At 40.1% G+C, this 64,016-nt stretch overlaps 1 protein-coding gene across 3 annotated transcripts; it reads right to left on the bottom strand.

Moving 5' to 3' along the window:
* Window positions 1-395: 395 nt before the first annotated feature.
* On the bottom strand, window positions 396-27,296 carry frmd6 (FERM domain containing 6). Of its 3 annotated transcripts, XM_030718686.1 has the most exons (15): window positions 27,126-27,296; window positions 20,830-20,959; window positions 16,710-17,003; window positions 14,920-15,010; window positions 13,030-13,109; window positions 11,782-11,858; window positions 11,468-11,654; window positions 10,242-10,397; window positions 10,012-10,077; window positions 9,369-9,437; window positions 5,877-6,051; window positions 5,362-5,670; window positions 4,905-5,036; window positions 3,965-4,056; window positions 3,176-3,469 (listed from the first exon to the last, which is right to left on the bottom strand). In XM_030718686.1, exons 3-15 carry the CDS (start codon window positions 16,806-16,808, stop codon window positions 3,176-3,178), a joined length of 1,827 nt encoding a protein of 608 aa, XP_030574546.1. In that variant the 5' UTR covers window positions 16,809-17,003; window positions 20,830-20,959; window positions 27,126-27,296. The 3 variants fall into 3 exon arrangements, with proteins under 3 accessions (XP_030574547.1, XP_030574546.1, XP_030574545.1); XM_030718685.1 differs by lacking the exon at window positions 20,830-20,959; XM_030718687.1 differs by lacking the exons at window positions 20,830-20,959; window positions 27,126-27,296 and having other exon boundaries at window positions 396-3,469; window positions 16,710-16,808.
* Window positions 27,297-64,016: the final 36,720 nt, after the last annotated feature.

The following is a 64,016-nucleotide window of genomic DNA, read 5'->3' on the forward strand; positions in this document are numbered from 1 at the left end:
TCCTGCATTTGGGTCCAACCCTTCCTGCCACACAGCCTAACCATGACAGCAATATTGCACTTTTATTTTCAGATAGCAAAATGAAATTCCTATAAATTAAAAACAACAACAACAACAACAACAAAAACATTATAGGTGACACATTTTCTGCAAGAGGAGCAAAGTTTTAAGGGCCAGAGGACAAAAGCAACTGAGCTCTATGTAATGTGTCATGAAATACTGCCACCATCAGGTGAAAGTGAGACTTACATTAATGAGAGTGGAAACCACCAGAGGGCAGCATGAACCAAGGAAACATTTTGAATTATACACCACCTGCCAAATGTGAACTTTCATATTCAGTTTAATTTTATCTTATAACTGGTAATACTGAAATGAAATGACTGGACAACATGTCTGGTAGATAAATGTACCTATTTATTGGATATTGAGGGCATTAGTACCAACAAGGCACGGACCAAACTTCATTATAACAAATCTTTTTTTTTTTCTTTTTTTTTTTTGAACAGGTTGACAAAAAAACAAACATCTTTTTACCTGCACGGAGATCCTTTCACAGAAAGGATTAATGGCACAGACATACAGACTTACAAAGTGTAAGTATGACCATATTTTGAAACCAAAGAAGTAAGTTAGAGCAAATTATGAAGACTTTAAGGACATGGGTTATGAATGTATGGCTATGTACCTTAACACATGCTGTTTTAATATAAGAAACACTGCTGTCCATCAAAGTAGACATTTTCCATTAATGAGTAATTATATAAATGGATAAAGAAGCAAATAGTATGAAATATAGAAGTTGATTTTAATTACACAGCTTTATCAAATCCATGTATTTATTATGTATTGCATAAAAACCTCACTCTGATGCGGTCCGCTACACTATGTTTAAAAAATAAAGCGGATTGGGGACACTTTGAAAAGAAAATTCTTCCAAAAATAACTATAAATGCACAGACATAAAATTACATGTCATACAGCTTGGCTCAAAAAAGTCGCTGGAGTTTAACTGCATGAACACCTCGTTTTTGTTTGCTCAATGCAACAAGACAAAAGAAAGGAGAGGACAGAAGGTGGAGCCGAGTTGAACGAAGCACCGATCTCGATGCGGTTTGGTTTAAATTTTAAAATGGCAACTTCATTTATCATGTAAACGTTTGCAAATAAGTCTGATATATTCGCTGTAACGGTGCAAATCAGACAAGACTTCTTGCACCCTCGTGTCTACAAGACAACTTTGTAGACAAACAAACACAATTTTGAATGAAATGATTAAGATATAATGTGTTTATGAGCTTCAGAGGAGCTGGGAAGCGTCTGGACAGAGCCAGGCTAGTTTTCTGAGTCCTTGTGCTAAGGTGAGCTGTAGTTCTATATTTATAGCAACGTGACCTACATCGCCTCATAAAACAGCTTTTTATAATTCATGATTTTCAGTATCTGACCATTTACACCATTTGGGTCACTTTTTGTTAGGTCAGGAAAAACCTTTTTTTTTTTTTTTCCCTTTTAACTCTCACCACAGCCCCGTCCTCATTCAGACCACTCAATGTTTCCCCTAATACTGCCTTGAGAGGATGGTGTCCAAGAAACCAAAGAAAACTAACAATGATTTTTTTTCCCCCACCTAATTTATGACCATTTTTTTAAACATTAGCTCAGGGAAAGAGTCTCCATTTCTGATGAAAAGATGCTGCCTCCACAACCACCTGCCCCCACAAATCGCAGGCGGGAAAATCCTGCCACTTCTAGCATGTTGAAATCTTGAGTAACAGCTTGTAACAGCTACCATGGCCTCACATCTCTTGAATCAAATTGTCAGATTAAAACGATAAAACCAGTCTTTCTTGTTCAGAGCCGCATGTCCTTAATACTGTCACCTACACTGGATTGTAATACTGAATGACTTTAACCGTACACAGATAAAGTGTTTAACATACATAGTTCATACAAAAATACAACATATAAAAGGGATTTAGAAAAAAAAATGTAAGAAATTCCAGTTTAAAGCAATAGCTGAAGCAGAAGGATTTGAAGAGTCAAAGGAAGATGTATATGTATGCATCAAAGTGTGGTTTGTTTTGGCCGACAGCCAGTCGGGCTCCATTTTGAGGCTAGATTACAGGGAAACTTTTGTGGCCACAAACTCAGAGCAAGTCAGAACACGTAGGAACTCACCCGCCCTCATTCCTCCTGGGAAGCTCAGCTGAATTTCACAGGACACAAAACATTGTGAAATCAGGAATTGTTTTTTTTTTTTTTTTTGACATTTGATTGGTGAAAAATGAGCTTGACCTGCTGAAAATGTGTGTGCACTGTTTAAAAATAAAGCAGAGCTTGAATTCTGATGGCTTGGATCTGAATAAGGGTCAGTGTGTGATTGTCAAGGCGCGAGTCTGACACCTGCATAGTGTGATAAAGGCACATCGGGTTTGTGTTTGCATGAGTAGTAAGTCCAGTCAGGGGGGGGGGGGCCCACTCCACTGCCAGTTGAGGTAAAATGAAGTGGTGGAGCAGAAGAAGAAGAGAGGAAGAAGGGGTCATGGCCAGTCTTGCGCAGAGGATTTTGGGTCCATCTTCTCTCAAAGCAACTGTAAAATGTTGTCACACTTGTGGAAAAATGTGGACGTACAGACAGATGTGGTTTCAGTTCATTTCCATCTTGTCTTTGGTTTGTAGCTCAGCGTGATTTTGTCCTTTGTGTCCTCCACAGAAGATCTTTGAAAAGCTTGTGATGTGCATCTGCTGTAAGCTTACGCACACTTTTTATGACTTTGCAAAGAAGTGGATCAGTTCGGAGGAGGCTGACTTAAATAAAATCTTTATTTTTTTTAAAGATGACACAATCCCATTTGTTTCTTTTGACTCAGGGGTGCAGTTCAGGCTATTTTTTTAAAAGGTTCTCTTAAGCCCAGTGTTTGCTCTTAAAAGTCTGATTTCACACAGAATCCTCCATGTCTGTTCATTTACGTGTTAGGTGAAACGTCTCGAGTGGTGCTTAAAAGGGACAGCTTATTTGTTGCCAGTTTACTCATCACTACTGCTTGCTGCCAAGAATAGAAACCAGCTCTGCAACGCTCCTCTCATCTCGTTCCCTGAGGCCTGAAACATCTCTACGTCTGACATGGAAGAGCGAAAAGGACACTCTGAGGTCGCCTACTTTGTGCCTCCGTCACACCACAAACTCGGGGACCTCGTCGCTGGTCAGGTCCAAAGAGAAGTACTTGTTGGTTCTCTTGATGGGAAACGGGTGCTGCTCGCCGAGCATGCCCGCACGCTGATCGGCCAGGCCTTGATAGCCGCCGCCGCTGTCTCTCAGCTCCTGAGCACAACCAAACGTGTAGCTGTGGGCGGTGTCCTGGCAGAGCTCCGCCCACTGCAGGCAGTCCTTCTGATAGAGGCGGATGTCATCTAGTGACTGGCTGTGGCGGTCGGTCGAAGACTGAGGCTTCCTGCAGGCAGATGTCTGCGTGGAAAGCAACAAATCAAATTTATGAAGACAGAAGCAGATAATCCAACACATTGACAAATTAGACAGTTTATCCGGGTGTTTCTTTATAGTCACTCTAGGCACTCTGCTATACTTCCTTACAACTTGTGTATGTAATGGTTTTCTAGAACTGCTTTATTGCTGGAGAATCTCCTTTTCTTCCTTATCTACTACTTATCTCTTCCATTATGACTGGGAAATACTGGAACATAATGGAAAGATGCATAATTGATTCATAAAGACTGGCCCCAATAATTTTTAAACTCAGCTAGGCTGTAGTGACCCTGTAATATTGTGTAAAATTACTTTAAAAACTGCAAAAATGTTGAAGTGTTTTCATAGACTTTGATGTTCTTTTAATACACTGAAGTACATCGGTGTATTTATTTGATGTATATGGATGTTGGAATGGCTGTTTTTTTTTTTATAAGAGAAATCCAGACAGCACCGTAAACCCATGGACTGAATTACCTGCGGCAAAGACTCAATGCTTTGTCCTCTCATTTTAACGACAGTCTCAGAGGAGCTGGAAGTGGAGGAGCTAACATCTTTTACAATCAGTCCTGCAAAGAAGGGGTCAAAGAAGGACAAACACAAATGTTTTAGATAAATTTTGCCTTAGCCTCCCTGACAATTATATGATACTCATATTATACTTGCGTGTGCAGGAATATTACTACATACTACACCCATACTACATAATCTGTTGATCTCAATGCATTATGTATAACATAGCTGTAATCAAAAGGCAACCATGTACAAAACATAATGCAACCACATTTACATTTGAGCAATATTGCTGAGCAGTAGGTATGGCTTTAATAGTCTGTACCATTTACGGCCATGAGTTCTCACTATCTAGCTACTGCCAGCTGTTCAGTAACCTAGGTCAATTGCTAGATATGGAAATCTCCACTTTCTCCATTTCAGTAAATAACAGTCAAGTAGGTTTACCCAGTTACAGAACAAAATATGATCACATGATTAGGCTAAGCCAATCAGACATGAGACAGAGGTTGCACATCATTAGCATGTATTATCATAGCATTAGCAGCCTGAAATTGTCCATGTGGTTTACTCTCCAAATCAGATAAACACAGCCAAAGTATAAAAAGGGTACTAAACATCCAGCAATATGAATATTGTGTTGTACATCTTTGAAGAGTAAAGAACACATTTCAAAATTGAGCCAAATTTCATGGCTTTTCATGGTTTTGGAGTCTGTAGAATGAAAAGGTAAAAGCTCATGGACAGACGCCTGGACAGACGGACAATATGACAACAATATCCTTCTGCTTTATTTTGTATTTATTTAAGCAAAAGAAAAATGAACTTAGTGCTTTTGTCTTTCCTGCTTATATTTGGGGGTTGATTCCACTAACTGGAGAGCAGAAATGCTGAGAAACTGTACCTGAATATCCATTGGTCTGATCAGGTGACATCGTCAGCATGTCTTCAGTGATGTGGATGCACATCTCCTGATCCAGGGCCATTTCATGAAGCTCCTCATAGTCTTTGGGGTCGTCCACCAGCATTTCAATCTCTGCAGAATAAAATGTTTCTGAATTATTACAAAATGAACAAGTCTTCATGATATATCTGCAACATCACTGGTAGTGAATGATCGCTGCTGATTTTGATTTGCAAGTCAAGACATCAGCATGTTAACATTTATCAGGCAGGTCTTAAAGCATTTTATTTTGCAAACTGAAGTAAAATTATTTCTTGTGGATTCATCTTCAGAAAAGCAAAAGCTTCATGAATCTCTGCTTATATTGTTGTGGTGGGAAATTTTTACCTCTCTAAAGGCACAAAATTTAAAAATAATACTGAATCTATGCACTTCATCAAATCATTACGACTCCTACCTTCATCATCTAGGTTGCGCTCCTTGCCGCTGCTCTCGATGCCAGAAGTGTGCGAGCTCCCGTGGCTGGTTGTGGATGAGCTGCAGGTGCGCAGAGGCCTGTGCGGGGCCTGACCGGGGGCTCTGAAGCTGTCTGCCTCAATGCCGGAGGTGTGTGAGCTGCCGTGGCTGGTAGTGGAGTGGCGAGACAGACGCTTGTGGTGAGACGTGCTGCCTGCGCTGCTGCCACTGGCACGGGAACGCTTGTCCAGATGCTCCATGTCCAGCTCAAGAGCATCGCTGATGTACGACTCTCTGTACTGCTTCTTCTCTGAAAAGAAAAGAAAAAACAGAGGCAGTTTTAAATATTTAACACAAAGGACTTCCATTAAAAATGTTACATCCATTTCAAAACAAAGAGTTATGTGTTCCAGGCAACCAAGAACAGGAAAACTCAGCTCACTTGCCTATTATATTTCTGACAAAGTAGCTGTTCAAAGGGTGTTTGCTGCTGACAGAATAATTGATGGAAAATACCTTCGTTCTCCTCTAGTCGACGGACTTGTTTGAGAACAGGCTGCAGGTTCATGTAGAGCCGGTGGCTGTTGCTGAGCAGCTGCAGGAGGTGGCGAGAACGCATGGGACATCCTGTGTAGTAGATGAGTTTACGAGCTGAGGGCAAACCATCAGGAAGGATTTCAAACTTCTTCCCCTGAGAGTGTGGAGGGAGTGGGGGATTAAAAAAAAAAAAAGACAATGACACATAAATGTTGATTACAGGACTTGATGATTTACAACAGTTAACAATACACAATTATGAAATTGGAATGTGAAATTGTGATTAAGTGCCAGGAAGGCCCGAAGGGAAGCATTAGTAAAAGAACAAAGTCTGTTCTTGAAAACTATTTGGTAGCTGAACACAAAGCAACAATCAGTTCATGTATCTGGTCTTCATTTTCTAAAGCAGACACTGAAACTGAGCATTTCTCAGCAGTTTTGATGTTTTTCCAGTCAGAGGACATGTTAGCTGGATGCTCGGAAAAACTAAAATGGTGGGTTTGTGCTTTCTCCCGCGCCTTTTGGCAGAGGCTCGACACAATAACAGCTGTCTTTATTGAAAACAACTCTGCTGACACTACAGATCTATAAACATTTCTCCAAGTGTTTGGACTCTAACCTTGAGAAAATGCACTTTGACTACAGGACAGACCATTGCTTTATTTAGTCTAACATTTTTAAAGAAAGCAGCTGAACTGAAGTATGTTTAGTGGTCATTACAGTTATTCCGTTTTAGAGAAATAGCTTGTAAAAGCCAAACCGGCAGTGGCTTTCCTACTGTTTTCTGTGAACAAGATTTCCTCTTCAAATCTGTGGGAGAGCAGAAAAACTCTGGGTGGGAAAGTGCAAGAGAAATTTGCTGCCATTCCTCAAACTCAGTATTTATCTTTAACCTCAAACTGCTGCTCTGCAGATCCAAGAAGCCACCACTAAAGCACTGAAGTGGTACTGGGCAGCAGCCAGGTGTGAACGAGGCAAACTCAGTGAGTCCAAGGAGGCGGCTGCTGCTGCATTAAAGTTCAACTCTGAACTTTAGCTATTCTTCCAAGGCAATGCTTTTTATCTTAATCCTTTGAACCATCCACTGTTTTGTGTGGTTTGAACTTCTGTATTTAATGATTTTTTTTTTTTAATTTTTTGGGGGGGGGATTGGTCTTAAAAACCTTATATCAGCCCCCAGTGGCCAATAAAAAAAATATGCCGGTTTAAGGCTTCACTTTTATAAGTAATTACATAAAACTAAGTTATCTGACCTGCAAATTCTTAGTCTAAAGCCCAAGTTGAGTTTTTATGCTTGTACATCCACAAGCGTACACAGTAAACATCTGCATATAAATCAACAGACAGGGGTGTCAGTGTTAAAGGAAATGTTTTATGCTCCAGTAACAAATATGGTCTATACTGTCAGCGCATTGTTTGTTTTTTAAATCTTCATACAGCTACTAGGACATGATGAGCTTGCAGGTCGTCCAGTCCACATGAAGCTGTTTTTGTAGCTAGAAGTTGTGTATCATGGAAAACAGTGTTGCTGTAGCACTGAAGCCATCACAGTACAGATCTTCTATAAGAAGGTGTTATGGGAAATGCAGTTTTAACCTGAACACTCAGCAGATCTACGGATAATTATCAATGTACAAAGATATATGTGGGATGTATTTGGTTTTGATTATTACATCAGTGTTTAGGACTGAGCATTTCTAACTCTGTGAGAAAATTATTCTTTTTTAAAGCAGGAAAGTTTCTTCATCAGGTTTTAATCTTTAAAAATAAGCAAAAATAATCCGACACCTGGGAGCAGGTATACTGAATCAATAGCTTGCGTCATGGTGGTAACTATTCAAGAACAAATATACATAGCAAAGAGCAGACTGGTGTCAAGTGGCAGGTTGTTAAGAGGTTTTCAGAAGCCACAGCTTTTCCTGATTCATGCACTGTACAGGATCAGGCCATCTAAAGTTGCTGGACAACTTTCTTCATCATTACAAAATAGACCTCCCCAGCAGGCCACACACATCGAGATCTCCCAGCAACACCAACAATTCCTCAAGCAGACCAGCATCAACCAAAGTAGTGGCGAAGCAAAAGCTGGCCTGAGATCCTAAAGCACAGGACACAAGTGTGATTACTTAAATTCAGCTTACAAGGGGAGGAGATGAAACGCTCACTGGCTCAAGGGAAGCATAAATGCAACTTGTTCCCTCAAAAAAAAAAACACAAACAAAAAAAACCCACTGAATTCCACCCTGTTCCAGCACTGAACCAAAAACATACCGTACCCCTCCCGCCTTTAAACCTTTCGACACACCAAACAAAAAAAACATTTTAGTCATGTCCAAAGCCAAAAACCTGAATCGGAAATCCCCCCCAAAATCATCACAACATCTGGTGTTTATTGATCCATGCACCCCTCTGCATGCACCCCTCTCTGGCCTGCCTGTAGCTGCAGCGGTGATGGCAGCAATGCTGGATGACGTGACTTGCGGGTGGGGTGGAGAAGAAAGCCTGTTATTCAGAAGAAGGGTGGGACAGGGCCTTAGAGGCCCTTCGGGTCTCAGCGAAACCACAGCCACGCCACGGCTTGTTCGCTGTCACGACGTAGACAGCAGACTCAAGAAAACCACCACCACCAAAAAAAAAAAAAAAAAAAAGAAAAACAAAACTGTGGAAAACAGGAAGTCTCTACGGTGAACTGTGCAACAGATACAACAGCTGCTTACTCCAAAATTAGACCAGACTAAAACTCAGATCAAGACCTTCAACTTTCCCGGACAAAGAAAACACACTTCTTGGAGACCTTATAGCCTGTCAAGTCTGCATTATTGTATAAAAACAGCAAAACAGCCAAATTTAGAGTCGCAAGGAGGCTGTTTTTGTGTAACAGCTGTGATGAGCAATAAAGACCTCTCTGGATTGTGATTAATAGCCGACTGGCAGAAAACGTGAAGCCGTCAAGAGTGAAACAGATATATAGTAAGCTTCTCTGCTCTCCTGCGATAACAGAAACCCTATGAAAGTAAAATGCTGCTGCGCTCAGCTTAGCAGCAAGCTGACTCAGAGCAGAGATGAGAACATTTAACAGGATTTCCTATACCGAGCACAGGGACAACAGTGATAACTGATCAAATGGATAAATCAAGGGAAACGGCATAAGGCAGAAAATCCTGCTGGTGATTAGATGAGAAAATGCATGTAGTTTACAGTATGTGGTTCTGCACGTGTATGTATGCAAGAAAAGTCTCTTTAAATCCCCGATTAGTTCCAGAGGACTGGGAGGGCTAAGATAAAATAGCCACGAGGAGGAAAGAAGCCTTGCGTCAAAAATTTCCGCAACCCTAAGCAGGAGCTTTGCTTTCACAAACATCGCCATAAGCAAGGGAATATTTGGGTTTCGTCATTACTGAAATGAAAGTAAAATTTTGCACCTGTGAAGGTTTCCCTGGACTACATGTTTTGATGCTGCATCTGACTCACCACAAATACCAGTTTTCCCACATTGGTCCAAGGGAAGTCGTACAGCAGCTGCCTCACTGAACCGACATTCTGCAACATAGAAACAGAAGTACACAAAGGCTTTTAAAGTGTTTAAAATTCAACAAAGATACAACAGAAGCAACAAGAATCTTTTTTTAAGATGTGACTGTCTCATTTGGTCATTTTAAAACAGGCAAGAAAACTAGGATAAAGGATAAACTATGATTCCAAGTTTTCCTGAATTAAACTGCTGTATTTCATCTTCTCACTGCAACTTACAAATCATTTTTATTTAATAAACTTTTGCATATATTTGGGGTTTGCCTCTGTTAGTCATTAATGACTGATACATTTAGATATTAAGCTTTATTATTATTGGCTATGATCATTTCTTTCATATTATTTACTGTATTTCTACGTGATAAGTGGTTGGAGTGTAATTTTAATGCGTTTTTGTTTTGTGTGGTTGCAGAGAACAAAATAACAAAAGCATATTTGTATGAGTACATTTCATATTCCCAATAAATAGAAAAAAGGATAAGCAAACAGTAGGCCCCCAAAAAAGAAACACAGCAATAGCTATGTAGATATTAGTATATTAAAAGTACGAGTATGACCTTGATTTCTAATTAAGGAACTATACCTGGAATATTTGAATACCACGTAAAGTCAGACCCAACGTAAGTGATGCTTCAACCTCTTTTTTGTCCTGTTGAAAGACAAGAAGTTACATGATAAGAGGAGGAAATTAAGGAGAAAAGGCTGAAATCCAATGAGATATCAATGCATCAAATCTTTGCTTAGCCAAAACATAACAGCGGCATTAATATCACACTCAGAGTCTTGGGCAGAAACTAGAGGAATATTTTTCACCTTGTAGAGTCTGTAGTAGTGGACTGTGACGTCATCAAGCTGGGCGCACTCCTTGATATACTTGAGGTGTGCCTCTGAAGCTGTGAGGGCAAACTGGTCTTTGTGCATGTTTGGGATATGCCTCAGAATGTAGTCACGGCCACGCTTGGATATCACCTGAGTAAGAAGACAGGGAAAGGCAGGGGGAGAGAGGGGGGGAGGGTCGTCAGGCTCGGCTGCCCTGAAGTTGTGCTGAGTTATTACAGCAGACTGGTGGCTTAGGTTGCCAATGAGGGTGATGAAGCTGCCTGCTGCAGGGCAAACAGATGTCATCCTAAAGAGACTGAGCGAGAGCCAGAGGCAGCAACCGGAAACACGCGCGCTAAGCTTTGTGAGCCCCTTTTGAAGATTTAGTAAGCTTTCTAAGCACCTAAATCTGGGCAAGATTTGCACAGCGTAGTGCACACTCTTCATTTCCAACCATTTCCTCTCACTGCTGACTCCAAGTGGCGATAAGGAGGCAGGAGGCTAATCACAGGAAGTGAGAGCAATCAGACGGGTGTGGCTATCATATTCAGAGGAATGAGGGGGGTGGGGGGGGGTTGGGGAGGTAGTGATGCCAGAATAGCCACGTCCTGAATGCTACTTGAGATTTAAAAAATAAATTAAAAAACAAACAAACAAAAAAACCAACAAAAAAACTGTGTGCTACTTTCAGGGACAAAAATAAACTGAAGTGCTCCAGTTCTCATTATCTTACATCCTAGGATGTGGAGCTGTTACTAAGTGTTTAGTCAGCATGACTAATGAAAGGTGCTACAGACCCACATATTCTACACCCTACAGGACAGGAACGCTGAACACTGCCTAACAGCCTAAATTACATTCTCCCATAATGCTCACTGTACCTGCAGTGATCCAGCAGTTTGTTTGTGTTCTTCTTTCAGTCACTTATGTTATATACGACATTCACTGTGACTTACACGTAGCCAAACAAACACTACAACAAATATTAATATGTAATTAAAGTAACTGTTTATTATAATCACGTGATAGGCATTAAAGTAAGATAAAATATACGTCAGCTTCTGTTTGCGATGCTAATGTAAGAAACTATCGGGCACACATGCAGAACAGTCTGTGAGTGTGCAGGATAACATCAGTTATCTTAAATCATAACTTCTTCTGTGATAGCTTTGACATACAGTACATTCAGTCCACATGCAGTACATGTTAAATATACTCACCCATGGGGGGAAGTAGGCTTCGGGTTCAAAGTACTTCCCAAAGTGCTTGTTGCGTTTGAAATTGCCGAGGTCAGCCTGCAGGGCGAAGGCTGCCAAGAGGAAGTAGGCCTCCTCCCTTTGGATACACTGAGAGAGAAGAACCTGTTTCCTAAGGTGCCAGTAGTAGTAGTACCTGGCCACCCGATCGCTGCAGGGCAGACAGAGAGCAGATTCAGCCAACAGAGTGATGCTTGTGGCGTCTGTACAAGTATCCCATTATTCATGCGTATAACTTGACTCAGCATGAGAATGAATAGGCAAGAGGCTTTACTGACCTGATCAATCGACCATTCTCAACGTAATACTGAGCCCTAAAGTGAATGATCATTGGAGGCCCAAACTGGTCAATGCCCTGCAAAAGCCACAAGTGGAAAAACCTGTTTATTCACTAAAACAAGCATAATTGAACAATTAAAATCAGTCTACACTAATTCATTATATGGAGTTTATGGAAAAGGAGCAAGAGCAGCAAGGAACAAGTTATTTAATAAATCAGATAATTACATCTGTCTGGGAGTGAAAAAGGAAGATCATTACCACTCTCACGCCCATGTGTATAGTAGGCAACCAGAGACCTTAGCCTAGCTTAGCATTAAGACTGACATCAAACAGCCAGCCTGGCTAGTTTGATGTCAGCACAGAAACTTCCTGGAGCCTCAAATGAGGTTGCTAGATGTGGTACTTGTGACTGTATAGACACCGGTGCCTGTGCATACAGCTGTATCTGGTAACCTGTGTTAGAGCCAGAGACTCTGCACAGGTCTTCTCCAAGTGCATACAGTACTGTGCAAATGTTTTAAACACATTAGACGTTAAGAGCAATACCATAACGAGGCATGTCACTCAAATTCACAAAACTAAAACCAGGAGACTAAAGAACTGCTCTCTCTTCAGCCACGAACAAGGAGCCTTACAGCATACGGCTTGATCCCAGCAGAGCCATGATCTTAACGTCTAGGATTACATGAACAGAGCAAAGACATTAATACAGCCTACACCCGCAGAAGAACTGTGGCAAGGTCTCCAAAGCCTATTTTACACATGAGCCCTAGGCAATGATTGGAGAATAATCATGATAGTGTGCAGAGTTGAGCTTTCACATATGTAGCAGATAAGAGGAAATTCTCTGCATCAAATGCTTTCTATCTACTGGAAATACTCTGATTTAGGCAAGGGGTGGCCCCTGCTGTGAATATTCTAGACGGCTACCTTTTAACTACTGTATTTATGGACTTGCTTCCATTTGGTAAAGGTAAAGTCAACTGAATGTTCATTCCTAAACTTATGTTTACACATACAGCTTCTCTTGGTCCATAGAAGTTCAGGACTTTTGCACAGAACTGTATGTAAATATGCCTGCAGTTTAGATGGTGAAGTACGGCTGTAAACCTATCTGACAGGGGATTTTATTTTTATAAGTGCCAGGTAGAAGACCCATTAAATCCTTGTTTTTGACTTAGGTCTTACTGTCTTCTTCCAAACTTTAGATTGAAAGTCAGGAATCCAGCACAAATTTTTCTTACCTTGCTGGCTTCTCTCTTCCATTCTTTGGGACAGTACTTGGACAATTTCTGATCCAGCTCCATATAGATGTGCTCATTATCTGCAGGAGGAGAGAAACAGCTTTAGCCCAGGAACTCAATTCTCTGTGTCACCTGTGTGTGCACACCTGGATACACACACACACAGAAAAAAATATATTTCAATTTAACTTTTTTTGGTGACCACCATAGAGGACATAAGGTCTCAGGAGGATATATATATGCCTTTGTGCGTGTTAGAAAAATCACCGCTGAATGAGCCCAGTTCAAAGACGGCCTCAGAGCAGTCAAATGAGACAGCCTCTGAGCTTCCCTTTGTATTCTGAGCCTTTGGTGTTCCTTCTCATTCTCCTTAACTCACATTGTCATGTCTTATTCTGCTCCTAAAGTGACACCCTTCATAAGCTGCAGCCTGCTGATCTGACAACTCTGGGTTTCTATACAATGAAAACCAGCTGAAAAGCTAAAAGGCACATAAAGAGCAGGAGCAGAGCCTCTCTGACAGAACATCAATGCCTTTTATATAAATAAAACTGGAACTTGTGATAATTTACATAAATTGCACTTATAAAGTCAGTATATTAAGCAGCAGCACATTATTATAATTACCAGGATACAAAGCTCCATTAAAATGCGTTGTTTCCACATTGTTATGCTTAAAATATTTCCCAAGAAAATGTTGGTTTTACTTGGTGACAATCTGAGATCGCCACAGCTAAGACTTCTGACGCCATTCTATTACAGTTCAGGCAATTTGGGTTTGGTTTGTGGCACTTAAAGAATCCAAAAACTACATGTGAAATACTCAAAGGCAATATCTGTTTCCAGAAACAATATTCCTATTGCTAGGGATAATCTGAAGATGTATTTTTGCGGTTGCACGCTGGTAGAAATGGAAGTGAACCAAGGGTTAGTGGGAAACTATACTGTTTAATATTTGTGTGAACTGACCTGTAGACGTAATTTTTGTGGCCAATAATGAAAATTTAAATAGAGCAGGATGTCATTTCTGCCACATTATGTGAATATTTAAAATACAGTTTAGCGCAATTACATATAGTTTTTAAAAAATTCTGTGCATGACTCGAAGATTTTCAGAAAACTAAAAGTTTGCGTCGATCCACATTTCAGATGCTGGGACCACATAAATCTTTTCCCCATTCCTGAATACATTCCCAAATTATTATTTTAAACCAGCTAGTGAATAGTTCCTAGTAATTCAAAGTAAAAGCACCGATATTATCTGAAACTGAGCCTGGTGAAGATAGTCTTGTCAGGGGACAGTGGGTGACACACAGGGAGTGGGTGGCCTGTGTTTGCCTTGGGGATTTCACGCTGTTCAGACAAGTACTTCAGGAATGTCCTACCATCAGACCCTTTGGCTCCTGCTCAACTGACCTGCTGTGCTTTCTCTGGCTCATCCAGAGGGCAGCTGTCTGAAAACACATCGCCTTTTGCAATTTACTCTCCCTTTGCAGCTGCCTACAACTGTCATCTGCTGTCTACCCCGCCATGAAACAGACACAGTGACTCATTCCAATCGGATGACCCTCGCTGAGCCACATCACTGTAAAAACAACTTTAGCTTTGCCACACAATGGGAGCCAGTCAGCATGAGGAGGCCCTGGTTCCTGGGAGACCGCCATGACAGATAGGTGAGAGATGCTACTTTTAAGGCTAAGGAAAGCAAGTGCCTCGTTACACTGGTTTTATGTGGCTCTTGATAACAAGCATGCTTTATGATCCAAAGTACCCCCTGTCCACAGACCTAAGAATAATCATTCTGATTACTGAGGTAAATGTTGAGCTGCACACAACAAAATAAAATATGGAAGCCCCTAAATGAACTGCTGAGATGAAGAGAAGTCTTACTCTGAATAACACTGAGTCCAAACAGATGACAGTCCTTCAGTCTGAGGAGGTCACACACCTGGACCAACAGTTCCTGGCACAAAGTCTTCACCTGAGGAGGAGATATCAGAAGCTTTAACAGCAATCACAAATAATTTATTTTATGCTGTTATAAGCCACTACACTTGATTTGGGTTATACATGAGCATCACTTTGCCTGTATGTTTCTCATCCTGAAACTTTTTGTGCAAATTTAAACTTGTTTTGGTCCCACGGTGTTAACCACCAAACAAAAAATACTGAAAGCAGATAGGTTATTATAGATTGAAAATAAATTTAGGATCTCTTAATTAGAAGAGATGCATAATATTTCAGAAATATTGAGTATAATTTGCAGTGAATTCAAAACTTTTCAGTCTATGCGCTTTAAGGAATAGTTATATTCAACAACCTTATTTACTTTGATGCTTACAGTTAAACCCAATGTCATCCTCAGGGTCTGTGGCTAGGCAAACTTGTCTTGCTATTTTGTCATTTTCAAAAGGCAATTTCACCAATGGTAAAACATGAATTAGAGCTGTTTAGTCTGCAGACAAACACACAACAGTCTGACTTGATTAAAAAAAGAAAAAAGAAAAAAAAAAGAAGCAGCTGACTAGTAAGTAAATAAATGATTCTCAGTCTGGAAAGCAATGTAAATAATTATAAAGACCTTCTTTCTGAGCAGGGCAAAGAAAGAACTTTCTTTGAAAAAATAAATCCTATAACTGTTATTGTTTTTGGAGAGAATTCACCTGCTTTTACTGACTTAGTCGCTGTGGAAAGCACTGGTATCAATCAGCTGCTCGGCTGACAGCCCTTCATTAAGTGTATATATACCTTAATCAAAACCTCTCAATCAAAAACAGCTTGGGACTGTTATAGCTCAGCTTGTGTCTCTCCTTTCTAAAACTCTGTTCATTATAAACTCAATATGATGTGTGACATTGTCTTTAATGTTGCAAGCTGTATAGAAATGGCATTGATTTTTACTTTATGCCTGCTCCTGACATAGTGTATTATTAGTTGTTATAAAAAGAAGGCTCAAGCTGAGATGCTGTGACTACCGTGAAAATTAGGTTAGAGTTAACATCACGATAGCAACTTATGACTGAATTAGCTTCTGACCTGGTGTAAGCCCAGTTGGTGCAACTGGCCCCAGTATATTGGAAAAAAATATTCTTGAAGGGTTTAAAAGCTTTAGAATTAGATGGCGTTATGTCTGCCTCTGAAAAACCAACATGGCAGCTTTCTACCAAGACCCTATGATGTAGACACCTGTTTTCCTGACTTCAAGCACACCATGTACAATGGGGACAGGGAATATAAGAACTATGAATCAGCCAGGAAGGTCATCACAAGAGAGATAAGAAAACAAAAGGAAGGTCACCTAAGAAACACCTGGCACAGGGATGTGGAAAGAGACATGAAAAAAGGACACAAACATGGGAGGAGGGAAGTAATCAGTGGCCTATGTTTCTCGGGGGGGTAAAGCACTAAGTAGTAGCAGCTGTTAATACCTTGTCTGCCACAGACTGTATATAAAAGATGTGCATCATCCACTGGTTAGTGATGTGAGCAAAATGGTAAATAACTGTCAGCCTATTCCTTTAACAGTCCAGAGAATGAAAGCATATTCATTTTGTAGGTATCTGGATACAGTCTGTCTAGAAAATAAAGTTGCATTTTTGTAAATTAAAGCATTTGAAGTGCACTACATTATTTTTTTCCCTAATTGCTTTACATTAAAAAGTTTTGATAAGTCTACTCACATTGACTATGACATTGAGTGTGTCATCATTGGGCAAAAAGACACAGACACAGCGGCGGTCCTGCATGGTTTTGTTGTTGTGGAAGTTCAGTTTGTTCATCTTCGTGTGGCTGGGACAGGACAGGCTTCTTAGCCTGCTATCGGGCCCTATGACGACCCACCTCCACCACCACAGGTGCCAACACCACTGGCCAGACCTGCTTCAGCTGTAGCCCAGTACAGACACACCTATGGGCTCAGTGGGCCAAGCAGTGCTCACAAGACAGGGCATGGGGACCCAACCTGCAGTCAGCCACTGTGGAGAACAAAGGACTTGATGTTAGTACAGTCTGATGTATGCAAATGTATGGATTATATAAAGATGTGCTCTGCAATGTGCGGAGGAGGCATGGCTGACATTAAAAAAAAAAAGAGTTGCATTTGTTTGAAGATATAAATTATCATTTAAAAAGTGGAAATCTGCACTAATAAATTCTGACAGGAGAGGAGAAATAAAAGACAAATAAGAAGGGGAAGCACTCCTGTTCATTTCCATGTATATGTGACACCATTTCAGAAGAATGTAAATGACTCCAGAGGAAACTGTGCAGGTGAGTCTGGAGAGGAGCTGATGACATGATGGGTTGAAGGAGACACTGACTAAGACACTCGTACCCAAATCTAATTTAAATTTATGTCACCTTCTGACTTAAAGCACAACAAGCTAACTGTCAATCTCACCTTTGAGAAATGCAGCAAACTGCAGCTTGAACAGCTGTCTAAACCTACACGGAGGGCACTGGATGTTGACTCTGTGTCTTACTTTGTTGGCTCTGTAAGCCAAGCAGCTCCACATTTTCCTCTTGGCATCACTTTTGTCAACTAACTCAGTTCTGTTAAAAGCTTTTGGCTGTCTGACTTGCTCGAATTTTTCACTGTCTGCTGGAGTCCAAATGCAAGACTCAGACTGTGGCGGGATCTGTTCCATGTCTTCTTATTCAGTTTCCTAGAACTGAAGTCTGAAGATCCTGAAAAAAAAATACAAAACACTAAAAATATTCCTAAACCCTTTCATTTAATTTTTGGCAGTAGTTTGATGTAAAAACCCAATTGTAACTTTCTTCTGTGCCTGAACCTAAGTCAGGTTATATGTAAACTATTCTCTACACTCTTCTTTAACAGCAGTGTTTACCTTTGTTTCCTACTAACTACTATATATAGCACTCTCACACAATAGACTCAACAGCAACTTTAACAGCTGTCCTGTGAGCAGCTAGTAGCTCACAGCTTGAATTGCACCTGAGGACCTTGAGACCTTCAGAGGGCGTGAAAAGTCGCAGACCAGACAAAAGAAAGTTAGAGAACAATCAGTGCAGATTATCACTTCTTCCTGTAGAAAATCACTCACCTTGAAGCTGTGTTGTCATTAAAAACAGACAGGATGATAACAGGCAGGATCACATTACAAGGTGAAAAATGATTAGCATTTAAGAAGATGCAGTCAGATGATACAGGGTTTATTGACAGAAGGTTCAGCTTAAAGGTTCTGTAAGCAATACCTGCATACCATAAACACTGCAGTGTAAGCCCCCCCTACAGCATTTTACCAATTTTAAAACCTAAGACACTGTCTGTGAAAAAACTGTCTTAAGTGTTGGTTTAACAAAGCAAGCGCCACTGAAAACAACCCTGAAATTACTGACTGAACTGATACCAATAAACAACATCCTTTCCTGTAGGACTGCACCTCTGCAGCAAAGTCACAACTAAACACCCATTCAGTACGCCAGCTGTCGACATATAACACTGCTTTGTTTCTGCAGAGACAAGGGGCGTTGTGGGTAAAGCGGCCATAAATACACATACTGTTGACATACAGCATCAGTTCTCATTAAAGCTGGTGATTGGGTGTGCAGTGTAGCAGGCAACCAGCCACTCAGCAAAGTCAGCTGATGAGCCATGACTGGGGCAGCTCCCCGCGCTGCTGCTGACCTTGACTAAACCTGCAACTGCACTGCACACACAAACACATGTGTATACACACAGACAAAAATAGAGACAAAATTTACAGTAGGAGCATTGATAAGGAGACACACTCACACTAGGTATGTTCCTGCTCTCTTGCCATGACCATATGTCAGGTGTTACTACAGAGCAGCTGAGCAGTGAGAAGGCACCAGGGTTAATTAGACATGAGACCGATCTAAGTGGATTACTTCCTCCAATCACTGTTTCCTCTTCATGCAAGTGAGCCAGAATAGCAATTTTTGCAGAAAATACTTTGTTTAGCCAGACTGTACTGGATGAGACACTGGAAAATAAAGCAAAGTCAACTGTACATACCTAAAAAAATACAGTAGGTTTTAATTTACAGTACAGGTTAGCTTCAGATTTCTCTCAGACATAGCAATACTGTAATACCAAACTCGTGCATTAACTACCAAGAACACTCGAAGCACACAGTCCTCCATCTAGCCCAATGTTCTATCTCACAATAAAGAAGGTGATTGGGATTCACACCACATTTGGATGACTTCTTCTGCCCATTCCTCACCTCTCCACTGATTTTCTTGAGTTATGCTTTTTGCCTCATGTTGCTGGCAGACAAACATCAATGAAAACACACTTATGCCGAGGCTATCTGTCTCATATTGTATGTTCCCCCATTTAACAAAGTGACGTGGGAAGGTTTGCCTGGTGCCAAAGCAGAACAGAAGTCAACTGTCACAGCATTATTCATTCAATCTGTGACACAGAGAAAACAGCTGCTGAGAGCAGAAGGTTTGCAGTGGACATATCTTTTATTTATGGGTGATATTGAAAAGGTAATGACACAACAATCTCCACTGGCACTGGAAACTTGTAGCCAAGCTGACTAATTACAGCTCTAGCAGTCTCCACATGGTACTGTAGCAGTGCACTCAGCATAGCTCTATTGTTAAATGTTTCGACCTTAACTGCATACGAAAAAAATCAGCTCCTCAGAATGGCTGCATCTGACATATTGTCCAATGACCGATGATGGAAAACAGGAGGGGGAAAAAAAAAATGTCACATCTTGGTTACTACTCATTTATTACACAGTTGAATTTTTGAGTGATGAAAACAAATGCCACTAATTTTAATGACGGTAGTAATTCAGACATGACTGTGTATAACCATTACTGATGGGTTCAGGCCTATTGTGTCATGTCTGGTCTCATGAGACATAACTACAATGAAATAAAAGGGTGGATTCCTTTACACACATGTGATATGCAGACTTACTGGATTCATCAATCTGTTAAAATGCTCCTCAAAGCTTTAATCATATATTACCACAACAGTGATAAAGACAGCTACACTAGACATGTCCTTTTTTTGCCCCCATACATGAACAAGACTTGTCTAACTGAATTTAAGTTGAGGTAGATTCAGCACTGTGCTGTGTTTACGGCGACACACTAGGTCTCACCTGGTAAGAGCACCACAGGAAGTTTTGTGGAAATGTGATCAGGGTGCAGAATTAGACACAAACCACTCAGATGGCGTCACATTAATGGACAAGAGTGCATGTGTGAAGGTGCTGGATAATGAATTGGATGCTGCTTTCAAAGGGTGGCTTGCAAAGTGTGACGCAATGAACAAGTCCATATAAAGCAACACCCGCACAAAAAAAGCGTCCAACTGCGCTTCCTCCTGCCTTTCAGTCTAAAACAGGGATTCTGTCAACGTGGCAATCATAAGAGCCAGGCATAACACCGAATCCCACATTGAGATACAGACGGAGGCTTTCTGTCACAACTGCACCTCTCACTTTCTCATTCTTTCCCTCTATTGACATCAGAGGAGTGGATACTTCCAAGTCTCGCAGAGCTACAGAAACACAAGAAGAAGAAAAACTTCCTCTACTTGGAGAAGGAAGAATACACTCACTGAAGGAGGCTGTCACCACGCTGATATAAGTATAGCTTCAGGTACAGCATATGTCAAAGCTAAAGAAAACGGAGAGACGAAGAGGGTGGATATATATATATATATACACACAACAAAGAGCGAGAGAGCAGGAGGGAGGGAGCTGGAGCACAAGGCAGCGCTCAGAGCTTTGGCATGAAAAAAAGAAAAAAAAAAAACTGCTGCAGTCAGGAGAATTCCTCACTAACATCTGCTTCTCATTCCAACAATGGCGGGCTTTGATTCCTGATGCACACAACGAGCAGCACCGCCACAATCCTCTGACAGCATCCGAAAACCTGGAGTGGCACACATGCACTATAATCCCTGATGTGGAGCCTAACAGGAAAAAAAAAAGAAACTGTCAAGCCAAGTGAGCTCAGTTTTCCATACTTTCTAGTTATTGCGCAAACTTTTTTAGTACTACTTTAAAGAGAGATTCACAGAAAAATTAACAAAAACAAATGAGCTGCTATTCTTCATCTCATTTAAACTAAATATCTCCGGGTTTCACAATGTTGTGAAATGAAACAAGACATCTAAAAATGATGCCTTTGACTGGTGACTCATTTATTCGGAAAAGGACTATACATCTATTAAACTGCAATAACTAAGAAGAACTTCAGAAACACTAGCTAAAATCATCATTTAAACTCCTAATAGAAACTGAAGCACCACAAAGTCATAATGTGTTATGGTACCGCAATCCTCGACATTTCTTTTCTTGGAATTGAACTTTTGTTAGAGCTAAAAATTCTTCACAATAGGGTTTTCTTATATTATACAGCCATTCATATGGAAGGAAGCCTGTTTCATGCTGACACAAAGTGCCATGGCTGAAATATTTAAAGGGCCCAACTTTTATAAATGGCACCAATGACATGATCTGAGCAGGAGCTGAATTATTTTTTTTCCTCCCACAGTTCCATGCCAAAAGATCAGTTTATGTGGCTAATGGGAAATGTTGCTGAGCTGACAAGTAGCTCTAAATCACATTGGTCACAAGATGGCATTAACCTGAACACTAAGACTTCCCGTCTCTTCTGTTTAACTTGCTGATACATTAAACGAGAGGCTGAGTGTTAAAAGCAAAATGAAAAAGCATGCTAATGGTTGACCTGCTCGACCAGTGAAACCCTTACTTGGATGGTCTAAACTTCTTGATTCCAACTAGAGTGTCACACAGTACCAATCCAGCATTATATATACTCTTCTAGGACACATCCTTTGCACATCCTTTGTTATTATGTTAGTGCAGGCACACTGCCTCAAGCTTCTGGGTCTGGGAAATGAAGTTCACACTTAAGTGCTTTAAACCTCCATTCTTTCTAACAGCCAGGCGAGGGTGACTACTACGACTGCAAAAAGATTTGAGGTCACACAGAAGTCTCTGTGGCCGCAAACATTTTTTTGATGACTTTATGGGCTCAATTGCTAGGTTCAGGTCATACTGAGAACATCAGTTCCTCCAAAAGTCAGGAAGGAGAATTACATGCTGTATGCATATTGGTTAACAACCTGTCAACCACAAATTGTTAGCCAATGAATGTGCAGTTCCTCAATCACATCCACCCTTCAGCTCAAGGCTTCATAACAGGACTTTACAAATCAATGGGGATCATGGTGGCTACACCCATTTTTTATACCGTCTATGATACACACACACACACACACACACGCACACACACGCACACACACGCACACACACACTGAGGAGTTTCCTCCTGACTTTAAGCATGAAGAGAAAGTAACACAAGTCTCAGCAGCAGGATAAAACTGAATCATTATTAACCTCATGAACAGGATAAATAACTGATGTTAACAATTAATTTAATTTTTTTTTTTTTTTAAGTTTCCCAGTACTATGCCCAGTCAGCCAGCCAGGCTTACAATACACTGACTGAAATGCGGCAGTGCACTATTTTCCCTTAAGTCCTTGCCCACAAAAACATCTTTTTATTGTGTGTAGACTGTCAGAATTCCTCATTTCCTACCACCCAGCTTGCAGGGAGAATAAACAACCTTTTTGGCTCTGAACAAAACTAACTCTGAGAACCACAACCTAATTTTGATGATTTATTGAAGGTTTGATGAAATGCATGATGAAAACCATGGCAAGTGTTCACAATGCAGACAGATCCAACTCCAGCTCTAGCAAATATTTTGTCCCCCTTTTGTCCCTGCATACAGGTCTGTATTGCTGTACTGTGTTGATACAAACAAAATGTTTTTAATGTCAAAAACGTCTTTGCATCCTATGTCCAAAATGTATGATAGAGTATGCCCTCCTTCACAAATTGCTCTCAAATGTCTGCATATTTAAGTCAGACTTATGACATCATAGCTTTACCTGGCGGGGTTTGTACTAGACCTCATTTTTGGCTTATTTTTCCAAGCAATTCCACAGAAGGTCATTTGTTGTCTTTGGCGCTGCATGTTTCTCCAGTTTATAAAGAAGCATCTAATTTCAAAGTGCCATGCAAGCTTTACCGGTCCGACACCTGCTAGGTAACATCTTCTTTATTCCGGCTCGCTCTGTTAATAGGTGCATTACTGCCACCTTTAGAAGTAGTAGCTCATTACATCCTACAAGGCAGCAGTAAAATCAGTCTTTTTAAAACATAAAATGGTCTCCCTAACTATTCAATTTATTTTTACAACTTAATATCCAAAAATATCTGTCACTTTTCATTGCTGACTCACGATTTATATCTCATAAGTCTCGTGCCATCATTCTACTGTTGTTACCATGGTTAAATCAATGCATGCTGCACTAATACCAGTACACTGTATATTTTCAGGTCAAAGTTGGCTAGGTTTGTAAATTAGTGCCATGTGCACAGCACACAATACTGATGCTTCCTGGAATATAAAACCCTTCTCTTTCATCCCGTTAATGAATATGCTTGAACTATGAGAATACAAAATAAATGTCCAGGTCTTCCTGTGTTTGTCTTTTCCATTATGTTAAAAATAACCTTTATATAAATAAATATATTTTAGTAATCAGTAAATTGATTCTGAATGATCACATCCTTTACCGCGTGAATTATGCCACTGTAGTAGTAACAGACAGCTCCAAGAGAAAAGATTCAGGGAGTTCTCAGTATACGACTTAGCTCGGCTACTTTTATGGAAAAACTGCTTTAACATTCATAGCATCTGGCATCCATGTGGCTCTGAGGAAGGACTGGGAGCTCGCACACATATCTCACACTGCCGGCATTGCCAGACATGTTAGGACAGACTCAGCAGTCGCTCCCTTCCCTCCCCGCCCAGCATTTAATCTTGGACTCTGCATGAGTAACCTCACAAACCTAGCAATCGCAGTGCAATACACCACAGAGACGTCAACCCGACCATTACACATGCTTGAAATAGCACAAACAGCCTTAAAGGAGAGGGTTAAAATATGAGCTGCAATTATAACAAAACCCCAACCAAAACCGGTTGTTTTGTTTCAAGCAAAGTGCTCCATTTTAATTGCATGATAATGTTTGTGCAGGTGATCTAATCTGTTTCCTGTGTGCAGCTATAAGGATTGTCCTCAGCTGTTTACACTGTCACACCTGGGGACAGCCACAAGACTGAAATGTAGTGTCTTTTTTTTTCTCTGAAAAAATTTTTGAATCGTTTTTTTTTTTTTTTTTTTTTTTTTTTAATGGGAAACAAGACATCTAACACTTGGTTATTTGCCAGCTACGAAGGGCTCTTGAGCATGAAAATGACCTCAATGGAAAGACAAAGTAGAGGTAATTGGGCCAGTGTGTTCAGCCAACATCAAACCCATACAACACTTACAGCTGGAATTACATCATAGCATAATGAGAAATAAATACACTTCTAAAAGCTATTGTTAAAAGTATTCTTAAGTTCCTCAGTATCTGGTATTACTGACCCACAAGTAGTCCTGCGTCTCTGTAACTCATCTCACAATCAATCCGACCAAAAATCAACAAATTAGCCGTCAAGAAACATTAAGAGCTGCTGTGAAAAATAAGTCGATAATATCCTCAGGGGATCCCGGCAGGTTAAATCTCTTAGGTCCACTTCCTTGAAAAGACTCAGCTTCACTAAAGAGGCCAAGTTATCAGAGGGAAAAAACACAATCCAAGGAAGAGGGACAAGGAAAGACAAATGCAGGAAGAGCTGACCCATTTTTTTTCTCTTCTATCTCTTTAGCACACTTGAGCAAAGCTATATCACCCTGATGTTTTCACTTAACACCAGGGTTTGTCCTCTCTGAGCCAGATTATCTTCAGGACTCCCGCAGCGGTGAAAACCAGTTAATTGTGAGAAATACAAAGATACATAAACAGCTTCTCTGAAAATGAGGTTAGTTTAAAACTGGTCTTTCCTGAGACAAGCTACCTGGAGCAGCTATCTGGGCTAGACAGCATAGAGCTGAGGGCACCTGTATAACTTAAAGAGAAATAGATATGAGAAGGTACACACCCTCACACTGTAGACAGTGGGCAGATAACGCATGCAGGATGGTTAGAGATTAAGTTTCTCATACTTTATGGCAATAACAGTAATTTCACCCTTTCCTGTGTATCTGTGTCACATTGTCCTGCACAGTTTCACCTCATCTTCAAGCAACAAAACCAAGGGCAGATAAAGAGGAGAGCATTTTATAAACAAGCATCCTAAATGGTAAGAAAATCCCCACGTTGCATTATGTCACTCCCTAGGAGTATTTGCATTATGAGGAGACAACTATGTAAAATACATATAACAGGTTATCTCCAGTTACCAACGTAGAGCACCATTGGAGCGTTCCTCTTCTGCTTTGTTACTATATGTAGGCGTTTTCGTATTCACTGCAGAGATTTGGCGTCAGAAAAAGCCAGCCCAAGGCTAAGGATTCAACTGAGCTTCTGACGCTTAGTCTAAAACTGAAGAGATCATTGAAAACTTCAGAGAATCAATGGATAAAACAGTCAGCGAAGTAATGTCATATGCTGTTTGTGGTTTTGTAACAGAAAGGTAAAGCTAAGGGTTAAAGTTTCAGAAGGAGCTCACAAAACATATCCATCACCCACATAAAGTTTTGGTGGAGTTGGGGGGTGGGGGTTGCCTTGTGCAATTATGGACCATCCCGTCACACATTCCTACAGACTTGCATGAATGAGTCACCCCACACACACACACACACACACACACACACACACCAACCACCTTTGTTCACTCATTTCCTTTTTGTTTCCCACACCAGCACTGCTCTTCCCGTGCAGACAGCACCTGCACTATCCCTCTCTTCCATTCACTTTGCTCCAATACACCACACTGAGCCAAGATAGTGTCACCACATCAAAAACATGACTTGTTTTTCTTCCGTTCTCCCCTACAGCTGGAGCAGAGACCTGGATAGCAGGTTGTATTTGGGGAATGGGCCACATAAAGTAGTGGAATAACCTGCCATATGTACTGGAGAAATTTAAAGTGTTATCGGGGGAGATCCCCTGCCTGACTGTGCTGGTGTCTGCAGAGCCAGCCGGCGTGAACAGCCAGTGTGACAAGTACAGTAATCATCACTGTGCATTTATGCATTTATGCATTGTGCAACAATGTTTATTACAGCACATTAATGTCCCCATTAGAGCTTGGCAAAGAACATATGAGTGACAAATTAGGTTCCAGCTGAGAAAGCTTCGTCTCTGCTTTGGCTTCTGCTCAAATGAGGTAAGGATAAAAGTGATCTAAGTCAGAAAACGCACATTAAACTTGGTGAACCCAAACGATATTTACAGCTTTAAATAAACTACACCTTTCCAGAAAAGACTTCCCATTCTCCTTTTTGTCTTGATTGCTCTCTGGTCTAATATTAAACAGAGGGGGAAATTGCTGGCATTCCTTTGCGCTAAGACAACTTTGCAGTTTGTTTAAAAGAAAACAAAAAGGGGATTTGCAGCAACAAACACCCGGATGGATTGGAATGGGGCACGCATTATTTTGTGCCATTCAATTTCTCACGTTCACGCTTGTGCGGTACATACACACCAATAATAATTCCCAAAGACGACAGTCCTTTACTGGTAAAACGCACGACCCCCAATACGAGATCTCCGCTATGAGGGAACCAGGTTTCGGATAATGTTGGCAGGAGAAGGGTGAAGACGTGCAAATATTATAACTCCTCATGAACCAAAATACACCCCGAACAAGCCGTCTTCACATCGTGTTAGCAAAGCTGCGACTAAGATACTCACATTTCGGGGTAACATTCCCAGTCAAATATCCTGGCAGCATCCCAGCTGATGAAGCAACGCAACTAATCTGCCCAGACTTTGCGTCAACGAATTCAAAACAGTTAAACAATTCACGTGTTAAATATATGAAACAAACTGAAACAGACTTCATTTGAACATCTTAGCGATTAGCCCTGCAGAAAAGACGCCACAGCCCTGCTAGCAAAAGTCCTAAGCGTTAATAATCCCCCAGCGTTAAGTCGTAAAAACGGATAAAGGTATTCAAAACATTTGGCCAGCGATGTAAAACTCACCTTTTAAAGACAAAACAAGTCATTCCCCTTTTAAGTGTTTAATCCCAACGGAGATTTCTTTCCGGAAAGAAAAAAAAAGGGAAGAAATCCACAGTTTCAAAAGACTTAAATAAGTTTTGGAGAAGAGAAGTCGGTCGTCCGCCTTTGACTGGAGCCACACTCTGTCCGGGCTAGGGCTCCACATAGGAATACATGTGCGGTGAAGGAACGCGTGAAAGGAGGGAACTGGGATGCATATGTGGATTCTTTCTTTACAGGAATCAACATTATAGAGCCAAAAGATTATAGTCAAAATACGCCAATACCCTAAAAGTATACTCAGTAATACCCCCGGTGACAGTTTATGCCTGTTAATGTCAAGAATCGCCGCGGTGTTCGCAGTGCATCCCCCCCAATCGAGGTCTGTTTTGGTATCTCCCACGGCTGCCTTTCATTCCATTCCTCCCAACTGTGCAGGACCGGGGCACTGCCGCATTAAATTTGGAAGTGGCAGCAGGGAGATTGCGATAAAATAGTAACGGCGTCGCCTGCATGTATTAAAAGCGGAGCTCAAGAAAGTTTTGAGATGTAGGGCAGTTTGTTTTATTTCAGGATCACCAGCTGTTTATGTCTTCTTTTCCTTTTGCGCTGTTACTGAACATGTACTAACAGTGTAATAAGTGCAGTATTCTCTACAAGGATAATGGAAGAATACAAAGACCCGTTTATAAATCACCCAATCACGTGATATTATAGGTCATAAAATTATCATAAGGTGACTTTGATCTCAATTAATTCAATCTTCAAGTGCCTGTATATTAATATTAGAGCATAGTAAGTGAGTTTTATCAGTCAAGAAAACAAATTGTGCATCAAAGTTATAGGAGACGGTTATTTTACTGCTTTTCAAACCTGAGTCAAGAGCATGCAATGAAAGTAAATGTCAACCAGCCCTAAAAATGATCGCAATAGCTCTATACATGCTTCATGTCCATGTTTATTCAGTCTAGTTACTGCATCCTTTATGATGTCAGGCAGTGGTTGCTTAAAAGAAAACAAAAAAGTAGGGAGAGCCCCTCTTAGCTGACATGCTGACCTGTAATTAGTGTGTGGGGGCCCCTACTCTGCTCCAACTACGTGTCAGGGTAAAAAAAAATGAGAGTCAAACATGAAAAGGGGTTCAGAAGTGTGCCTGGTCAAGGCAGGTTAACCCCCACCCCATCCAGACTGTGCAGAGCTTAGCTTTGAAGTGACATCAGAAAGAGAAGTGTGAACAACAAAGCAACCCACAGGCCATTATTGTCAAAAAAAAGAAGCCACAAATCCAGGATCAGACACTGATCAGGTTACTGTCATGTTTGGAGCTAAGTTCAGAGCTTCGTGATGACACCTCTGCAGCATCTTTAATTCTTGTTGTGCAAGCACTTTTGCCCTGCCCTCTCCCACTTTGCTCACTAAATGCAAAAGCACTAGAACAAATGCCACTCCAAATGTGACATATCTGACATATTCTAAGGATGATTTCCCCCCTGTCTGCCTCATTCTTAAACCACAGAGCGCTTCCAGCCTTTCTCTCCCTGTGTTGATTTGATTAGCTGGCTTTGGCCAGGCTGGAGGTGCAAAGGAGGAGGAGCTTTTTGTTGAGGCAGTATCTGGCTAATTGACATAACTCTTTCTGCTTTTCTGTCTCCCAAGGGGAAAATGAACAGCTCCCCCACCAGACTTCAGCCTCAGAGGAGAGTCATTGCCATCAGCTCTTCCTCTGGCCTAATGTGCCACATGCTACAACCAAAGCAAGGTGAAAGAAAGACATTCTGATGTGGATAATCTTGGCAGTGATTTGGAATTTATTTGATGCACAAGTAGAGATGCAAAAATAATCCCAGCAAGAATACTTTGGATCATCAGCTTATAAATGTTCCATATTTTTCAAAGGAGCTTACAAATGAGCATGCACAGACTGGCTCTGTGGTCTAGATAACTAAAACTAGATGACATGATTATACAGTCATTACTGAAATGCAGGATTTTTTTTTTCTTAAGGACATTAATATGTTATACCATCCTCTGCTTTTGTTCTGCTTTTTTTTTTTAACCAGAGCGTTAATAAGGTCAGGGCTTTGGACTTATTTAATAGTAGGTGGAAACAAAACAAGTCAGGCTGGGATGGCTTCATTTAGGTTCTGTTTGCTCTTATACTTGTGGAGCATAGCATTAGTGTTTTTATAAGACAATGGTGTCAAAATTACCTCCAGAGGAGCGACAATGTCATGTTGCAAGTAGCAGCTTGCATGTTGCACATTTTGTGAAATGTGCCCTGGGGACCTAAAGTAGTTATGTGGCATGCACTGTAACGGCGTGCTCTGCAAAGCTGTTCCTCTGAATGCGGCTTTGCACTCAGAAATGATGCTATATTGAAACAGGAAAGGAACAAACACACTGTAGAATCAAAGTGGAAGGGCACTGTTGCCTAAGATATCAATACAAACAGACAAAAACAAATATGGGTTTTCACACACTTGTGTTTGGTAAGTTACTGTTGTCAGTGTAGCAGTTATGAGACAGGAACACATCAGGTTGGGGAAATATTGTCAGAAGTCATAATCTGTCATTTATTTGTGTAGTGCCTTGATGTTAGAAGCAATGCACTCCATTTAAGAGAAACCTTATTTTGTCTGTGCGCTGAACAGTTATTTATGTTTGAGCTGAACTCTACGAGCTTTTTGTTATTTTTTCCCCTTCTCTGCCTTCAAAAGAATGCTTGTAATTGTACTGTTAAATGCAACAGCTTGGACATGAAATCTAAGTACCTGAGCATATATTCAGAGCTCAGCAGATGTTCTCTAATTGTGGTCATTTGCTACTCTGTTATGTAAGCATACACACCAAACTTATTAAGCAGCATCATAGGACAAATGAAGAGGAGTACAAACACCTTAGTTTAAAGTACCAAACCCAATATTTCTGTTCTTGTTTATGTTATGTAGTTTCTTTTGAATGATTTCAAAATGTAGATCTGTTCTCAGGCAATAAGGCAGATGGCTGGTCAGTTGCATGACATTATGGACTCAATATTCTCCCTCTCCAGGGAAATATCAGGGAAATGGGGGTGGGGTATCTGCATTGAAGAGATCTTAAGTGTTATGGGGAGAAGAAGGCTTCTGCTCTGGTGTGCTGTAATTTTACCGAAGTGCAATAAAGAAATAGATCACTGAAGGTTTTAAGAATTAACTTCCTCATCTTGCAATATCGGGAGGAAAGCTGGATGGTGATCTTGAAGCCCTGGTGCATTATAAAGTTAGTCCAAGAGCAGTTCTGAAGAAACATGCTGAGATCCCTGCAGCCACACAGAGAGTTGAGGACACTGATTTGAATTAGTGTGCCAAGGCCCTCTCCAGATGTTGTCTGCAAACCCTCTGGCATCAGTACTGGCACTATGAGCAGAAATAATGGAGCTGAAATTAGATTGTTTATTACACTGTCTCATTATTAAGCAGTTTTCATAGCAAATACCAGCCATTTTCTAAGAATTTGTTGTCAAAATGTGATTCACCAGCATCAACCGAGACAATTGCCACTGTATTGTCAGGACAACAGTGACGAGCATTTGCCGCTAAAAAGTTTCAAGTCGCTCTCACATGCGCACAGTCACCAGCTCATCTCACAATGCACTTTTCATTGGGCGTCGTACGCTGTGGCCCAGAGAACAGGAGAGAAAGTGACAGAGGAAAACATATAAACAAAGAAACAAAGTGAGAGAAAGAGAGAGCTGTGGAGGGTGGAGGAGTGAGGTCACCAGATGGTACAGTGAAAAGAATACACAATGGTAACTCAACACTGCTGTCTTTCAATGTGCCTTTTGTAAGCCTAAACCACAATACTATATGCAGCACACATGCAGAATGTAACATAACATTGTCATCAGCGTTTGAGGATGAAGCACCAGTGTGAGACAATACTTTAGATATGAGTACTACTATAATTTTTATTGTGTAAAATAAGTATGGGATGGAGAAATGACTGTAGATAAACATATGGCACTGATAACTGGTGATTAAAATACAACATACAGAGCTCTCTGGCTAGTCTATTTTCCATGAGCTGTTTTTTTTTTTTTTTTTTTCCATTTGTCTTTGTAAAATGCTGAAACATGATTCTGCCAGTATCAAGAGCTAAGCTGGTGTGTACATTTTTACTAGGCAGTAGAATATGAATAAAATGTAACCAGGACAAAACAGACATTATTTTGTTACAGAAAACTTTAATGAGAGTAGAAGTATAGCTCTTTGGGGCTCTTTTAGGTTACAAAACTTAAGATATTAAGAGCAGTGATCTCTATTTCCAGCCTGGCCATCGTGCCTGGTGACACTGTCATCTTGTGTTTATTATTCTTACTTTCAAAAATATATATATTATGAATATATATATATATTAATGCATATGAATATACAGGGTGCTATGAGGAAACATGAGCCACAGAGTATACAGTATGTGTCTGTGTGTGTTGTCACAGTGGGTTGTTGTTTTGTTTTGGTATGGCATCCACGTGGCATGTAGCAACATAGGGTCACACTAGTGTGGTCAATACGGGCCAGAGCTGAGCACCAACTGTCATACCTGGCTGTGTCCCCATTTACACAGCCACCTGGCATGTTCTCAGCTCTGCTGCATTACTTGTTTAGTCAGAGCTATTATTGTGAATATTACATTTACAACATGCTCTTCATTTAAGGAGAATCGTTCCTGGAGATGCCTTGACTACCATCCAGGAATATCTTGTTTCTATTCGTTCTTACATTTATTTCAACAAGTTGCTGCTCCTAGCATGCAAAATCAAATACAACTCCAATTTCAAAAAAGACAGGACACAGTGTAAAATCCAAATAAAAATAGAATGTAATGACTTGCAATTCTCACAAATCCACATTTCATTCATCATACAACACTGAAAACAGTGAATGTTTTAAACTGAGATATTTGACTATTTCATGAACGATATTAGCTCATTTTAAATTTCACAGCAGCAACACGTCTCAAAAAAGTTGGAATGGAGGCAACAAAAAGCTGAAAAAGTAAAAGAAACAACTGGAGAAACATTTTGCAACTAATTAGGTTCATTGGCAACAGGTGAGTACCATGACTGGGTATTAAAAGAGCATCTTAGAGAGGCAGAGTTTCTCAGAGGATGGCAGCGGATTGCCAATCTACAAAACACTGCATCTCTGATGGCATGGGTGTGCATTAGTGCCTATGAAACTGGCAGCTTGCACATCTGGAAGGCACCATCAATACTTTAAAAAATATACAGGTTTTAGAGAAACATATGCTCCCATCCAGACGTCTTTTTCGGGGAATGGTCTGAGCAAGATAATACTAAACTGCATACTGCATCTATTACAACAGCCTGCATTGATTCAAAGTAGAAGAGTCTTGCTGCTGAACTGGCTGCCTGCAGTCCAAACCTTTCACCAACTGTAAACATTTGGTGAATCATGGAATTAAAAATATAACAAAGAAGATCCAGGACTGTTGAGCAGCTACAATACTGTATCAGACAGGAACAAGATTTGCAAGTCACTGCGTTCTGTTTTTTTTTTTTTTTTTTTTTTTTTTTGGGGGGGGGGGGGGGGGGGGGGGGGGGGTTGTAATTAAAGTGATTATTCAGCTGATGTTGCTGCTCATAAGCCTAGATGGGTCAACAAAGGTCTAAAAGTGTATTTGAGTACCTTTGAGCTTTTTATTTAGTCCTTGTAATTTAGTCACAGTAGATGTCAACTCACATAATGGATATCACTCTTTGGAACAATCAACATTGACTGGAACTTTCTTTAGCACTTACCATCATACCAACTAGTGATGCGGACATGTTTTGTATTATTCATTAAGAGTACTGAATGCTTTTGCATGATGCAAAATGTATCTGTGCTTTGCCTGATGCGTGGCCTCCCTGACCACTAGTAGAACAGATGCTTACTGAAGAGAGTGTTGAGAAAATGACTAATGGACCTTTTTATAACAGTAATAAACAATTATTGATTTTCTCTTTCTGGCAGTACTGGTTCAACTTTGCTAAAGATCATAGCTTCACTGTAACTTGATTCTGGCTTCACAGCTGGTCTTTGTGCCTTTAAGTGAGGTTGCAGGGAAGAATGGGCCAAATTCATAAATGGTTTTACCATAAATATTTAGATTTCAGTAAGAATCCTTGCAGCATTTACTGTAAATATGTGCTGAACAATTTATAAATACCACCCAGTTGAACTGCGAGAGTTCACCTTCTATGCTATTAATAACTTCAATATTTTAATACAGTGTGCTGTCTGGAAGTCAAGGTTAAAACATGTCAGTGAAAAGCTCCTGAGCAAGCAGTTGCTTTGTGACTGATGTCTGCACAAACACAGGACACCTTGAGGACACCTCCTCCCCCAGGTGAATAGCCACAATTACCCAACCCTGAAAGACTAGAGCTTATTGCTACTTCCTAAACAGAGAAGCACATCCGCAGTCCATTAACATGAATTAAGATGTTTATTGTTTGGTGAAATCTCAACAGCAGTGCTCAATCAGCGGGTTATTGTCTGTCCCACCATAGGTCACTGGTTGTTCCTGAGTCATAAATCACCCGGGCTAACCTTGTCCAACATCTCCCATCAGTTTTATGCTGGATTGTCACAGCAGGGATAAGAATATCTGTTGTTGGGATTAGTGCTGATTGCAATCACTGGTACTTCCCAGCCCCAAAGGTCATGGAAGAGGCCATGTGAGGCTTGGCAGCAACTAAACAACCCCTCCCATTCCCAATTCAGGTCCTTCCCACCCCCACTGCATGGAATGTGTCTGTTTGTTAGTTCTCATCTCCACTGTTAACATTCGCTATCTGCACCTGACTGTTAATCTATCATCCCATGGGGTAAATATCAGCATGTGCAGGTTAAGACTGTGAACAACAGTGAGCATGTGTTGATCCAAGTTATCATGGTACCTTTTACTGCAATTAAAAACATTCTCAGAGGGATGGTTGGCACCTTACCACACTTCATTAAAAATCCTGAAGCCATATTTGAAGTTTGCCTCTTTATTGGAAGTTCTTTATTTTATTTTATTTTTTTTAAAAGCTGCCTTCATTTTTGACTGGTTGAATAATAGTGTTAAGTCATCTGAAGCAAATGTGGATGTGGTCAGATCAGAGATTAGAAAAATAAAGAGCAAACTGCATGCTTTTCCGTTCACATCAAACTACAACCATCAGATCAGATATGACACATTAAGATCTTGTTTGAATCTGTTTTTTGTCTCCCTTTGCTTTTGTCTGTCCTGTTCTGAGAAGCACGAATTCTTTCATGTTGCCCTTGTATCATAATTCCTGTGTGCCAAGCTGAGACAGAAGGGTCACAAAGACAGAAGATAGCAAGATACTAAGGGTACGTAATCCTTGAGCAACATTACATTTATTATCTGTACTGAGTCTAAATCTGAGTCAGAGGCTGTTTCCTGTAAACTAAAACATATCTGATACAGGACAAAACAGGATAAAATAGAGGACAAATGCATTATAAAGTAATTACTGTGTTGTAGAGAGAAACAAGAAAGGGTGAGAGCAAATATTTGCCCTCACTGGAAGGGTGCTTGGGTTTCGGGCACATCATACAGTCCAAAGTCCAGAATCTAAAACTGACTTTTCACTTCCCTGAACTCTGTCAAAACTGAATCAGACAAAACCCATGAGTTCAAACACAGCAGAGGTCCAAATCCACAGGTGTTGTTTGACCTTGAATTCCTTGTGATTTTTGTTGCCCGGATAAAAGGAAGATACGATGTTCTGAGTGTCGGCGCAAAGGATTATAAATCTTGTTGACGCATGTCCTCAAGGCTGAGAAACCTTCCCTATCATTGCCTTGTCAGAAACACACACACACCAACGAACTCACTGTCCTCCCACGTGTTTGTCTCCTTGCGTGTTGTGTCTCCACAAGTAGAGAAAGCTGCTTGTGGGGAACGAGGAGGACACCGGATTAAATTTACTGAAAGGTGGTGGGTGTGTGAAGTTCTCAAGGATTAACAATGAATCAGCAGAATTACTGATAAGAGACAACTCTTAAGTCCTAATGTTAATACCACCACACTACATTTATGTAACAGCTCAACCTGTCATGTTTATATGACACCTAAGTGGAAATATTTGTGCTTTCAATCCTGTCTCTTAGAGATACTAGAGTCATGCCTCACCAACCATTATTATGGTTTGTGTGTATATAGTACCAGCACTTCACTAAAAGGGGAATAATTTAAACTTGGCATGTTTTATTGAGGATATTGTGGCTTATTCTAAGTTTGAACTCTTCACCTTTGTTAAAGAGATATAAATCTGGAGCTTTCTCACTGAAATACTGCTGATGTAGTACAGCTTATATGTACAGTGACCTATTACACTACAACTGGAAAACAAGGGAATGCAGCAGTGTGACATTTAAAATGATTTTAACCATGGTTTATTAGCTTTGGTAATTGTTAGCTGACTATGTGAGAAGCAAACACAAACACACCCTGAACAAGTCAGTGATCCATAACAGGGCCCATACAGAGAGACAGACAACCACTCATGCTCAAATCCACACCTACAGCCAATTTAGGATCGCCAAAGAGAAGAAGTTGGAGTACCTGGAGAGAAACCAGGGGTTCAGGGAGAGCATGCAAACTGTGCATATAAGGGCCCTGGGCGAGCCAGCCAGTCCTAACCCAGGACCCTCTTGATGTGAAGCGATAGTGCTAACCACCATACTGCTGTGCCGCCTATACTATAGGTCAAAAAGCTTACTGACTGACAGCATTTACCCAAAACACTGGGTCTAAAATTTTGATATCTGGAGACACAAGTACTTCAGATCTCTCTTATGCAAATAGTAAAACAAATAAGAACTAAAAATTTTAAGTCTTTTTTTTACCCAGTAAATGGTCAGTTGTTGTTGTCAGGTTGGACAATACATATACGAACAGGCCTGAACTGGAGTGATACATCATGCTTCATGTCAGACCTTTTTACAAGAAACACTGCTCCTAATATGACTTTTGCAATGACTGTGTGGAGTCGACCTCTTTTTCCCTCAGTTCACGTGGAATGCAAACATGGTGTACGTGTGCTCATTGACTTAAAGCTGAGATGTTGGGCTTTTTCAGTCTCAAAGGGACACTGAGTGAAAGTACTGTCCTGTTCTGTTTTCCAGAGAGAAGAGCAGCATGAGCCCATACAAAGGCTCTATGTTTGCATCTTATGCATCCTTCTAAATATGCTTGACACTGCCAAAAGAGAGGCTAAAAATAGAAGCCAGAATGAAAAGTTTTAAAGCTCTGGGGGCAATGCGAGAGAGGTACATTGGTCCAGCTGTGCATTCATTATTAAGCATTTAAAGGTTTTTGCCCCCCATGTAATGTAAAGAACACAATATCTTAGCTTTACAATAAAACATCAACCACTAAATCATCCTGATGGTTGTCTGATTAATTTCAGAGCAGTAAAACAGGTATACCTAATAAAGTGGGTGGTGAGTGCCACATTAAGCCTCCATGTTTAATATTTACTCTTGCTTAGTGCTTTAAGTGTGATCTTGTTATAGTTCCATTGTCTAGCAAATGAACACGAGGGTAATGTGAATCTTCTTACACTAAATACTGAGTGAGGTTGGTGGTTTGTTGCTGTCAGTAATTGTGGGGAGATCTGACACTGACAGAGCACAGGGTTACATCTGAGATCAGAGAGTGGTGTGGCTGTTAATGTTTGCATGCTGCCCATCAATTACATCACTGTCTGATGACATCATCTCCCACTGGGATGAGTGAGACATCCCAGCCTCTTTGTGTGATTGGCCCTCTGCAGTGGCCATACCAAAACCCAAGATGCTGTGAGGTTAAATGTGATCTGTGGAGCTATTGTGATGAAGCAAAGACCTCACCATCAGCTGCCATCTCCCTGTGTCTCTTCATATCTGCCAGTCTGTCTGTCATATTTGTCATATTTCAAGAAAACTGCAGAGAGAGTTCGGTCAAAATTAACAGCTCCTGCCCTGTGGCTGCCTGCCCTGCCTTGGAAGCAGACAGTAATCTCAAGATTGACTCAGGCAATAAAAGACAAGTGTGGCTAAAGTAGCTCTGCTTTGTTCGTGTGTTTCACATCATTTTGAGCTTGTTTTACCCTTCAGATAGGGTTTCACTTACTCAAGTGGGCTGTTATATGAGCTCAAATAATGTGTGTTGCGCAACTGGGATGCACAGGTCTTCTGAGCCCCCAAAAATGTTATCATTGAGAGACAAAGTTTGTTTGTGTTATTTTAAACCTAAATTAATTATACGCCAGGTAGGAATGTTAGCATTAGAGTGTGTATATGTAGGTCCTTCAACTTTTAGCAAGCAGGTAACCTGAGGCTGCTCTCTATATGGTTGCTTCATTTTGTAATGGGACACGGATCTCTGGGTCCAAATCTGTATTGTTTTAATTGTCCAGACTTCATGTGACCGGACAATGCTCCACGCTTTTGCATCCAACCACACCCGCCTTTGATGTGGTGTGTAAACTCACTCTGCTCAGCAGCTCATTGGTTGTCTGGACTGGTTTAAATAGAACTGGCTGTAAAAATGAAAGAAAATTCAGCTCTACTGTTGAATCAGCTTACACCCTGTGTGAAGGCAGTCAGCTGGTCTCCATTTGCAAACACATCTGCCCTTCATGACCACCCTGACATGACAAAGGCACAACCTTTATTGGTGTAGTTTTAACAAATGATTTATTTGGGCTTTATCTGCTCCCAAAACACGACAAGTTCAAGAAACCTTTGGGATGTGATGGAACAAGAGATTCACATCGTGGATATGTGGCCAACAAATCTGCAGCAACTCTGTGAAGCCATCATGCCAGTCTGGACCAAAGCCAAAATGTTTCCAGCACCTTGTTGAAAGAAGTTCTGAAAGCAAAAGAACTTAATTGAATTTAGTTCAGTTCAGTTCAGTTCAATTTATATAGCTCCAAATTACAACAACAGTTACCTCAAGGTACTTCATATTCAAGGTACCCTAAAATAACACAGAGAAAACCCCAACAATCAAACGACCCCCTATGAATAAGCACTTGGCGACAGCGGGAAGGAAAAACTCATTTTAAGCAGGAAGAAACCTCCAGCAGAACCAGGCTCAGGGAGGGGCAGCCATCTGCCGCGACCAGCTAGGGGTAAGGGGAGGGAGACAGGACAAAAGACATGCTGTTGAAAAGAGCCAGAGATGAATAATACCTAATGATTAAAGTGGTGTGATCTTTTATTTAACATTAAGTTTACATGTAATGGAATGTGCTATATAAATAAAATTGCCATTGTCCAGTCTGGTACTAGCAATGTGTACCTGATAAAGTGATGGGTGAGTGTCTGTGTAAAGGAGCAGACATTCCACTGTTTGGGTGATGTTTCTTAAAAACTATACCCTGCAGATTTAGGAAATAAAATAAACGGCTATATTTTGGACCCACCTTTCAGTACAAACCAGAAGGCTTGAAATCAGAAAGCAGGCTGCTAAGAGGCAGCTTTTAATGGAATGTGTAGGAGAACCATACATGTATTTCCATTTGGCACAGGACGTGCTGTACATGCTTAGGTTTGTACCTATAAATTAGTGCTTGGGTGTAAATGCGAAGGTTTTGCACGTGCCAGTAAGCTTTAAATCATTCTTTAATTTATTTAAATTGGAGATACTAAAGAGGTCTCTGGAGATGTGACTGGAGAAACTTAAAGAAGTCCAGTCACCTTTTTTTCAAGCTCCAGAGACTACTATGACCTGGATGACTGAGAACCTGCACAGACATAGAGATACTAAAGGGTTTTCTACTATTATGACAACAGCAAATACACATATCCTTTGATTAGACAACTGTTCACAGCAGCCAATCACTATGAAATTAGAAGTTATTTTTGCACTGCTTGGTTCAGCAGCTTTGTTTGCACTTTTCCGGCTCTCTTGAAAAACTTTTCTTACATAATGATGCTGCTGCTGCTGCTGCTGCTGCTGTTTTTCAGAAGCCATTAAATGAAAACATTTATCTTTCTGTTTAGTTTAATTTATTTCATACGGTTCAGTGTATGCAGATAATTGTTTTCAGTAAATGCCACCTACCGATGATATTACCAGAATTAGGCATATGCTTTTTTAATTATTCACAGCTTGGAGAGGCCTCTTTAACCTTTGGAAAAATACTGTAAAATGGGAGAGACACAAAACGGAGTTCACTTTTCTTTATCCAGATGGTTTAATCATAGGAACACGTTAGCGTCAGTAATTTCACCTGCCATTACCCCCACAAATAGAACTCCCTGTTTAATCTTCAGTTCCATCACTGGGAGCCTCTGTTGGTAAGAAAACTAAAGCTAATGATTGGAAACGATTGGCCTTTTATTCATTTAGACTCACGCACACAGTCTGGCTCTTCATGCTTGACACTTTGTGATGTGCCTGCCCCGTCTTGTGGTTTTATCACTGGTTTTGATCTTCATTCGCTGCCTTTGTTCTCTGTCAAACACTTTTTGATGTTTGTTTAAAGAGCCTCAGAAATAAAGCTTTGACTGGACTTCATTTTCCATGCCACTGCATGAGATTTTACCCTCATTTCACCCGTGCACTCAAATTTCCAAAAAGGCCTGTTTGAAGGAATGTCAGCGTCACATTTCAACGACCTTTACATTGATCGACTTGATCTTGGTGATTCATGCAAATGAGCGACAGGCTTTTGAAGACGAGATTCATGGCAGCATTAACAAAACTCATGAGTGGAAGTTTCCTGGCTGCTAGTCAGATGCAATGAGCAAAGTGAAGAATTATGCGTCTCCAAGTGAATGAAATGAGCGCTGTGTGACTCCTGCTGAGCTGGAGGATCAGCCAGCACAGCAGATGCTTGTCTCTCTGTCTAAACAACATCCATAACACTCAGCTGGTTGATGTTATTAAATCTATCAGGACGTAGCATCATCCCGCAGATTACCTTCAGTGTTTCACATCCTCCTTCCTCAAATTGATTGTACTTTTAAGTTAATAGATTCACTCTGAAATCAAGACTAGATTTTAAAGAAACTAAGCAGCAATTTCAGGGGCTGAAAAATGAAGCAATACTTGAACTGACAAAAAGCTGAGTTGAATATACAATAAACTGGATTCCCATGTTAAAATGCTCAACTTCAGGTATGGATCTGGTATGATTACAGCCATGTACATCTTGCTGTGTTGCAGAGCCTGTCTCAGAGGTCTATGATCCAGCTTTGTTGAGTAAAATTCTTGTATCTTATGTAACTCTTACTTAACACTAATTATCAGGTGCCCATGTCTGTGAATTGCATCTGTGCAGTTTATTAACTAAGCTTCAGGAAATCAAGATCACAATGGCCATAAGCTGAGATAGCATGTTCAGAAAGATGTCACGAACCAATGTGTGTCATTGCTACAATTTCCTTCATCTTTTTTATACAGTCTTTTGTTTTCCTGTCTCTTTTTTTTTTTTATTCCACTGACCAACTTGGAGATTATGTACTGCTTCCATAACATGCCTACTTTCACATTCTTGGGTAGAAAAGTGCAGCTGTTTGTGTCACAGCACCCTTTCTATTAGAAATGTTTAAACTTTAAATTTGGATTTTATTGTTTTTATTTTCATTTAAATTTATACTTAATTTGTTTTATTGTAATTACTTTCCATTTCAGATTAGTTTTCCATCCATCTTCTTCTGCTTATCCGGGGCCAGCCTAAGCAGAGAAACCCAGACCTCCCTCTCCCCAGCCACCTCTACCAGCTCATCCAGAGGGGACCCCAAGATGTTCCCAGGTCAGCTGAGAGATATAATCTCTCCAGCAAGATTAGTTTTTACCTTAAGATATCGGTCATATTTATTCTGTTTTATTGAGCTATCATTCAACTTTAAGATATTTGCCATATGCGTACTAGGGCTGCAACTAATGACTATTTTGATAGTCGAATAGTCACAGACTATTGAAACAATTAGTCGACTAATCGGATTATGAATCACACAATTCTGAAATGAAACTTTTTTAGCTATCAGCCTTTACATTTAGCATTATGTTATTTAAAATGTGGTAGTAAACACAGGGAAGATGGATACTTCATTCAGAAATTTTAATCAGGTTTGCTATGTGATATGTGAGGTCCACTTTGCAAATGTTGCAGATATGTTTATTTTTTCCTTTATCGAGGGTGAAATTGTCCCAAACCTTGGATAGTTCAGCACGCCTGTTGTTTCACCAGTAGCCGCCATGACTAAACATGCTGCTGAATGCTATTGCGCATATGTGAAGCTCGCCAGAGACAGACGGACAGAAAGACGTCTCACTCCGTTTAAGAAAAAAATCATCAGTAATAAAAAACGACTATTAACAACAATTAAATTCGTCATCAACTATTTTTACTGTCAAATATTGTCGACAATGTCGACTAATCGTTGCAGCCCTAACGTGTACTATGTTTAACCTAATTTTTAAGTGCTATAGCAAATCAATTGCTATCTAAGGGATAAATAAAAGTATGTTTTATCTATCTGACATTATCTTATAAAATGCCCTGATATAGTAGTTATATTTTCTTTCTCCTGCTGACTCTTGCTTTAATAGGTATCCACAAAACCTGTGGCTTTTTAAAGGAAAATGGCTTAAAATGTTGACTTAAAAGTCCACGTGCATCTGAACAGACCACACCAAGCATGTGTGCATGGGATTTTGCTGATTTCTAACTCAGCTACAGGGAACCTTTGGGGCTTTTTTTAATACAGCTCCTCATTTGATTTCATTAAAAACAAATCAAGCAAATCGCAGCAGGAAGGTTCCTGTTTCAAAATAGAAAAACACACCTGAGGGTACATTCCTCGTACGTGATTAAACAGCATCGTGGAGCTGACGCAGACCCGTAGGCTCGTCAGGTGTTTATTACCAAGCCAGGAGTCTTGACTTTTGATTGGCTTCTCACATTTTTTTATCTATGTTACGCAGTACTGAGTGTCCTTACCCTGACTTACATCGGCAGGACAAGACATGATGAGACAACACATCAGTCATTCTGTGTAATATCCGGATTGTTCTGGAAGTTATGATTAAACAGGATGATGAGGTTTGCCTATATAAGAATACTTACCTGCTAAGTAGTTGTTTGTGCTTGCCAGCTGATCAGTCATACTTCACTGTACTATCGACTGCTGTATGAATGTGTGACAGCAACAGTGCGTAATTACAACATGGTAACTGTTTGTTTTTAAAGGCCTTTTTTTTTTTTTTTTTTTAACAGCTTTGCCCTCCATCGTAAATGTACTTTACAGTATCTGGCAGGATGGTTGCTGGTGGGATACAAAGATTAACAAAGGGGATTTTGCAAGCTATTAGTCTCCTGCAGGTCGGCCTGTTTCTCTGTCATCCAGTAATGGGCTAATTATGGAGAACAGTAACCCATGGGAGTGCCACCACCCACCTTGTGTGCAGCTTGCTGTGAAACATGCCTGTTTTCTAAGTCAGGATGTTTAATTAATTCCATATTAATGGTGTGAAACAAACTGATTTTCAAAGAGTCTTGTTTTCTTATGAGTCAGGAGAAAAGGGCTGTCTTACTGGAAACATGTTAATTGTTAACAAGCAGCAGCTGCAGCAAGTTTGTCACTAAACATGTCTAATATGTTCTTTTGTCAATAACACATAGTGAAGATTGGTCACTATGTGTCATTCTTATTTCTAAAAGTTTAAATATTCAATAAATCCAATGTTGCTGTTTCTCTTCTCTAAACTCAGTGGGGAATGATGATGCTGCCTCCTACTTTCCCCATATGATCCCTAGCTGTGCCTTCAGAGTAACTTATCCACCCCTCCGCCAGTTTAATACTTCAGTGATCAAACCCAGAACTCCTACCACTGCCAGCAAGTCAGCTTCAAAGCACCTGGAAACCAGCTCCTCCCTCCCAACACAACCAAACCGACACACTTTAAAAAAAAAAAAAAAAAAAAGAAGAAAAACAAATATGCAGTTTGTGTAATAATGAAAACCTTTCATGTCTGGAAAAATATCCTAAAAGTTTGAGTTCCCAGAAGCTCTTACTGATGTGGTAACTATGTTATTTGAAAATCTGCTTCTATATCTGTTCTGTTTCATATTTTACACCACAGCAGACAATGTGCAAGAGCTGAGTGAAAACTGTTTCTTCAGCTTTGCTTATTTCCAAACTGTGCAACAGATAAATGATTATTTACCAAATACACCTGTAAGAAAATTTTACACTACATAAGAAGTCTTTTGACAGCATATCCCACAAAAAGGCCAAAGGTAAACTGTATGCAGAAGCAGAAACTCAGGAGCAGGTGAGAGAACTTAAGGGATTTATTTACAGGTGCAGGATCAGAATTCACTGCAGGAGTGCCTACTAGGAGAGGACAGATTAGTATTCAGCTGAGGACTTATTTGCAGAAAGGAGTCCTTGCTGAAGTTTATCTTTGAAATGCAGGTGGGGGAGGTTGAGAATCTGAGAATGTTGAAGGTCCAAAAACAGAGGAGAGTGAGCAGACAGGTGAGTGCAGGTTTGTGGAATGGTTTTTAGGTTTGCAGGTGGGGACCAGCAAGCTTTTGAAGGTATGTTTGTGTTGCCTTCAAAAAAGGAGATTGAATCTTTGAGAAGGCCCTGCTGAATATGAGCCAAGGAAGGACAAGAAATCAGGATCAGAACCACAAAGCAACCGAGCCAAATTACCACCACGAGGTGAACAAGACTATGGGGGAGAATTGAGGTTGAATTGAGGAAGCTGGTCCATAAATCCCAACAAGGTAATGTGTTGATGGGGAGCAGGTGTGTCGGACTGAAAACGTAATAACCCAAAACACCTGCTCCTCCCATTCCTGAGAGAAAAGAGGGAGACTGAAAAAGAGAAAGAATGACAGACAAAAATAAGGGGAAGAAAATGAAAGGGACCATGGACCCCCCAGGACCGTGACATCCTGTTCATCCTGTTCATAGGACTGATGTTTATCTTATCAAGTTTAAACTGTTAATGAGTCAGTAACAGTTTGTGGCCAGAACACATTGTCTGTAATGGTATATATCCTTCACCACAGCTCAGTATGTGCTAGAGTATTGTTCAAAATCTTCAGCCAGTCCGGCACCAAATCTGGAGGCCACCAAGTTCTGTAAACAATCCTCTCCCGCTGATATGTTTTTACGGCTTTTCCATGAAAAGCATTCATTGTGTCCCCGCTGCTCCTGCAGGTCACTGCGCCTGATCTGAAGGCTGCTGAAGTCATCTACATCCGGCTGATTGTCAGGGAGATCAGTGTAGTAGCTGTGATAAACTGGGCCAGGAAACTAGTTGAGTGGGAGTGTTGAAGGGAGCTGGAGGCAAAGCAAAGCAGGAATATGGCTGTAGCTGGAGGTATAGCTGGAAATCATAATGGCAGTGGAAATGGCAGTAATGGGACCAGGAATGGAAATGATAGTGTTTCTGTATCCAATTTTCAGTCACAACACTTAACTTTCTTTTTTTTTTTTTTTTTTGCATTTTTGGCCACAGCAGCAGAGAGAGACAGGAAATGGAGGAAAGATACAGGGGAAGACACGTGGGCAACAGGCCGGCCGGGAGTCGAACCTGCGCCGCAATGCGGCATATGTATGTGGTCGCTGGCTTCACCACTAAGCCACCCAGGCACTTAACTTAAAATAAAATTTACAGCTCTGAGCTTTCTGAATTTTTTTGTTTTAGCAGCACAAAATAGGCGAAGGAAATGAACATGTGTCATGCCCTCCGCTTTTCTATTTCAGGTTCTTAGCTGTGCAATTTTCTTCTGCTAAAACAAAAGCCTGCTTTTAAATGGTTGGTTCATGAGGAAACATCCTGACTAAATGCAGAACGAAACCACCTGCCTTTACAAAGCCACTAGATAATAATAAAAAACAACAAAACTCCAGACTGCAGAGGACAAGATTTTATCCAAAGGTAAAGGATAAGGAAGATTAAACTCATTTCAACCCAGGATCAGGGACAGGTCTTAAGAAAAGGGGAGAGCATTAAGTTTCTATCACATGGCTGAATTCCCATCTTTGGGACCTCGCTTGCTCCGCCAACAGAGGAACGCATTACAAACAGCCCCTGGAACGACGTGTGGAATAAACACGGTGCCTAAACAGAACCAGATGTTCGTGCAACTATGAACCAGAGAGCGCTGTGATCCCACTCTGGGCTGGGCTGATCCCTAGCGTCACCAAAGCAAACCAGCTCCAGCTTTAGGCCTTAGCAAAACAGCCCTCTTCCTGTGCCTCACAGGAGCAAGTATTCCTGTTCTGAGATCCTTTATTCAGCAATGTATACATTTAATTATGAGAATATTAACTGAGAACATTAAGAGCGATGTCACTGAGGTGACTTACCGACTCTGAGGACTGTTACTTAAGTAGAAGGTTTGAATCAGGCTTGCTTTGGACTCGCCCAAACTGGGGCCTCTCACATTTTTTGGACATGGAGCTGCATATTTTCAGGAAAACAAACTCAAATTACAACCTGCATCCAGAATGAAATCACATCACACACAAAAAACGAGGTTGTGAAGCACAACATAATTTTAAGCTTAATGCTACAGTAACAATCCAACCCAATATCCTAAAAATTATATTCCCATAAAATCCTTGAACCCCTCATTTTGTTTCAAGGTTTAAACAGACGCAATCAGATAAGTTGCAAAACTTCTATCACATCGGTTCAACTCCTGTCTGACACCAAGAAACATCTGTGGAAGAACAACACTGTTTCTTAAAATGTAAGTTTAAATCATTCGGCATAGCAAGTATACAAATCAACCACAATATAAAACCACCTTGTGCCACTCTGACCGTTGGAGCGTGAACAGCGCATCTCTGTGGGTTTGGTGGGATGTTTGGTACCAGGACATAGGAAGGGACTTCTTTGGGTCCTGTGGCTTGCGGGGTGGTAAGTTGATGGCATGGACACTTCGTGAGAGCGGAATCTCGAGAGCTTTTGTCTATATAATTGGGTAATCATTTAATATTGTTATGTTTTGGCAACTGAAAGCACTTGATGTTGAAAACAGAGCTAAAATGAGTATAAATATGGCTTCACTGTCAAGACTCTGCACTGCTTATACACAGCACCAACCACTTACAACAGCTTTTGTGTAGCAGACTAATCCAGTTTCTGGACTTGAAAGCATTACACAAATTGGGCAGCAATTCTTTTTCTTCTACACCATAACAAGAAAACTAGCGGATTTCAGAGAATTTTTCATTTTATTTAATATTACAGGAGGAACACGATGTGGGAAGAAAACACGGCCCTTGATAATTCAAGGCACTAATGACAGTCCATAAATTTTGAGTTGAAAGCCGTAATGGCTGATTTGGCCGGAGAAACATGCTTTCATTGTAACTCAAAACTTTGGCTGAGGAAGTTTGGAGAGGCAACAACATTGTGGTATTAGTCTCCATGGCTCATGTATATTTTCACTGAAAACAACAGATTTTCACATTCTGCAGCATCATTTCTTCATCTGATATGCATTATGGTTTCAGGCTTATATTATTAGATGATGCAAAAAAATGTCCTCCTGGGTGGAATCTAGCTTGTTTTCTCTGTTCCCAGGGTGAAGTTTTGAAATAAAGTGAGCATCCAATTTGTAGGGACTTGACTGGATCCACCCTCATTCTTTGGGAGGAAACCACTTCCATTCCCACCAAACTGAGACTTGCCAAGGCTCCAAACCTGCTGTTACGCAACCATTGGGTTGGAGGGACGCCCTCTCACATGATGTTAACTCCATACGCAGCATTTTCCGAGGGTCAAACCTCAGCCTCAAAACCCACTAACCATCTATTAGACTCAAAGTGAAGCTGTTCATTTGTGCTTGTTGTACAGATTCCATTTGTGTTAAAGTAAAAAAAACCTTTTGCTTCATCATGGTACAGTAGAAGACAAAGTTCTCAGTAAAGGCCAAATCTTGTGACTCATACAGTACAGGTAGTACTTATACATACATTCATGCATACATTTGTGAGTGGACACTAACAAACAAAACTGTGCAGGAAATCACACACACAGTGTGTACCTTACATATATACTGTATCATATTCATGTCATGATACGCACAGAAGAGAGGGAAAACATCATTGAACCACTCAGGACTACTCCTACTAATAAAAAATTATCTGGTCCTTAGCAGTTTTTAAAATTACGTAAATAAAACCTCAGGTGAACTACAAAACATGACATATTACACCATCTCAGTATTTATTTAATTAAAATTAAGCCAAAATGCAGAAGCAGTGTGTGAAGAATGAAGGCCTCGCTTACACAAGAACATTTTCTGATGAAACAGTAAAGTTTTGATGCATTTCGACTTCCCGTTTACACAAGAACGGCGTGAAAACGATACTTTTTGAAAACGGGTTCCAGAGTGGACCTCGACACGTTCCTGTCTCTGTTTCCATGTAAATGGGCGAAAACACTACTTTTTGAAAACGGGGTACTGGCACATGCGCGCTATGGTTGTGACGCCTATATCCACACCACCAATTTTTGGCCTGGCAGTGGGAACTACAGTCTTTTCGACGGCTTGCATTTCCATGTAAATGGAGATTGTTTTTGAAATCTTTCTGTCTTATTTCCGTTTTACTTTACAAAAATGAAAACTATAAACAACAGTTTCCGCTTAAAACGTTCTTGTGTAAGTAAGTACACCCTAAGTACACCTTTACTGCTTCCATAGAACTTATGAGAGTAAGTACTTCATTAACCGATAAGTAAGTGTGAGCACCTCTATAAAAGTAAATGTTTTGGTCTTGAACATTCAGGTGTGCGTTAACACAGTGCCAAGGAGGAAAGACATCACCAGTGATCTTAAAGAAGCAATTGCTGATTCTTCAATATCATTGCTGGGAGGGTTTATAAAGTCATTTCCAGACCATGTGAAGTCCATCATTCTGCAGTGAGAAAGATTATTCACAAGTGGAAAACATTAAGCGCCGCTGCGCCCAGCAAATTCATCATCAACGCTCAGGGAAACTGCAAAAAGCCCAAGAGCTACATCTCAGAGTCTACAAGCCTCAGTTAGCATGTTAAATGAAAAAGACAAGAATCAAACAGTTGCATTGGCCCAGTCAAAGTCCAGACCTCAACCCAACTGAAATGTTGTGGCAGGTCCTTAAGAGAGCCATGCATAAATGCATAAATTTACCATGACTGTACATAGTGAAATGCTTCTTGTATGAAATCTAACATTCTTATAGAAAAAACACATGAAATACGTAACTGCTACTATTACAGCCTTTGTCAAGAGTTGTATTTTCCATTGTATTACTAAAATAACACAACAAATCATTTTAGTCTAACATTATTAGCATGAAATGTTGACATGTCAACAGGAAGTAAACACTTGTGTGCTTATCTGTGTTATTTATCCCAACATTTATATTTACTACTTTTCACGGAATAACCCACAACCCATCCAGTGCTAACCTGACATCACTGGTGTTTTGTATTATGTATGAGGAGTGTATGTGGAAAGAACTGTCTGGGTGACATATGACAGTTTACTAGCTTTAAAAGTTCACAGGAAGTGTGAAATTTGTTAGAGGTCTGACACCAAAGAAGTGAAATAGATGGAAAAAGTCTGGTCATAGTTACTGTGTGAAATGAGCTTTTGATGGTGGATCTTATATCAAATAGAGAGTCCTGGAGGAAGAGCAGAAAAAATAGAAAAGCCTCCCTCAGCTTCCACTCTGTCCCCTATTTGTCCTCATCATGTTTTCTACTCATGGATATAGATAGAGCCAGCAATAGTAATGCTTAAGTAAATTTATAATGCTGTGGCTGGGAGTTTTGCAGGCCTGCCTCTGCACATCAACCCACATCTAGAGGAGGTCATAAGTTCCCAACCATAGCCAATACGTCTGTCAACAACTATAAGACAAACAGCCAAAATGCAAAATGCCAAAAAAATTAGTCTTCTGCAAATCCCAAAATGTCTAAACTGGATGGCATTGAAATCTTCAGAAAAAGCCTCTATTATCATGCCACAGCACTGGCATGAACCACAGAGCAACAAAAATAACAAGAGTCATTTGGCACCCAAACATTTCATGCATCTGTCTTGCATGCTGAGGCTTTGATAGTTTTTTGGATCGCCCACACAGAGAGCCAGATTCCTTTCCTCAAAATAGCTGGCTGTTAAAGTAGATGATGTGTTTAAATTTGCCCTCTTTTAAGGACATGCAAAAGTGGGAACTTCCCACTTTACTGTGGGATTGTTAGGGAAACTGAATATAAACATATGGCAGCAGTAACAACAAACCCCCCCCCCCCCCGCCAAAAAATAAAAATAAAAAAAGAGCTGAGATTTTATGACTATTAATTTCCCTGAAAGGTTTGTTTCGACTGACTAATTGGCATTTTCATTTTACTTTTACCTTTAAAAAATAACAATCCTTACATTTGTGCATTCAGTACATGAATTATTTCCTGCAAAAGGAAATAATGGCTATTACAGATGCCTAACTTAAATATCTCCTAATACAAACTGTTCAGCTTGGAATGTTATATGGCCTTGTATATTTAGTATAGTACAGTAGTACAGTATGTCAGCATGCTGCATGCCTTTCACCACTCACAAAAGTATATACATATTATATATGTTGCAAAATATAGCAAAATCAAATCTAACAATCAAACTTTATTTATAAAATAAAAACATGTAGTTCAATTGCTATCTGAACAACTGCCAATATGTATTTAAAAGTGGAAAATAAAAACAGACACAGAAGCCGATAGGCTCCAAAAAAATACAGAATCAAAGAACAAGATGCATACAGTCATGGACAAAACTTTAAAGGAGCGACCATACTAAAATGCCCTTTTCCAAAGATCCAGGAACAATTTGGTGATAACCTGTGCATTTTTTGGAATGATGGAGCACCACATCACAAAGTAAAAGTGATAACTAAGCACCTCAGAGATAATCAGATTAACATTTTGGATCCAAAGCCAGGAAACTCCTCAGATCTTAATTTAGAATCTATGATCAGTCCATTGAAAAGTGTGTGGAGACGCAGAAGCCCACAAGCTGCCATCAACTCCAAGCGCCGATAAGGCGGGAATGGATTGCCATCAGGATTTGGCCCAGAAGCTGATATCCAGCATGCCATAGAGACCTGCAGAAGTTATGGAGAAGAAGGGACGACACCGACACTTTGTACAAAATAATTTATTTGCCAATAAAATCTGTAAAACTTATTAAATGCTTAACACTGTACTTCACTGTCATAGAAACATGTAAAGAAATAATCTAAATAAAAACTGAAGTGGGAAAGTGTTCAAACTTCTGGCCATCACTGTAGCTGAACGATAACGACAACAAAGAGAACCAAGTAGAATAAGACGGGGATGGGTAGGAAAAATGAAAACAGTAAAAGTAAAATTATGACAATGATAAACACAGTACATTTTAAAATACAAGATTAGAGATTATAAGACTACACAATTTACATTTGCTTGCAGGTAATACAATGCATTACATCATACAGATAACTGCTAAATAGAGAAACCTTAAGCCATGGTTTCTGGAAACCATTTTTGGTTGTTAAATATACAAACAAAAAAGATTTCCAAAATATGCTCTTAATATTATTAATATAATAATAGTAAGTGCAGTTATACATTAAAAATCTAAAAGTAGAAAGTAGCAAAATCATCCATTTTTACTCTGCTGTTGACATGCTTTTGGAGGACGCTGTGCAGACATGCCTTTGCACAGAAGTTCAAATAAAGACCAAAAAGGGCACCGAAACAATGTGGCATTTATTTATCACCAAACTAGCCCCCTATTGTCAAATGCAGCTTCTAAATGTTTACCTTGAATGTTAGCTCAACATGTCCATACGTGCAGGTGACTTTTACTGAAAGCCTGAAACACAGACACTCCGATGAGTGTATAAGCAGTGTGAGGTTTAGTTTGTGTGTGGCGTCCCTACTGTATGTAAGCTGAATTAAGATTTATCTAAGTGACACTCTTGTAAACAATTTAGGATTTTACATGTGATTCTTCATAGCAGAGAGAAAAAGAAAGAGTATGGGGAGTATGGGGATGTTGAGATTAAAGTAAATGATAAGAGCTTTAAACTGGAATCTGGGTGCTTTTAATTTCTGTGTGAAACAAAGCAAGTTTAGTGTGACCAGTAAAAGAAAGACAAACAACAAACAAAAACACACATAGGTGAGGGATTGTGTTACTATGCTATGAGGGAGAGTTCAGGATGTCAGGTAAGCTGTGAACAGGTTACAGCCTGTCCTGGATTTAAGAGGCTGGATCTTTGCTGACATGGGAAAAAAAAAAAAAAAAGTGTCTCCCTGCAGACGTCCCTGCAAGACAATCTGCTCTGTGTGCCAAAAGCTGAAAAAAGGCTTCGTCACTATGGGGATAAGAGTTCAAATTTTAGATTCTGAATGACAACCGTAGCAGTTCAATTCCAGGTATGCAAAAGTGAACAATAGGCATTGCTGTGAATGTGAATAGATATTTACGGTAGATATCCAGGAGGCTGCAGAGCTTAAAGGATGTGGTTTTTTTTGTTTGGTTGGTTTTTTTTAGATTTATTCAGAAGCTTCATCTTCCTCATAGTAAGTTAACAGAAATAATTAAAATAATACAAATATCACATTTTAACTTGACATACCCGCTTGGGCTTTTATGTAATGACAGCATATAAAATCTTTCGCTCAAGCTATCACTGTTTGAGAAATATATATGCTATTGCTCACTGTTGTAATAAGGTGACCAGGTGTCCCACTTTATATTGGACTGCTCTGCACTTTTATCTCTCATCCTTGTTTTCAAAAGTCAACACTACAGGACACACTTTTCTGAAGTCTGGCTTTTATCCAGTGGCTGAAAGAAAGGAAAGGTTTTTGTTTTTTGTTTTTTGCTGTCTGTGCTACAACCAACAGGGAAAACTGTGATTCACCACAGAGAATCTAATTTTGGTGGAATAAAGTGGAACTTTAACTATGTTACCTAATGAGAAGCAACTTAGAGCCTGGTACAGCTGGAGGAAGATGATTTGTTTCCCCAGGTTTTTAAAAATGTAAAAGTGTACAAGTAGACTATGAGACAAACGATAAACAAAATAATATTTATCGTCAGTGGATATTTAGATTTAGCATAACAATAAGATAAATCCAAATATCCACTGACGACCCTGAAGTCCCACAAAATGGAAGAAACTACAACTTCTTTTTTTTTTTTTTTTTTTAATTTTTTTTTTAGCAAATTTAAGGTGTGTTGGAATTATGGGGACTCTTTTGGTTGCTTTCTACCGCTTTTTTGTGTGTAAGACACATTTTTTTTCTTGATGCTCTCTCTGGGAGTCATGTGGTGTTTTTCAACATCAGACACCCTCGCTCAGGTGTCCCAGCCAGTGTTGATCAAGTCCCTGCTTGCTTACCAGCAGCAATCAGCCCTTTTTGTCCAAAGCTGCCTAATGGCTTTCTCTGTGGCTTCACTCGCAGATTTAATGGCCCTCCTCCTTGCCTCTCCTGTAATGCCCAGTTGCTTGAGGACTTTGCAAAGTGACTGTCATTCAAAACCTCTACGGCCAACCTCTATGAGCTCACAGATCATCTTCCAGCCTCTGTCTGGGCATTTCTCCACCAGCTCCTGGCACATTTCTTCCCATTTGCTTCTTCTGTACATTCTTCCCAGGGCTCTAAGGTCTGCTGGTATTATAGGGACTTTTTTGCATGCTTTCTGTAGAAAGATTATAAATAAAGGTGTGCAAATCATTGATTGGCTCTTTAGTTCAGCCAGGAGGAAATTCTTTGAGGAGACGGCCTGCAGTCATTGTGGCACGAACCTTCCCGACCTCAACTGCCTGAGACTCGACCTCTCACCTGCTGATTGACCCCTGCTTGATGCTGTGGAGCTGATGGTGGTATCTGAAGGCTGGAGGTGAGAGCCTTTCGTCAGGGCAAATAAATCATCCATATGCTGCAGGAGGAATGTCATGGTCCAGACAGTCTGCAGTTTTCCAGTGGGAGTTCAGGAATTCAGGCACCTGTGAAATTCCTTTTACTCTTTTCAGGGCAGGCATCAGTCCTCCTTAAGTGTGTCTGCAGAGATGTCAAATAGAGCAGAGAATAAATTACTTCTGATTGTAGCTCAGGAAAAGATCAGCAGTCAGTGGTTGTTAATTTCTTCACCGTAAAAGACAAACAGAAAACTTTTACCACTACCCTCCTGTTTTAAAAGAGAGTGTCTCTCACTGTAAATTGTTGAAGGTGTATGCCAGGATGAAAGGTAGACGTTTTCTTTATAAATCACTCTTATCAGGGATGACTTACAGAGTTTTATCCCCCTCTGACCCATCCTTTTTTTCCCCATTCTCCAGAAAACTGGTTGGATTTTAAAGACAAGAGACTGTGGACATCACAGGATGACAGAAATGGAGCCTTTTGATGTGTTACACAGTCGGATCAGTGTCGGCGGAGCCTGTAGCCCAGACAATGTGTTGGCGTCACATTTCATAATCTTTGCAGACACGATGTTTGAAGCAGTGTGGTTGCATTTCATGAATGACAACACAGAAGGACAAAGAGTTTCTGAAGAATCTGTTTCAAACACATTTAGATGATTGTCTTAAGATAAAATGTACCAACACCAAACATGCAGTAAGTTTAAAGTCATACAGAGAACAAGAATGTGTAATTTCATCTATTTTCATACACAGATTACCTATAGATATAACAAGAAAATGTTTGAACAAGATTCCTTTTTTGGTGATAAAAACAGTTTTCACTAAGCAAACAGTGGCTTCTGTATTTTAGCTAAAAATGGAGGCCTTGCTCACAGGATGGAGGCATTATGGCTTATCAAAATGTTCAGTTCCACAAATCTTGTTATTCTATCATATGACTGTACCTTCACAAACTATTAGAAGGACTGATTAGGATTTTATCTATCTCTACTGCAGGGACAATGTGTGTTTCCATTTACCAGCTGACTGTACAGGACCCTGTACTGTTAAAATGCATCATATGGCTGAAACAGTTTTCCAGAGCTTCACAGAGACTTAACTCCTTGTATTATGTTACATTGTAATCTGCTATCATCTCCATTAGCTTTGTATCTCCTGCAAATCTCCTACATGCTGTAACATACTGGAAGACAAGGCATCCTTCAGAAAATGAGCATAAAACTTAAAAGAGAAAAGTAATGAACACAAACTTTGTGCAGCAGCAGTTGGAGCAGAAAGAAGCACTTGAGTTCAGACAACATGAAACATGAGTTTAGAAATCCATTACAGATGTGAATTGAGGCCTGTTTTTTGTCTTTTGAATTCTAATTAATTTTCTCTTTTCTGTCATGCTCTCAGGTGGAGTTTTGGGCCGGCCCTCCACCTGTGGGTGGAGTCCTTCATGGGTTTGCACACCTGCTGTGTGTTTCCAATTAGCTCTGGGTGCTTAAGGAAGGTAGGTGCAGCTATTCTCCACCAGACTGTACTCAATTGGCCTTCCATGATGTTTCTGAATCTTTGTGTGTCGTATGTATTAATCCACAGCTAAAAACAGTCCCCATCAAACATTTTTCCCACTGTTTTAGTTATGTCTGTTAAAAACACAGTGGTTAGTTCGGGCAGGCCACAAAGCTGATCTCAGTGCCAACTCAGTCACTTTCTATCAGGTACTGTTTTAAATTTTTATAACCAGTGCCTCAGACTCCACTGCCTGAGCAGAGCCAGAAACATCATCAAGGACAGCTCCCACCCTGGCTTTGAACTGTTTGACCTGCTGCCCTCTGGCAGGAGCTACAGGTGCATCAAAGCCAGAACAAACAGACTCAAGAACAGTTTCTTCGCCAGATCATTCACCACCCTGAACTCACACACTCACCCACTCTAACTGTGCAATACCCACATCTCTGTTCAATATTATATTATTCATGCTGAACAATATCTGTCACTCCTGTATTGTGTAATATCCAATATTCATTCACTAGTGCAATATTCATTCACCAAGTGCAACACTCACCATCTTCATTATTATATGTATACACTTATGTTTTACAACGTATATTTTTATACATTCTCTTATTTTCTGTATTTTTAATACATTTTTTTCTGTATATTTTATACATACTGTTTCATTTTCTGTATATTTTTAGATATTAGATTATTATATTTTTATTTTAGAAAGTCTGGCTTTCTATTGCATGGCCCTTCAATCTCATTGTACATCCTGTATAATGACAATAAAGGCATTCTATTCTATTCTGTTCTATTTTAGACTCCAGTGCCTCTGAATTCACCTCACATATATCAGCATGGTAATTTGTTGACATACTTGAGGTCAGTTCTCAATCAATTCACTTTTACACATCCTGTTGTCTATTTAAGCTTAACATCTGCAAGCTGCTTTGCAACCCCCCTTTAGCTGCTCCTTTAATGGTGTATTTATTAATATCCTTTGCCACTAATGTTCTGTCTGTTCAGAGTCTTGTTGCTGCTTTCCTCACCAGTGCTTACCAGCCTTATGCTTTTCATGTGAGTGTGGAAGGGCAGGGGTGGCCCTGAACATATACACTATTGCATATGGAAACAATCTTTTTGACTATAATGAGCTATTTTGTAATATAACATGATATGGTTCTTAGATATTCTAAAGACTCACATGAGCCCTTCTATTATTATTCTTCCCCTTAAAATACATGTTGACAAACAACAGAAACCTGTAATTTAAAGGCCTCTGTGACACAGTGATGGCTGCAGATGATGTTCAGTAATTGTCCCTCCACAGTATAAGCTGTGTAATTACCTCATGCTGATCAAGGCATCTTCCCTCTGCCTGGCTTTTAGGATGGTACAGAAATAGTCCATCTCTCCTCCCCACTGATGCAGCCCTCCAGAGAAACACCAGTCATTGTTGTGTTTTGAGGTTTTGCTAGCTGAGGAATTTTTTAATACACAGTTCCCTAAGCAGGCTCATCAGAATCAAAATCAGACCTTCATAGAATACTTTATTAATCCCAGTGTTTTAAGATGCTCACATCAAATATGAATATGAGAGACAGAAAATGTAAAGTCTGCTATGTAAAAAACAAGTAAAATAAGAAAACCTAAGGTACTCAAAGTTCCATGTTTAATTAAAATTGAATATCCCAAAGTTAAAACAATGCTATGTACAGTACAGACAAGATGCTGAGTCCAGGTGTCTTAAAGAGGAGTTATAAAGTTTGATGTTCCACAGGTAGCATCTGTGGTGCATTGTGGTTGAAGTTCATTGAGTGTGATATTATCCAACACCCTCCGTCTGCTACCCTAGCAAACCACATCATAGAGGATGGCACTGGCCACCTCAGACTCATAAAACATACTGAGCGTCATCCACTCGATGTTAAAGGACCTCAATCATCTCAGAAAATAGAAATGGCTTTGGTCCTTCATGCAGAGGGCTTCTGCTTTTTCAGTGAAGTCCAGTTTGTTGTCAGCGTGCACACTGAGGTGTTTGTAATCCTCCACTGTTTCCACACAGACCCCATTGATGGAAAGAGGGGCCACTGGTGTTCTTGTCCACAACCAGTTACTTAGTCTTTGCGACATAAAGCTGCAGATGCTTTTGCTCACACCACATAACAAAGTTGTCCACCACAGCTCTGTACTCATTACCACGTAATTGCACAACACAGTGGTGCAGTGGCTAGCACACAGTGAGAAGGTTTTGGGTTCTCCCTGTGCCTGCATGGGATTCCTCTATCTGGCTTCCTCCTGCAGTCCATAGACACACAAGTTTGGTTAACTAGTGATTCTAAATTGGTAGCGGACTTGAGGGAGATTGACTTGATCTCTATGGAAAAAAATCATGCTGCTGTTTCTGTATTTGGTCACACCCTAAATTTCATTGGCATCATACACAATACATGATGTCATGAATCACACTTCCTCCATGGTGTTTTACAGTCTGCTTTCTGTTTTTTTCTTTAGGACATGCCAAACTGTTGACTTGCCCACTCATAATGCTTCTAGCTCTCTGAAGGGTATGTTTTGTTTTTGCAGTTTAAAGGTGACACGTGTGTATATACTCCTTGCTCCAAACACCATTTGTTGGGCATTACTTATGTAAGCTGTTGCATTTAGTGAACATTTGTATCTGCATGTGAGTAATCTACTGGTCTTCTATAGACTAATTCTCTGTGTTCCATTTGCATTGGTATTTTTCTATGTGTGCTTTCTTTCTAAATGGCTATTTCTTGCCATTTAGATACACAGTGTTAAAAAATTTCAATCATCTGTTACATCCAGCTTATAACCATCCTAATAACCACCTGCTTCTCATCAGCAGTCATCAGTAAAGATAATTTAATAAAAAGCTAATCTAATACAGTGCATATTCCTCGTAATTGATGGGTGTGTTTTTTTGTTTGTTTGTTTGCAGCTAACGTGTAAATTAATTCAGGTCTCATCCAACTCTGGCCGCTACAATGCTCTTTTGTTGAAAGTGATTCTATTAATTGTCTGCATAAATAGTTTTTCCTTGTTAAAGGTGAAGTTCTCAGGCTTCAGGATTATGATGTTGTGAGGCAACATCTAACAGTGCTGCTGTAATTCCAAGCATCAACATCTCCCTGCTTATGTAACCACATTATAAAGTGAGTATGCTGCCTGAGTCAGAACACGCTCTCTCACGGGTGCGCATAAATAACAAATATCCATATGCTGACATTTCATTTCTGCGGTGAAATAAACTCAGTTTGTTGTGATTTCCATACTGTTGAATGCCCCACATGGCCTTAAGCACATAAACTTCAGCTGAAAGGAAAAATACATTAACCCCGACCTACAGCAGAGACAGAGACATGCCAGGTTTATTGCTCCCGGCTCTGACCCGGCTCTTATCTGGCTCTTTGTTGTGAGCTGCTTTTCTTCAACGGCCTCAGATATGAGCTTTTATAGGCCAGACCAGCAGCTTCTGTTGAAGCACTCAACTCTTAACCGACCGTTGGCAGCATCTAAATCAGAGTGTAAAACAATCAGAGAAATGAGAGGACCACCAACAACAAAAGATAAACTGTGCCTTTTACTTTTGTGCATTCTTCTAATCTACTTTATACTTGAACTCTAAATGATTTCAGTGAGAAATATTGTATTTTATATTCCACTACAGTCACCTGAAATCAATACTCATGGATTAGTATTTTGCAAATAAAATATATGATTGCACAAGTGTTTATTCCATAGATGAGTGCCATATGATCTTACTGTGTACTTTTATTTCACTATACACTCACTACTTACTTTATTAGGTACATCTGAGTAGTAAAGTAAGTAAAGTCAAATGTTATTTATATAGCACCATCTGTGGACTCAGTCGTCTCTTTTAAAAAGCAGGTAAAATTAGTCTTTTTAAACTTGTTTTTGGGTAACTTTTTGTTGTTATGTTTTTAACATTTTGTTGTGAAGTACTTGGCGATATTTATCCTCAAAGAAAATCTCAGCCTCAGAGGGAGAGAATTTCAGAGTCTGGGGTCCACTGCTGCAAATGCTCTGTCTCCTTCAGCTCTCAGCCTTGTCTGCTGCACAGCCAGTAGGCCTTGATTACGTGACCTCAGGGACCTGCTGGAGATGTATGGAAGTAAAAGTTCACTGATGTATGCTGTTGCTTGTCCACACACCTGTGTTTGTTCACCTGTGTCCTGTTTTCCCCAGCTGCGTCCTTTCTCCCTAATTACCTTCAGTGTGTACTTAAGTTTTCTTCAGTTCCTTCATCCCTCATCCGCTCATGGTTGTGTCTTCCTCAGTTCTGTGTTTTCAGTTTTGCACCGGCCCAGCTCTGTGCTTGTTTTGGTTTATTTTTTGCAGTAAAGCAGCAATAAAGCTGAGTTTTTGCGTTTAAGTTTGGCTCTGCTGTCATGCATTTGGGTCCACATTCTGCCTGCCACAGCCAAAATATGACAGAGGTGTTTAAACAATGCTGAGTTGTTACTATGGTATATTGTCATGATCCTGGACTATTAGTTTTAGAAATTTAGGAATTGTGTTGATTGTATAAATCTGGTTTCATGCTTTTTCATTTGCACTGGGTTCCTCTTATGTTCTGGTTACATTCTGTTAGTGTTTATTTTCCCCCTCAGTGTTCTCCCTATGTGGTTTTTGCTTATTGTTATTTCCTGTTTTCTTGTGGTAGTCATTTGTCTCCTGTGTTTTGCATTTAGTTTTACTTGTTTTCACCAGGCTAATCATTCCCTTGATTAGCCCTTGGTGTATCTGTGAGTATAATTAGTGCTGTCTTCTCCTTGTCCTTTGTCACAGCATCTGTTTTTCTCCTGGTGTGTTCCCTGCTAGGTCAGAGTTCTGTCTGCCTCTACCATTCAGACTCACTGTTTAAAGCTTAACTAACTTTAAAAACTTAGTTACTTTTTAACTAACTTCAGATGCTGATTTAATATAACACATTATGGGACCATAAGCTCATGAATATTATATAATGCTCAAGATTAACAGTTCCTAAATTAACTGCTTATGACTTTATTCAGGGTATTTCAAATGTCTGTAATTTTCACAAGACCAGACAAAGAACAGCTTATCCTTTAAACTTCTCAGATTGCTTCATTTAAAGAAAACAATCTGTAGGCAAAAGAGGTATAATTAAACAATATTTCACCAAGAGGTAAAAAAACAAAACAAAAAAACCTAGTGAAATAGAACTGTTTTTTTTTTTTCTTTTCACCACATTCATCTTGTGAGTTTTAAGTGTGCAAAGGAAGTTGTAGTCATATATATACATAAAATCGCTAAATTGAAATGGCTGAAACACTTAATTAGAGAGGCATTTCCAACATAATTCTTCACTTTTTAATTTTTCTTCTTGACCTCGCTCGTATACAAGCTATGTTAGGTGGACTCACAAAAGGATGCCCACATAAAGACAAACTCCTGCATTGGCGTTAAATAGCGAAGGCTCAAAAGACACATTTTAGGTGCATAAAATCAGCTCCCAGCCCTTTTTCCTATTGTCCTGCTGCTGTTATGAGATTTTAGATTTTTTTTTTCTCTCTTCACACAAAGGATTGCAGATGTCTAAACACACTCCCACACCCAAACCTAAGGCCAGATTTCGCTCTGTTGACCCGTGATAATTTTTAAATTGTACTGGAGGGTGTTTCATGTGTCAGCTCAGGGACTTAAACAATTCAAAAGGACCAGATGTGTGTTTCACATGAGGTGAGGTGCTCCACAACAAACCATCATATCCATGGGAACGGCTGCACTGCTCACTGAGCTCACTGCTCACTGAGTGTTAAAACTTTGGGATTTGAGTAAACATCAACTTCCTTCTGACTATAAAATATATGTTTAACACCCGCACAAACCATAAGACATATGGAGCGGTGCATCAACAGCAGCACTGAGATAAACGTGTTTTACAGTATTTATAAACTTGATATGTGTGTTACAGTAAGGGTGTAGGTTTTATTTATAACATCAGATCATGATTAAACAGCTACAGTATATTGTAAAAATGTGTTAATGTCGTGGTAAAAGACAGATTTCTCGTAATGATGAACTTAAAGAGAACTAACAAATTGATTTAGGATTTATAGAATTACAGCTTATTGTTTTGCTGTCCAAAACTTTTCCCAATTGGCAGTGTGTTTGGGATCATTGTTAAGGTTAAAAAATGTCAGTCAGACACTTTATAGACGGCATTGCTTGGTGGATCAAACTCTGATGATACTTTTCTGCATTCATAATTCCATCAATTTTGACAAGATCTCCAACAGCACTGGCATTTCAGCCAGTGCTGTTGCCAAAACATAACAGAGCCTCCACTGTGTTTTACAGACTCCAAACTTTTGACTGGTACTGTAGTTTTTAGGCTTGCCACTTATTTTTTTCTCCACTTTTCCCCCAAATGGACAAAAACTGCAGTGTAAACTGCATGCATCATTCCATTTTTAAACACTTTTCCAACTAAGTCAGTCAGTGAGCTGGATCATATAACTGGACACGTTACAAGTTCATCACAGTGCTAATTGCTTTCCATATGAATTTAAATGGTAGTATTATGAGGTGATATGTCAGTTTTTTTGTTCACAGCTGTCATTGCAAGTTTAAGAACACTGTGGCAGTCTTTTATAACTTTATATATGTAGTATTTTTAAATTTAACTCTACTGCTTAGAGGAAAATCCTTTTAAAACCAGCAGTTTCGTGGAGTTTCCTTCTTGTATTAGTCAAGCTGTGAGCATTTATTATTTCTTTAAATGGACCATGTATTTTTTTTCTTCTCCACCCCCTCTCCCCTCACCCTTCCAAATCCACCCAGTATATCCTGTGTTTATACTGCAGCTTGTGTTGCTATTTTAGTATCCTTGCATTCAGGCAAAGAAACGTGGCAGGGTTTTCTCTCTGGCATGACCACATCGCTTTCCTGAAAATGTACCTGCTGTAGACTAAAGGGGAGACACAACAACAAACCATTGTGTTTCTTTTTTATTTTTGTTTTAGCCACCATGTGATTATCTGGTTTGAAGGGAAGTGACAGAGCTCCTAGATGTATATATGAGTGGGTAGAGGACGGTGTTTGTGGAAGGAAAAAAAAGATTTTGGTCAACTGTAATTACAGTGGAGAAACAATTAGTCACTAAACAGACAGACTTTGTCATGAATGTGTAATGGCACAATGAACATATTGAATGTGGGCTGCACAAAGACAGATTATACATGTACTGTAGCTGCAAGCAGTAATACGGTGACCACTCTCCAGCCTGAAACTTTCTGAGAAAACTCTCCTCCACAAAAAAGCCTTTTCATGGTGTGGACAACAACAAGGAAGGTTTAAACTTTCTAATCTGGTCCATTATTTTAGAGAGTTGTCAAAAAAAAGTAAAGAAAATGATTATTAAATGATAATTTAATGTAAATAAACAGACCTCAAAGATATTGTAACAGCTTAGTTACAGCTTTTTCCATGCCTGTTACATCTACTGGTAACATTCTTCATTCAGGACCAGAATGGTGCAACATGTCTAAAACATCATGTGTAACCTCACTACTGTCTGTTGATCTCATTATTTTCTAGTATTTACAACTCACAACATTCAGCTATGTTTGCCTAAATTTTCTGCTTATTCAAGGTTTAGCAGTATATTGCTAGTAGTGGTGGTGGTGGTGGTGGTGGAGGAGGAGGAGGAGAGGGGACCCAACCACAGGACACAGAAGGAGGTGAAGTCTTCTTTCAGCTGCTCCCTTTAGAGCAGATCATCTGCCTCTATCTCACTCTATCCTTAGCATCCTCTTCTACATCCATGAATCTTCTCTGAGGTCTTCCTCTTTTCCTCCTGCCTAGCAGCTTCATATTCACCATCCTTTGTCTAGTATATCCACTATCCCTCCTCTGCACGTGTCCAAACCCTCTCAGCCTTGTCTTCCTAATTTATTTCCAGTCTGCTCATCCTAAGCCTCCCTACTCATTTCTAATCCTGTCTGTCTTGGTCACTTAGCATCTTCAACTATACCACCCTCAGCTCTGCCTCCTGTCTTTCTGTTAGTGCCACCATCTCCAAACCATACATCACAGCAGGTCTCACTACCATCTTGTAAACCTTCCCTTGCTGCTATCCTTCTGTCACAAATCACCACTGACAGTCATATCCACCCACTCTACCCCACCTGCACCCTCTTCTTCTCTTGTGTGCTGCCTGTCACTTTGCATGGTTGACCCCAGATATTTAAACTCATCTACCTTCACTATCTCTACTCCTTGGAGCTTAGTGTTACACCTGTCTCCCTCTCGTTGCACATGTATTCTGTCTTGCTTCTACTGACTTTCAATCCTCTTTTCACCGCTGTGAACCTCCACCTCTCCAGGCTCTCTTCCACCTGCTCCCTACTCTTACAACAGATCACAATGTCATCCGCAACATCTGCAAATCATAGGCCACAGACGCTCCTGCCTGACCTCATCTGTCAGCCTGTCGATTGTAAGTGTAAACAAGAAGGGGCTCAGAGCCGATCTCTGATGCAATCCCTCCCCCACTTGAGATAAGATCTGTCACTCTCACTGCACACCTCACCACTGTCTCGCTGTCTTCGTACATGTCATGCACCACCCTCACATATTTCTATGCCACTCCTGACCCTTATGCAGCAGCACAGTTCCTCACTTAGCACCCTATCATGCTTTTTCTAGATCCACAGGAGTCCAAAATAATAAAACATTCAACAACAGATCTGAAGAAACACATGGAGTATAAACAGACAAACTGACCAAGACAAGTGTAAGGACTAGGTTTTGATTGGTGACCAGGTACAGGTCGGACTAATGATGGGGTGAGCAATCAAAAAGGAGGAAATAAATTATATTAAAATTGGACACAAGAGAAAACGAACCATCGTGAAACAGAAAGCATGACTAATGCTACAAAACCAACAAATACATTTTAAACAAAGTATAATCATTAATGTTTTCATCCAGGTCCAGAGATATGGGCATATCATTTGTGTTGAAACTTCAATACAAAATATTTAAAAGTTTCAACTAGATTTTCAGATTTAATCAATAATCACACATGCACTGTAGTCATATGATCTGATGAATTTCCTGGGTCTTCAAATAAGTTTTTCTACCCCCGTTTTATAAATGATTTTCAATGTTCTGAAGACAATTTTTAAAAAGACCGAAGGAGCAAAAACATGTCCAACCTCTGCGACCCAGTACCCTGGTAATCTTGAAAATTTCCCATTATGACAAAGAAGTGAAATCACAGTCTCTTTATTTTCCTTATGTGTGGTAATGGTGTAACCACATGGAGGGTACTGAGGGGACAAAGCTCACAGAACAAGTGTTGCCTTGTTGGACGCTC

This window comes from Archocentrus centrarchus, chromosome 22 (genome assembly GCF_007364275.1).
Source record: "Archocentrus centrarchus isolate MPI-CPG fArcCen1 chromosome 22, fArcCen1, whole genome shotgun sequence".
Taxonomy (NCBI): domain Eukaryota; kingdom Metazoa; phylum Chordata; class Actinopteri; order Cichliformes; family Cichlidae; genus Archocentrus; species Archocentrus centrarchus.

Coding starts and splice junctions, on each gene's coding strand:
- frmd6 (XM_030718687.1), bottom strand. CDS start 16,808: ATGAACAAACTGAACTTCCACAACAACAAAACCATGCAGGACCGCCGC. Junction 15,011..16,709: donor CACTCAATGTCATAGTCAAT/GTGAGTAGACTT, acceptor TCTCCTCCTCAG/GTGAAGACTTTGTGCCAGGA. Junction 5,671..5,876: donor TCGACTAGAGGAGAACGAAG/GTATTTTCCATC, acceptor TTTTCTTTTCAG/AGAAGAAGCAGTACAGAGAG.